At 44.8% G+C, this 71,489-nt stretch overlaps 3 protein-coding genes across 3 annotated transcripts in view; 1 reads left to right on the top strand and 2 right to left on the bottom strand.

Annotated features, from left to right (window-relative positions):
• FEM1C (fem-1 homolog C) overlaps positions 1–5,143 on the bottom strand; it is a 19,189-nt gene extending 14,046 nt beyond the window's left edge. The window contains exons 1-2 of the mRNA XM_080362477.1: positions 5,040–5,143; positions 3,701–4,430 (exon numbers count right to left, since the gene is read on the bottom strand). Coding sequence (XP_080218603.1) covers positions 3,701–4,244 — 544 coding nt within the window. The 5' untranslated portion in view covers positions 4,245–4,430; positions 5,040–5,143. The remainder of the gene's footprint in view (positions 1–3,700; positions 4,431–5,039) is intronic.
• Positions 5,144–25,815: 20,672 nt separating this feature from the next.
• On the top strand, positions 25,816–28,247 carry PIH1D1 (PIH1 domain containing 1). Its single transcript, XM_080363093.1, has 10 exons — positions 25,816–25,850; positions 25,942–26,034; positions 26,146–26,212; positions 26,297–26,479; positions 26,817–26,878; positions 26,960–27,044; positions 27,263–27,356; positions 27,433–27,523; positions 27,771–27,917; positions 28,112–28,247. The coding sequence occupies exons 2-10, from the start codon at positions 25,945–25,947 to the stop codon at positions 28,142–28,144; spliced, it is 852 nt and encodes a 283-aa protein (XP_080219219.1). The 5' UTR covers positions 25,816–25,850; positions 25,942–25,944; the 3' UTR covers positions 28,145–28,247.
• Positions 28,248–43,753: 15,506 nt separating this feature from the next.
• Positions 43,754–51,734, bottom strand: LOC308052063 (transmembrane emp24 domain-containing protein 7). The gene is made up of 3 exons (XM_080362824.1): positions 51,330–51,734; positions 48,381–48,626; positions 43,754–46,613 (listed from the first exon to the last, which is right to left on the bottom strand). The coding sequence occupies exons 1-3, from the start codon at positions 51,510–51,512 to the stop codon at positions 46,377–46,379; spliced, it is 666 nt and encodes a 221-aa protein (XP_080218950.1). The 5' UTR covers positions 51,513–51,734; the 3' UTR covers positions 43,754–46,376.
• Between the last annotated feature and the right edge of the window lie 19,755 nt (positions 51,735–71,489).

Raw genomic sequence — 71,489 nt, forward strand, 5'->3', positions numbered from 1 at the left:
AGAAAATAAACCTGTCAGACTCCTTAATGTTTACTGCAAGAGAAAATTGATTATTTTTAATGAATACTAAACCACAGTGATCACAGAGCAAAGAGTGTGAATCTCTCTAATCCCTCTGTCTCTGGGTCTGCCAAGTCTCCAAAAGATTCCTTCCCTTACCAGCAGGTTTGAGTGTTACACTTTCCAGTACCCCACATAAATGATAATACTGAAATAGCACTAGTCCTTGCATATAACCTTCATGTAGTATCCATAGACTAAGGTCTGCATGCTCCCCTACTTTCCAAAATGAGGAAGCAACATCAACAAGCCTTGTCCTCCACATCATTTTACAAAGCTATTCTAATCAAATACTGTGCCAGTAGAATCTAAGAAAAACAAGATTTTGTATCTCAGTGTTATTTTGCATTTTCAAAATACAGGAGCCCCTCCAACTGCTACGGTAGTGTGGAGGATCATAAATGACAAAGAATCAGGGCTTGCAAGCAAACAATCCTGTGTAGTTCTCCACAGATACCTAAAGGAACACCTAAGATACTTAAAGGAACACCCAGCAGGTCTTAACAAAATTTTCTAACACTCAGGAGGAGAAAAATTACTCTTTTGGCTAGCAGATGATTCTGCTAACAACAGAAGAGGGACAGAGTTAGTGAAGGCCACCAGCAAAACCCACAAATATCACCTTGAAGAGAAAGAGACCACATACCAAGCAACTGAGCAATGGAAAGACTTACAAGCCACATTCAGAAAAAAATATCTGCATTTCAAGCAGACATTTTGGAAAAGAATCCTTATTCCCTGCACCATTACATTCAGACCATCCTGGCTTTCAGCCTCTGTGTACTTTATCTATAATTTAACTTGTTAATTGCAGAAGGGAGAACGAATCTTGATTATTGCAGCAAGTCTGGTGGATGAAGATAAACCATAAGACAAATTATCAAAATGTGCATTGCAAATTTTTAAAACGTAAGATCTAAATGTCCTGTCATTATAACAGTAGTATGAGATCCTTTTAAAATAGTCTGCATGCAAAATAATTTTTTTATTAAGGCACTTATATGAAATATTTTGTTCTAAATACAAAAACCGACAAACACAGCTCTAGGTATATAACCAAGAGAGCTCAAACCTGTAATTTGAAGGCCAAAGACTGCTACCACTTGAATTGCAAAAGTAATAATTTCTGTCTCTATGCATAGCAGCCAAATGAAGACAGTGCACAGAAAGACATCAGTGAAACACTGTTCAAGAATCCAGAGGTCTGTTCTGAACATGGCAAGGGAGCACCACCCTAACAAGAGGTCACTGGCACAATTCGCAACGTGGAACAGAAAACTGCAAACGACCAACACACTGAACATCCTCCTCATCCAGCACAAAGGTAAAAAAGCCTCAGGTTTCTGCTACTGTAGCATTTATCCACACCATTCCTCCTCTTACGGGCAGCATAAAAGCTTTAAGATCTTTAAGTTCCAAGAGGGTTGGGTTTTTTTTTTTAATAAAACAAAAAAACCCTAACAAACCTAACTTGCAATTTGAGATATTATTATATACCAGTGTAACTGGTTTGTTATTGATATTATTATATACCAGTTTAACTGGTTTGTTATTTTTTAATCTGAAAAAACAGGAGAAGCCTCTGAATTAGGAAGACAGTGGTGAATTAACTCACTTTTTAAGTGTTGTTTTGGCTGCTTTTTGCTTTTCTTAAAAACAAACAAATAAAACCAAACAACAAAAAAACCACAAACAAAAAAAACCCACCAACCACAACCAAAAACCACCACCAAAGAAAATCAAATTTCTAGAGATATCTTCGCTATTTTCCACAAATCTGGGAGAAAAAACACATCCTTTTTACCCCAGGTATCAGTTATTGTCCCCACAAACACTGTTCATGTAACACAAAACATGTTCTTAAAAAATCCTTCGTTTACATTTGTGTTGTCTATGTGCTTCATAAAAATTTGGGGAAACTGTGGAAGTTGAGATCTTCAAAACAGCAGAAACAAAGACAACTACAGGCTCATACTTTAGATTTAAAACTATTGGCCATCTTTCACAGTACAGGACTCACCTAGCCCAAATATCTTGTTACCTCCTTCTTCACCACCTTCTCCTGCAAGACAGTTCCAGACCTTCACTTTCCCTGGTGTAGCATCTTATCTGACACAGACTCCAAAGTCTTCATGAAAACCTTAATCATGTCTTAGCCATACTTGTTCACTTCCACAACTGTCTATGTTTGAACACAGACAACAGTAATGCACTAGTAAAGTGAGTAATAAGGACCAGTAAAGTAAAGCCTACTCCACCAGCACAAAATGAGGGTGAAATATTGCTGCAGAGATCTATCTTCTTCCCTGTTAAATTAGATATTTAACAACGCTGCTTTGTTCATACCTATTATGTAAAGGAATTGTTTTAAAACTAAAAAACAATACACATTTTATATTTAGCTTGTTATTCCAAGAACCCTGTGTCTAGAAAAAAAATGACATTTTTATTCTATCACAAGTCCATGATGATTCATACGCAGTCTTAAATCCTCATAGAGGAAGTTTTATTTTGCTCTGCCCACCTCTATGACAAATCTGTAGTTTAGCTTTCTTTACATTAAACCCACATATTTGCATGATCTGCTGAAAAAAGGTATATTTAACTGAACAGCTTTTCCAAAGATTACTCTCATATTTGGCATTTACAGGTATACAATATTCTAGATACAAAGTACACTTTAACAGAAATAACTGTCTAGTATACTGTTACAAACGTGATTGTCCAGAAACAGGCAGAGGAACTACTACGCTACAAAAAGGTTTATTAGCAGATTAGTAATATCTATACAAGAAATAACCTGCTGAAACACAATCCTGGCTCAGTGAACGAAAAATTAACTGTAACCTGCAATAATTGGTATGCTTCTCAGGTAAATATCATACCCAGTTACATGTTTGAGATGTAATAAAAACCCCAGTAGTTAAACCAAGAGGTCCACATAGTTAAGATCACAGCAAAAACAACAGAAATCTTCCCTTTGAACAATAGCACCAGGGTAACTGTAAAGAGGGGTAGAGATGTTCTTCGTGATCTCTGCACCACCCAAATTATTCTGTTGGGATCACAGTTACCTGCCATCTTCACTTCTTCAATCCTAATTTATGTTTTTGTATAATAACACTGCAAAAAGGTCCAAAATTATTCAATAATTGGGAGGAAGAGTTGGATGAAGAGCGAAGTCATTATTAATTTCCAATATAGAAAATAATTTTTCTCCTTTATGCCTCATGCTTGTACTAGCCTTATTGGCACAGGTTAGTTTTCTCTACAACATACATAGTTTAAGAAACAGCATGAAACACAAGAATATATGCTGATATTTCTGAATACATTGCTACTCTCAGCAAGTTTATCACATTTTTGCACATGGATGAGATGTTTCATATGACTAAGTCTTTCTAAGAATCAGTGGTTTAAGATTAAAATGTATTAACTTAGAAGGAAACTATACAACCCATTTTAACAAAGGAGTACATTGAAATAAAAAACAGTAAAAACATAGCCAAATACACTTTATGTCTTAATCATCCACTTTATGAAACTAGGACAATATCTTTGGATGTCAGCCTCCTAAAGAAACACAAATGAGTAACTTTACCCCCAACTTACCACAAGGAAAGTGAAAAAAATAACTTACCTTTCACACTTTTTCTGTTAACATCAGCTCCTTTTTCAAGTAAATACTGAGCAATTTCTTTGTGGCCTTTGTAACACGAGATCATCAAGCATGTATGCCCATGACGGTTTGATACTTCCAGGTCTGCTTTGTGCTCCACAAGGTATTTCACTATTTCCAGGTGACCATCAAAACAGGCAGCTCTAAGTGGTGTTGAATTCGTCAGAGTTGTATTGTTGACAGATGCACCGTGGTCTAACAGACACTGAACCACCTTCAAATGGCCAGCAGCTGATGCTGCCCACAATGGCGGAGCCCCCTCGATGGTCTCACCATCAAAATTCACTGAACCACCAACTTCTATTGATGCAGAGCAATGGTCCAACAAGTATTCCACCATGTCCAGGTGACCATAACGGGCTGCCATTAGAAGTGGGGTGGCACCATTGGTTTTCTCTGACATCAGCAGAGCTACCTCTTCTCTTGTTTTGCTTGCCAGTAACTTGGACAGGAGCCGCAGCTTCCCATCACGAGCTGCATTGAACACTGCTGTCTTTAGATCCATTTAGTCTGTACCTCTAACCTTCTTTAAGGATACACGCCTGCCTTTTTCAGAGTCAAATGCTCACTGGAAACTCACAGACCAAACAGAACGTCTCCACCTTCTTCTCAAATCAGTTTCATCTAGATGGGTCAACATGGAGACTCTGAACAGGGTCCTGACAAAGCACAGGCTGTGCTTATTATAAACCTGCAAGATACAAAATTCTGGATGTTTTCACCTCCTACTTGGCAAACCAGTAACCACAACTGTATTTTTGTACAGCTGTCCCCAGACAACTCGCTGTTGCAGTGTACCGACGTCCAGCTGCCTTCCCTGGAGCCCCCCCCGGGGCTGCGCGGTGCCCCCTCAGGAAAGCTCTTTGGGGGGAAGGCGCTGATCCTACCAGCGTGTTATTCATACCAGCCGCGGAAAAATCCTCTTCTCCCTTACAGCGTTAGAAGCCGCAGTCCCGGCTGGTTTTGAGGCGTAGTCTAAGGCAAGAGCCGCCCCTCCGGCTCCCCCGAAGAGCCCCACAGACACGCACCTCATAGGGGAAAGCCCAGCAGGGAAGGCGACGCACGGCCCAGCCAAGTCTCAGGCAGTAAGGAGAGCCCGAGCCTGCCCTCTCCCTCACGACCACCCTCAGCCCCCCAAGAGGCCCGACGCCCCTCCTCCAAGCGAGACCCCTCAGCACGCCCCCTCCCCCACGCTCCTGCCCCCCAGGGCCCCGGATCTGCTCCCGGCTCCCTCACGACCCACCCCAGAATCCCCGCCGGCCCGGCGCCGGCTACAAAGGGCCACCGGGCTATGGGTTACCTTCCCGGGGCGCTATCGGCCCCCTCCCGCCGCAGCCGGCCTCAGACGGAAGCGCCTGCCGCCGCCGCCACCTCCCCCCAAGTCCCGTCCAGCTCCTCCATGTCAGCCGGTCCGCACCGCCCAGGAACGGCCTTCTGCCCGGGGCGCGGCGCGGCGCAGCCTCCTGGGCGCGGCCGGGGCCAATCAGAAAAGGGCGCGGGCGCCCGCCCGCCACTCGCAGCGGGGCTCGGGGCGGGACTACGCCGCCGCTCGACGGCGGCGCAGAACGCGGCGGCTGGCCGTTAGGGGGCGGGCGAGGGCTCTTCCCTGCGCCGCACCGGCACCCGCGCCAGCGCGGGCCGGGGTCGCGGCTGGTCCCGGTCCCGGTCCCGGGGGTCGGGGCTCATGTGGGGGGCGGAGGGGCTGTGCGACCGCTCCTGCGGGCTGGCGGCGGGGGCCTCGCGTGGGGGCAGCGCGACTCCGTGGGGCGGAAGATAACATATCTGTATGTGCCTCGTTAATTAACAAATTGCGGGTGAAATGACCGATTTTTGCAGCGCAGAGGGTGCTCTGGCTCTGGACGACATCACCTTTTGGCATAAAATGTGCTTTTGCTGATATTGCATGGCTTAGCATATAATGTTTATTTTGTTTCTATAATAATAAAAACGGAGAAAGATCCTGTAAAGCTGCACCTAAGCAAGGTAACTTCTGTCACTACCACATGTACTACCTGCAAGCCTCAAAAAGGAAGGACACCATGCGCAGCAACAAACTTGGAGGAGACCCGTGGTCGTTAACAGGCAGTTATTTGGATGATTGAGTAGCCCACTCATATCCCTGCTGACCCACCCTTCCAAAAAACATCAAAACAAACAAAAAAACACAACAAACAAACAAAAACAAAATCCACAAAAACCCCACAACATACACAAAAGAACCAACAAGAGGAAAGAGTGCAATTCATCCCTTAGTACCTGGTGCTGCCATACGGTACCTAGGTTTCTGGTTATTTTGTCTACAAACCTCAGAACCAGAAGGATGAAAACAAACTGATGGGGATTTAGAGAAGAGCAATCAAAATTATTAAGGAGCTAGCAGGACTAATTGATGGGGATAGATTAAAAGATACAACTATGTGTAAATGCTAAATTAGAATTAAGTGACGGAAAGAAGAATAGAGAACTTTTTCAGGAGACGTGTGGAACAGAGGAGTTATCTGAAGAATTCTACAAGCTTTAATCAATAGCAATTGGAAAGAAAATGAAGGGAACAGTTCTGTACTGGAGAGAACATGGTGGAGATGGTAACCTGACAGAACATTCCCCTTCAGTCCCTGGAGCTTTTAGGGTGGGCTGTCTGCAACGCGGTCAGCACTGGTGGACCTGCAACCTGCAGAGCTTCACAGTTGCTTGTGAAGTGGTGGATGCCACCGCACTTCTACAGATGGCAAACATGGGTATGTCCCCACTCCCTCCTGGCTCCAAATTAGGCCAAGGTCCTGGGGCAGGGTCCATGGGAGGAAAATTGAGCAGGCAGGGTAGCGGGGAGTGGGAACCGCTTCTGCAGAGACCTCCTGCCTAGACCGAGGCAGGAGGTGAACCCTGGCACACAGCTGCAAGGCACGGCGAGTTTTGTCACCACCTATTGGACCACCGTGTTTCTTCTTTAAATTAAAATCTCTGTCTCCTGTGGCAAATAATAGATCTGCCCTGATATATCAGAAATCTACCTTGCAGTCCCTAGATGTGGGCATCTATGAATTAAGCAGACAAATAAATTATTAAATAAAATTTTACAAGAGTTATATTTGTCCAAGTGCTTTGCTGCCATCCTTCTCTTTCACATCTCATTATACATATGTCTTCAACAATTATTTAATCATATTTATATTTTATAGAGGCCATTCTCCACACACAAGTGGACTTATGGAGGTCTGACAATGCAGCTGCATCCTGAGCCCTTTTGTACGTGTTTCATCCTTCCGCGCTGCCCTGCGGAGGCAGCACTTGCTCAGCAGTACCTAGCTCTGCAGGGGCACGGAGAGCCATGGGTCCGGGTACGGGCCCAGCCAGCACTTCTCCACTGCAGTTATCTTCTGATTCCCAGAATGGATCTAAGCCCTGCTTCCCAGAGGTCAGAAGAAAATATTCTCACCCCATGTATCTGAAGCACCATGAAAAACAAGAGATAGCAATTCCTTCTTTAAGGTTTCATCTTTAAACATCCGTTTCCAGTCAATCTTGTGTGGGGACGGTGTGCTGGGAACAATTTCACCTACCTTACCTCCTTCTCTCTTGTGGGTCCATGGTGGATGTGGGAATAATGGCCCCACGCCCACAGCAAACAGATGCATTGTTGTGAGACTGGGATTTTAGATGGTGCCCTCAAACGCAGCCCATGCCACTGAAAAGACCAGTTAGCTTTGATGCTTGATCAACTTTGCAGTTTCCTTCCCCAAAATATACTCTGATTTTGAATGCTCTGAATGGAGAGTGGAAAAATAATGTGCTGAGATTACTTAGTTCTCACCTCAGGATATTCTTATGCTCACAGCTATTCACAGGAAACAGCAGAAGGCATTTGTCAAATACACAAGGGACTAATGCGCTACCCACCTTGCAGGCACCTATAGTCTGGTGTTGAGTGGTCCTCCCTCAGTGCCTGGGGTCATGCGTCTGTGGCGCTGTGTCTCATTAGACCAGTGTTTTACTGTTGCATCCACAGCCTCAGTTCCCAACTGAAGATTAGATGTTCACCGTTTTCCATTCAAAACCTGCCTGGACATATTCCTGTGTGATTTGCTCTAGGTGAACCTGCTTTAGCAGGTGGGTTGACCTAAATGATCTCCAGAGGTCCCTTCCAACCCCAACCATTCTGTGATTCTGTGATTTTGTGTACAAATAGTAATACCATAATAAAAAACTCACAGGTCACCAGACAATGCTTGATAGAGTGCTTCATCTGAACTAGCTGGAGGGCTTTCAGAACTTCCATTGATAACATTTTGGGAGCCAAATTCTCTTTTCAGCAAGAGATCCAGTTATAAAGTGCTGTATTATTTAGTTTCATGCCTTGGTTCTTTATCTGTATGTTCCAAACGACAGAAGAGGACGGTGCAGTGCTTGCTTTCCCCTTGAGGCAGGTAGTACACACCAGTACAGCAAAAAGAAGCCTCAGCCATATCTCTGTCATTAGCTTTGGCACTAGAAGCAATATACTTACATGAACACGGTGATTTCCTCAAATTCTTTATCCCACTTTTCATCATCCACCAGGCAATATCCCCAGCATGACTATACTTCCCCCAGGCCATAAGCTAACTCAGAAAACTCCGTGTTGCATTTTGCAAGGTGGACATCCACTCCAGCTCCTCTGTGTGATGTGTGTAGCTCTCGTCTTACCTAAACTGGCACTCAGTCTCCTACACAGAGCTGGCTGAGAGGTAGGTCAGGAGGGAATACAGGGTAAAGGATGAGGAAGGAGGCTCCCAGAAAGGAGAGCCAGAGTAAACGACAAGCTGAGCAGAGACTGCATGCATGAGGTAGTCGCATCTATAGGCTAAGCCTCCTGAAGGGTGATTGCTTACTTGAGGTGACATTAGTGATCCAGATGTTCCCCCTTTGATCCAGAACCCCAGCCTTTCATTGGTGAGTCCACTGTGGGCAAGCCAGATGACAAGTTTCTTCTTTAATGGGCAACTCTTGCTTGTATCGTCCTGTCAACAAAACTGTGGAGGCTGAATTCATTAGTTGTTGTACAAGTGGACAAACTTGGTGCAGACTTGTGTTAAAATTTTAAGAGAGGTTACGAGCTGGCTGGAGATGTGAGTCTGCAGGAACTCAACAGTTCTGGTGGGCTTGCTGAACCCCTGTGAGCTTTCCTTGTCTTTCAGCACTTAACTCACAGAGTACACAGGGAATCATCTCTTTTGTTAAAAGCAGTGGCAGGTGTGGACCGAGATTTTAGTTCAGTATTTGTCAAGCTTGTGAAAGCTGAATCTCCCTCTGAGAAAACAAACCAAATTTTCTTCATCTGGCATTTCCTAGTGTGCATTGTTAAAGACCTGCACATCTGAATTCGTACATCCAAAGACATTCCTGCTAGCCAGTGTAAGATCATACATTGCCTTTTCAATAACAATAACCTGTCATTGTGGGAAGGGCTGCCCTAGGCTGCATAACATATTTTGAGCAGTAAAACTTGTAAATTGAACATGGCAGAATTTAAATGTAACAAAAGCAACTGTCAGAGTAAGATTTTATGCCAAAGCAACATTTGCAACTTAAAAAATAATCTCAGATTCATCAGTACAGTTGTTTTAAGTCAACAGTTGGCTAAGCTATGGTTAACAAATGCATCAAAAATTAGCTTATGGTTAAAAATTAGCTCACTGTACTTTAACTGTGCCATGGTCAGGTAGAGCCAGTCACGTTCATGTTACTGGCCATGCTGGGCTTGAACCATACTCTGCCGTCCTCTCCCAGAGGTATGCTGGGCATGTACTGTGACTTTGCTTACAATCAATTGGTTGGACTAATCCCTTGTTCTGTTAAACTTCAAGTTGTGCCCCTGTGACACAAGAAGCCTCTCCCATCCTGCAGGCTATATCCATTCTGGTATGTTATAGATGTAAAACTTAAAGAATAGGCTGCTCGCAGTCTCTTTGCTGCATTTTTTTACCATATACCTATTATCTCCCCATTATTTTCCTTGCTTTACTCCCAGGCAAAGGAGAGGACAGTTCTGAGAGTGTTGAAAAAGGTATACAGAATTTTAGCTACTGAATTCACAAGATTGCTACTGTGGGTGGAATAAAAAATACATAACATCCTCTGCTTTCCAAACAGACATTTCACCTACAATGAAACTTACTAGGCTAGTCATGATACTTGGGAATATGCATATTTAATTCGCAGGCATTTGTAGAGACCCCTCTGCTAATTCACTGCAGAGAAAACCTATGGAGCTGTGATCAGCCAGGGAGCGCTCTAGCTAGTGGAAAGCTCAAAAGGCTCCAGGGGGACCAAAATGGTTGGAAGCAAAGGTCTTTGTGGGAAAGCTACTTTTCCTCAAATATATATCAGTAGCAGGAGGCGGGGGAGGACTGAGGGTAATCAGATAAATACTCCATTTACCATAATCACCAGGCAGCACAAGCAGAGAGCAAACAAAACAAAGTACAAGTGCCAGGCAACCACCTGGATTGCAATGTGCTGCACGCTGTAGCTCCTGCATAAGCTGCAGAGGGGCTGGGAGCATGCCGGTGGTATTTCAGTCCTTGGCTTCAGATGCAAGTGCTATAAGTGTCCCTGCATTTTAGTCATCTGCAGCTGTGACTGTCATTGAAAGTCTGCAGAGGCACTGAGCAGTCCAGACTAGCCGTGACCTTTACATTGCCATATAGATATATATCCTGAAACCTTTCTGTTGGTAGCAAAGAATCCCAGTTCCCAGTGTTTTCTGGCCACGTGGGTGTGTGTGCGCATATACACACATGCAGACACACGCCTGTGTGCTTTGGAGAGTTCTGCTCTCATTTTCTGCTTTCTAATGATTTCCATAAGCAGTTGGTCAGAGAAAAGTGTGTGGCCTCTTAGCTAAAAGATCTCTGGGAGTAGCTCCATATTAAATCATGACTAGGGACTCTTCTGTTAATCTGCCTATGATTGCTGACTCTAGATTGACCCTGAAGAGTCAGGGGGCATGGACTAACAGGAAAACTATTTCCAAACTTGGCTTAATTCTAGGTTAGGAGGCAGAGCTTTGTGGTGGTTTCTATAAATGATGAAAGACTCAGATATTGAGTTTCTCAGTTCCCTTGCACAGGCCTTTCTTTGCCTGTCTGTCTCATGGTTTTCGGATAGGAAAGACCAATATAATTTCAGTAGTGGCTCTTCTCCTTGTGGAGCTGCTGTTGGCCACAGCTGTTCCTTGGGCATCCCCTCCAGATGCCTGACTGCCTGAGGAAACACCACGAGCTCTTCAGCATTTGCCTTTAACAGTGAGGTTTCACATTTCTAAGTAAGTTTGCCACAGACACCCATATAACCAATTGCCTCCATATCTAGGCTGTCAGTTCCACTGCTGCAGCACATGAACATCTACTCCATTGTCTTCTGCAGGCTGGTAATCCAGCACACTTTACTAGGGCTTCTCATGCACACGCCTCAGAAGATTCACTGACAGCAGACTGGAGCTGTTTGCTTGTTTTTTAACGCTAACCGCACTGAGCTTGTTAAAACTGTTGTCCACAAATTGCTTTAGCGTATTTAAGATTGATAAATCTCCTGGATTTATTCCACTGGTACCTTGGGTACTCAGGCCCTGTGCTTTCCTTGGGTACCCCTCAACCGTGGTTTTCAGCCAAGGAGAAGAGCGAAACCATCCTCAGCACTGAAATTCAGTAAGGTGCCTTACCTCAGTTTTGGTTTTGGAGGTGTTTTTCCCTTTTTAGTGATTATGCCAAATGAGATACTAGTGGTTTTCTGAGAAGGAAGAGCTGCTGCTTTTACCCTGCCCTTTCTCTAAGGGATGAATGCAGTGCAGGGTGAGGTGGCAGCCACAAAGCTTCATGTTTTCCACAGGTCGAATTGATTGGGAAACATCTGAGACAACTGCCAGAAAATTTCTAATAGGATTGTACTTCTAAGAGAAAAACAAAAAACAACAAACAAAAGCAACAAAACCAAAAAACAAACAAACCCAAAACAAACAGACAAAACAACAACAACAAAACACAACAACAACAAAACAAACAAAACACAAAACCCAGAAAATGGCTTATTCCAGTTAATAAGTCTCAGCATTTTTTTATGCAAGTCTTTATAGGCCTTCAGGCAGAGCAAAGGAAAATTTAAAATCATGAATAACCTATTGCAAAGAAAGCCAAATACATCACTAGGCTTACAAAATGTGCCAGCTCTGCTGCCCATTGTGCAACCCCTTTTATCGCAAGAATTTGTAAATAAAATATAAATAGCCTTCTGTGACATAAGTATCACCGTTCTTGTTTAACAGCTGAACATAGCAAAGCACAGAGAGATCTTCAAGCACCTAACCTACTGTGGGGACAAGGGGCTCTGACTGATGCCAGAGAGCATTTCTCCAGCGTGCTGCCTTGCTGTCCCAGCCCTCAGTCTTATCACTGGCCTCCCCCATCTGTTCAGATACGTCCAACTTTCAGCTATTGATAAGGTGCCTGATTCAAACACTGTTGTAGACCAGGGGACCATGACAGCCCTCCCCCACCCAGGACCCTTTCACCCAAGTCCAGAACAGTGCTCAGTATCCATGAGGTCTCTCCCTGTCTCTGGCCCATTGCTCACTGCTGCCAGGAGAGAAGTATCAAGGGAGGAGGTGGTGTCAGGGTGACATTTGGCACTTGCAGAGGGAGGAAACAGCACAGAGAACGCAGATTCAGAGTGCTCCAAGATGCAGGCGAGTCTCCCTCCAGACATGATAGTCATGGCAACAGCATTTTAGCATCTCCCAGAGAGCAGTAATTCAGCTTTAGACATAATTCCAAATATCCAGTCTGTAGTGCAGTCCTGCTCAGCCAGCAGTGTGCTCACAACTCCTGAGCTGTTTTTCTCTTACTGTACCAAAGACAGAGTTGGGTCACCTCACTTGCTTTTCCAGCTTTTGCATCCACGAGTGTGAGAACAGGGGCAGATCACAGCTGGATGAGATATGGTTTTCTTAGCACAGGATGCAAATTTCCTCCCTTTACGAGAGTACCCCCATGTACCCTTTTAAGTACTGCATTCTGCTGCGGGACTCAGGGAACTCCACACGTAGCATGAAGCATGCCCTGGAGAAATACATCAGAGCTGGAACTGGTAGCAAATGCAGCCTAAGACAAGTAACAGGAGTTTCATCTGGCTGGAGTCTGCAGCTCCGAGGCAGAGCCTCGCTCAACGGCCAGGCAGTTGTCAGCTGCCAGGGCAGCACACCGACCATCCCTGTGAGACCGGCAGGAGGACAGGCAGTGAGCAGTAGTGACAAGGCACACGTTTTTGCTTGAAAATGAGACTGCATGTTTTATTTGTAGGCACCTAGAGTACAAGGTATCTGTCCATGTGGTTCTTGCAGGCAGTATGCAGCAGTACAAGGTGCAGTAACACATTGCAGGCACACTCTTTTTTCTGAACTAGCTACTGAAAGAGAACAACACTAAAGCATAAATGACCCTGGGGTCTCTAACCATCAAACATTGCCTGAGACCTGCACAGTAGGGTATTACCTGCAAGTATGGGCTTCTCACCAGCAGAGCAACTGGTGTCTCCTGCGAGCAGCCAGAAGGAATGGTGTTATGGAGACAGAAGAAATAATTGGCAACAACAACGCAGCAGCTTGGTAGCTCAAGAAGAGTAGTCTCCGGCTTGCTGAGGTTTGATCCGAGCCTGAGAACTGGTTTCCCTTTTTGGAAACACTTATCTGCATAACAGCCCAGGACAAACCACATCTCTTGTTTCTCTTAGACTTCTTCTGTCTTTGCATAATCCTGCCATCGATATGGTTTATAGACTGTATACTACAGACAGGTTGTCTTACATGTACCACTTTAAACATCCTGGGAAAAAAGCACATTTACACTGGTGGGAAAAATAAAAAGGGTAAAAAATACTCTCAGCAGCACTTAAATGAATCAGCACTGGCTAAAGAACTGTGAAATCCTCTGGCAGCCAAAATGTTCCTCTCACGCTCACGGTGCTTGTGGCTCTCCTCAAGGAGCTCATGTGGCTCTAGCCACCCCACCATGGCAAGGGGTGCATAGGGGCTAGAGGGACCAGAGGTCTGGCCCTCAGTCGTGGTGACCCAGTGCTGGAGCCAGCAGTGCCCCTCTGCCTGTGGGCAGCTGCCTGTTGTTGATAGGCATCACTTGCAGCATCAGGGACATTGGAGGTGGTGAACTGAGAACACCTGCACCCTGCTCAGGACATTCTGCCATCCCAGGCACCATAACTGGGTGCACTGAGAGAATTTTTCAAGGGCTTCAGACACACAGCAGCCTCTCTGCCCAGGTCTGCAAATCTGCTTTCCTGTGGCACAAGGGTACACGATATGCATGGTATGTCCAAAACTGATTCTCACCCTCAATTTTTAAGCTGGAGATACATAGCTGTTATTCTCCTCATTTGCAGAACAGGGAACAGAGGCAGAACACAAGACATCGTACCCAAAATCATGCTGCATGCAAGCAATGGCACAGCTATCATGTCAGCTGCCTCCGACAAGCATGGCATTGATGCTGATCCAAACACCAAGCCTCTCTAGCTGCCTTTTCTCTTCAGCAAGGAACAAATTGTTTTCCTCAGAGCTGACTGTCCTTACATTTGGAATAGCCTGATTTCAGTCATTTAGTCCTATCGCATAGAAGAAGCAAAAGGAACATTGAAGATCTGTCTTGAATCTGTTCAAATATGCTTAAGAAAGGAACACTGAAGATCTGTCTTAAATCTGTTCAAACATGCTTAAGAACTAGGATATCTGAAGTGCAAAGCATGCAAGTAATTTAAAACAAGGCCATTTCTGTGGGTCTCCTCCTTTTCCGGCTTGAGCTCAGAAGACTTGCCTTGAAGACAAACACACTGTTCCGCAGTATTCTCTCAAATAGAAGTGTCTGATTTTTTCCTGTAAATAATGTGGCAAACAAGGTTCAGTCAAAATAAGCCAAGGAAGTTTTTCTTGAAATAACAAACCACACTAGGAAGTATTTTCTATATAGAAGAAGAATCTCAAGTATAACAAAAATTAAGTAACCTTGAAATTCCTGCTTCTCAAAGTAACATCATATTTCCTAGAGTGATTTTCGTAGTATATTGTTTTTTCATTGAGATGACTAGCATTCCGTTTTTATTAATATTTTTTGTTATCAGCTACAAGAGGTGCAGAGCTGTGCATTGTTCATGGGAAACAACACACACCTAGCAAAGCTCACAAGATAAAGCCAGACATATCTAGGGTTGAGTTTGGCAGTACTTTGTATCTCTGAGTAGCCACAGTGCCAAGTGTGCCTTCATATACATCATGCATTCAGCAGTACTTAATTAACATGCCTTGACAGAGAACTTATTTTTGTCAAAAGAAGAGTTTCCCTTCCTTTATTAAAAAAAAAAAAAAGCAAGAAATATCACTTCTGCTTTATTCTAAACATGGTTTGTCTCCACCGTTTTTCACCATGGCAAGTGCTCTGGTTTCTGTTTCATCCTTTCCTCCCTACATATCTCTCACTGTTGCCTCTACATAGACTCCTGAAAAATTGTTCTGCGAAGCCAGGAATACCCTCTTACAGTGCATTAACAGCCTGCAAAGCAAAGAAAAAAATTTTCTCCTGGGTAAGCAGGTTATTCAGTGGTCTCATAGGTATCACAGAATTGTAATTTATGCTGTTAAGAGCATTGTCAAAGGAGGTGTAAGACTGAAACACGGGCCAAGATCCATTCAGAGAATTTTGTCAGTAGTATAATAGTCCCTGCTGAGCCATTCGTAGCAGCACTTAACTTTTCCAGAACATGTTCACTTCAAGTTATCACTGCAAAGATTATTCCATATGTAACATCAAATCTATTGTGCAGCAAGTTCTGGATGTGGATGGATTAATCTGTCTCGCCAAGTGTACAGAAACACAGACGCACCAAAGACAGCCTCAAGTAGTCTCATGACTGCTGCAAACACCTGAAGCCCTGCTTGTGGGCTCTGATTTCAGCAAAGAGGTCACACAGTTCATTACCTGAATTGGAGTCTCTTAGTCCTGTGCTCAACCTCTAACACTTTGACTGCTCTTTGCCGAGAGTGCTTTGTCTGGAGTTTTTACTGATTATTCCAACAAACACACACACATTGAAAAACTATTTACTGATGTGACTAACATCTGTTTTCTCCATTCTTAAAAAAAAAAAAAAAAAAGGTCAGAGAAAGAAAAAAACACAGGACAATATTTAAAAAAAAATCCTGGCATTTTTTAAATAACAAAATTGTTTGACTGGAGGAAGTTATTACTTGTGCTAGTGAAAGAAGAAAGAAATGCTGACAGAAAAGCTGATGTTGGAGTTCCATACTTCCCAGCACTTGTTGCTGATGAACTCAATGCTGAGCACTTGTCAGGCGCTCCCCATGGAGACCCAGCAGCCGCTGCCAATTGAGAAGTCCATCTAGGGGACTCCAGCCCTTGTTTCAGTTTCTGTGCTGCAAAGGGTGGTGCTTTGCTGAAGATGCTGGCATAGGAATGGCAGAGGTGAAGCTCGTCTGTCCGCTGTGTGAACTGTGTTCTCACCCCATCCGAAAGCAGTGAAGGTTACAGACAGGGGCTGCTGGGCTGCCAGCAGCACCATGAAGATGATGCTGGCTCTTCTGTGGAGGTGATAGAGCCACAGTGCCCACGGAAAGCTGAACAGCCAGCCTTTTTCTGGTTGATGATTTATTTAATTGCTGTTTGCACAGTTTTATCTGAACTTACAGGAGAATCCTCCCTTTGTGCAGAGAAGTTGGAGGAACTGGGGTTTTTAATTCTGCACATGCCACTTGCAGACCTGAGCGAAGCTCCCAGGAAAGAGCAGGGCAGGAGGGGTCCTGCCGCTTTCAGTAGCTGTAGTATGAATGTGCAGCCAAGGCTTCTACCCTCCAAGGAATTTAGGCAACTGAATTGGCCTTGAAACTAATCTGGGCTTCAGTGTCCTCAACGAGGTTACAGAGGACCGCTGGCATGGGATCAGGCTGAGATGTTGAGAGCCGTGGTACCTGCATAGAGAGCAGCATCTGCCTGGTGGAACCCCACCACCCCTGTTACCTGTGCTTCCCCACCTCTCTTTTAATCTCCTTCCCCCTAAAATGCTGTTTGCTCTGTGACCTCCTGGCCCAGGAGAAAAGGGCAGGATCACCAGTAGAACTGCAGGTGTTTTCACCTGACCAAAGCAAACAGATGTGACACCAGCTGAACACCATCCCTGTGGGCTTGGTGCTCTCTGAGTTACTCGTGCTCTGAGAAACCTGTCAAGATCTCCCACAACTAGGTCTCAATCTGACCCACAGCTTTTCCTTCTTTCATACTCAAGGTTAAGACAGCATTAATTCATTCAAGCTTAAGCACAGACCAGGCAGCAGGATTCCTCCCTTTTGCTCTCTGACCATTATAGCCCCATCCAGCTCCTCACTAGGGAGGGGAGGGGAGGGGAGGGGAGGGGAGGGGAGGGGAGGGGAGGGGAGGGGAGGGGAGGGGAGGGGAGGGGAGGGGAGGGGAGGAGTTCCTACATTTCATTTTGCAGTGAGAACAAATCGGCAGCATGCTAAGAGTGTTGAGCAGTAATTACAGTAAGACAGAGGCTTCTGTGCCAATGATCCCTTAAATTAAATCCCCTTGTGACCTCATAGAAGGCTAGGCATGCAGTGTCTGTGCTTGATTACTGCCCTCTCTGGGCAGCATAGACACCAGGAAAGAGAACAGAATGAAGGTTGTCAAGAAGAGAAAAGCATCAAATCACACTCACTCAGAGAAGATGGAAGAAAGTCTTGTACCAAAGAAAAATGCAATATTTTGTATCTTCTTCCACATTGGAAAAATAAGGAATTGCTTGTAAGAAGTCAGATCTCATGTCCTCTCTAAAATAGTGTTCATTCATTCAGTATGTGTGTGAGAGAGAGGACTGAGTTGCGTGATAAGACTGTTTGTCACAGACAAATATAATCCTTTCCTATACATTATTTTATACACCTATGAACTATCTTGCCCTACCTCCTGTATAAAAGCAATTATCTGAAAAAGAGTGATTTTTTGTTTTGTTTCGTTTTGTTTTTTGTTTTATTTTGGTTTGGTTTGGTTTGGTGTTTTTGGTCCTTAGAACAGTATTTGAGCAGACTTCCAAGGCATTGCCTCAATTGCCTTCTATAGAGATTTGCATCTTAGTATACATGCCTGTATCTTTCATTATCAATGTCAGAAAGGCTGCAAGAAAAGAAGAACCTGTGAATAATGATAATCCTTTGTGGCAAATAGGAGCTCCACTCAACAGGACAAGTCTGTTTCCAGCTTTAACTTTAAGAAGGGGAGTCTGTGTCATTCAGGATCCTGTTTGCAGATAAATAAATGCATCCCACATAGCAGTTTGCTATCTGTATGTTCGCATGTCTTGCTATCAGCCTGTGTGCTCACAGGCCATGCACACGGAGTATCTGTTCTCTAGGGACCTGCAAACAACAGCCATCTGATTACTCAACGGGGAATGTTTTTTTCACATACAAACCTTCAGTATCTGTTTGGTTCAATATCTCACCTATGTGTAAGAAAACACAAAGTACCTTTTCAGGTAATAGAGGTCCTCCCATGGAGGAACCACATCTCATCATCTCACTGGACAGAGGAGGCTCCAAACTTATGAAACTCTCTTACTTTGTGTCAACAGGAACATGTTGACATGTTTCTTTGACCAAGAAGCACAAACAGCAACTTCCAGTCAACTGCCTTCCCTCAGGATATCCTTCCTAGGCCACCTAAGAGAGATAACTGTTGACAAGAACACTGCCAAAGTGACTTGTCAAGAGATCCCATTGCTTTGATTCACCAGGAAAAAATACATAGAACTTTTACATTGAACACTTCTGAAAAGTGAAGAAGGCAGGGTACTACTGGTACATAACTTTTAAGGTTTCTCAGGAGTGTGGTTTAAAGTTGCAGTTATGTAAAGCCATCCTGTATTCTCATAGTGTGGTAAATATATCCCTAGACTATTTCAAAGTTGTGTTTAACATGAAAATAATAAAAAACAAGGAAATGTGTTATCTGCTGTCTTAGAAAGTTGCTTCCGCTTATCATGGTGATAACATTGCTCAGAGAACCAAACCTGAGTCTTCTCCCTAGAGATATGTAGGAGGATGGGCTACAGTACTGACTACTCTTGTGCCTGCTTCCAGCTGCACAGGCACGACCCCTGCCAGCACTTCCCTCTGCGCAGCCTGGGGATGGGTTTGCATGTTCATTTGATATTTGCTTTAATAGGGCAGTCAGTAGCACTTCAGTGGCTTGGAGCTTTCATCCCATGCTCACATGTTTATGATTTTGGGTGAGAGTACAGATGCTCAAGCACCAGGAAGAGGCTCACGCACAGCCAAGTTCTGCAGGGGTGGGAACAGCCAACTGGCCACCTCTCCCTCAGGCCTCCATGGGCATGACCTCCACAGCATCCTTCATCGTGTCACACTGGTGGGACTGCTGTCCAAATAGCTCTTTCCCTCCAGCCACTGACCTGTGTGTGTGCTCTCACAAGTAGGCATCAGCTGTTGAATCAAATCTTTGGTTTGCTGCAGCCTTTTACTGGGCACACAAGTAAACCCTGAGGCAGGAGTCAGCCCAAAACGGCCAGCAAAAGGGAGACTGGGGTTTTCAGTGGCTGCTGGCAGTCTGGACTTGGATCTAGGACATTGTCCTACTAATGTCACCCAGGGGATAACTTGTCAGATTTGAACCACCAGAACTGGTGCTATGGCTGGCTGGTGCTTGCTCACCAGTGCTCACCAGGAGTGACCTGGGCCAGCAAGAAGAGGCTCTAGAGTGCCCCATTTACAGGGGGACTCGAACTTCTGAGCTGAAAAGAAGCAAGTCTGAAAGTTAAAGTGATCTTTCTGGGGTTGTTTTTGCCACACCTGTGGAGAGCAGAAGCCTATGTCTTCTGTCCCACAACCTGCACAGCCCTGCTCCACCTCATCCCATCACACCTCCCTCCACACCACAAAAGCACGGTCCTCACAGAGCAGAGATGTGGTCACTGAGCAGATGTCTCTGGAGAGACACCAGGGCCATTGCCACTGAGATCTTGCTCCTGACATCCCTCCTCTGGGATTCCCAGGACAGCAAGCCTCCAATCCTCACAGGGGCACGCGTGCTGAGCCCTACCTCCTCCCTCTGCATGGCAGAGGCAGAGCAGCATCATGGAGTGCCTTGGAGAGGGGCTGCTGGGCACATGCTGGGAGCAGGAAGCCATGGGCTATAGAGGAGTCCATCTCAGGAACAGCAGCAACAGCTCCTCTGGGGAAGAAGGTCTGCAGGAGGCTCAGGCCATTTGATTTATTTTTTTTTTCCTAGCATATGCCACATTAGCTACACCATCCCACAAATAAATCCCAGTCAGCTTCTCTGTCTTCATTTCAGATACCACCACAGGCACACAGAGAACATGCAGGAGTTGCACGTAGGCAAATAAGGGTTTGCCCTGTGCAGCTGCAAACCTACAGAGTGTCATTTTGGAGCTGCCAAAACCAAACTCATCCAGTCTGCTTTTCTTCCTCCTGGGCAGCTGAGCATTCATGACCACCCAGAGACTTTTTCCTGTTAGATGCTGCCAAAAGAAGGCAAAATACAGGCCAGCATTGTTCCCAAGCACCACAGGCTGGAGCTGGGGCTGCAGGAGAAGAGAAACTGGGAGCATTCCCCTACCCCTAGGATTAGCTGCTCTTCAGCATATGTAGAGGTGCCTCTTCAACAGCCTGCATCAACCAAGAGCTGCTCATTGTCTCTGGTCCTTGGAGGTCCAAAGCAGAGGTCTTGAGTATTAGCTGTACCTCCAAAGCAGAAAGATGACACCAAATTCCATCAAAATCAGAAAAAAGGCAAAGTTTATATATGATACAGAATGCTGTTGTGGAACAAATACTGAGGGGCCAAATTAATGAAACCAATTGTCAAGGCTACACTTATTAATAATAAAGTTATGTCCACATCTTCAGCATATAAAGCAGCTGTGTGACAGGGAAGGAATCTTGCTCTGTATGTTTCACAGCCCAGCCTGGCCTACGTTCTTGAATGACCATGCATGGGGAAGCCCAGTGCAACAGGGGAGTGAAGTGAAGATATTGCGGCCAGGTCCTGTGTGAAAAGGCAGGTATAGGAACCAGATGGTACAGCTGCTGTCGATTTGGAAATATAAATGTTCAGCTCTGTCCAAAATGCCAGTTACTAAGACAGAAGTTTGTCTGATGGATAAACTTTGCTCATTTTAATCAATACCAAAACACACCTCCATCTCCAAGGGTACCTGCCTCCATCACACCCACTAAGTCCCTTTGAACAAGCGCAGTTGAGTTTTTACCTTAAGAATCAAAGCAAGAGTTTTTATACCAGTCGATAACAAAGGTAGGCATGACTAGAGTCATTCAAGCTCCACTTGAATTTAGAAAACAGTATAAAATACCCTAACAATAGAGGAAGGTTGGGGAAGATGTCATCACTGGGAAGTCAAGGGAACAGCATAATGTACTTCTGGGAGAAGTCGATGGGCTGAGCCTGTTCTTCTGCACCCAAAGGGATGCTTTTGGGTAAGACCCCAGGACAATTAGACTTCAAGCTTGTATTTATCACAATAGTAGTGCTATATAATCATCTTAGAATTTATATACATTTGGTACCAATACTTATTTCTTGCAACTAATGTGTGTTTTTACAGCTAAAGTGTATTTTGCAACTGAAGTGTGGTTTTGCAGACAACGGCAATCTAAAAGAATTGGAACCTGTTGCATTAATAAACCTCATTGTTCATGGATCTAGTCAGGAGAATTTCTTGTTGAACACACTCAGACTTATAGTATGTATTATACAATACATGAATCTGTGCAAGCACATAAGTTCAGTGGTCTCGTCTATGCTGCACTATCAGTGAATCCAACTGGGCAAATTAAACATAACGCCTGACCGGCTGTTGAGCATGATTGGACTTGTAGTGCCAGGTTGAGGTTATTTGATGTAATTGGGCATCACTCAGTTGTTCAGCTCTGCCACACCTAAGCTGTCATAGTGAAATACTGAGGACAAGGTAGATTGCCAGGCTGCTTAACTTCTGCAAAATTAATCCTCTTAACCCAAAGCTCTACAATGCATTAATGGTCTCTTATTGGATGTGGCAACAAATTACCCAATCTAGTAACCTGATGAATATATGATTAATAAATACAAAGTCATGGATAAATAAAATTAAAAATCTGTTCCCCAGCTGAGCTGAAGAAACATGTGGAAAGTAGCAATCAAACCAGAGGCAGTAAAAATATTCTCACTGGTTTAACTGGTGCTCACCTGCTACAAATTAATACTATACACATGGTCTATGAGGAGAAAAGTGCTTTAAGGCACTCAAATAACTTGCCTCTGATCCTCTGATCAAGATTTGTGTTTAATTCATCTATATATATAACAACGTCGATGCTCAATGGTGTATGAGTACAGTGAAAAAATACATCAATGAACTGTGAAATTGTTTAGGGTATCACACTTGCATCACACACACACTTTTTTTTTTTTTCATCAAGTCACCAGAATTCATGCCATGTTTAAGAAATTACAACCACTGACTATAGCCTTACCTTTTAAAAAGTTATTTATTGATAAAGCAATATAAAAATGATTTACTATATCCAGTACACACTTCTACAATCTCAGAATCACAGAACATTTGGGATTGGAAGGCACCTCAAAAGATCACTTAGTCCCCCTGCTGGAGTAGGAACACCTAGATGAGGTTACACAGGAATGTGTCCAGGCAGGTTTTGAATGTCTCCAGAGAACGAGACTCCACAACCTCCCTGGGTAGCCTGTTCCAGTGTTTTGTCACCCTCACTGTGAAGAAGTTTCTTCTCATATTTAAGTGGAACCTCCTGTGTTCCAGTTTGCACCCATTGTCCCTTGTCCTATCATCAGTTGTCACTGGGAAGAGCCTGGCTCCATCCTTGTGACACTCACCCTTTACATATTTATAAATATTAATGAGGTCACCTCTCAGTTTCCACTTCTCCAAGCTAAAGAGACCCAGCTCCCTCAGCCTTTCCTCATAAGGGAGATGCTCCACTCCATCATCTTCATTACTCTGCACTGGACTCTCTCTAGCAGTTCCCTGTCCTTCTTGAACTGAGGGGCCCAGAACTGGACACAATATTCCAGATGCAGTCTCACCAGGGCAGAGTAGAGGGGAAATGGTCATGTACAATACATGAATGTGTCCAAGAGCCTTAGATTATATTTGGGCAGTTTATCTTGAGTTGATTCAACCCAGAGTGGTCTATCAGTTGGCAGGTCCACTGGAAGTCAGGGCTCCTTTTGTCCTGATAAACTGATATCAACTCTAACAAAGCAGAAAGTGGTTTGCTGGTAGACATCATCAGACAAACTGATATGTTCAGAAAAATCAATCAAGCTTTTGACTACTCAAACCTGGAAATCTGAAGAAGGGCTTGAGTGACCTGAAGTTAGTCCATTTCTTCTTGTCACACCAATTAATGAGTAAAATGTATTAGTTCTTCCATTGGACTGTGTGCTGCCTTTGTCCTCAGATTACTGTGGTTAAGATGAAATATCATGCTGACAAAGGCACAAGCCAATAACATGATTTAATGATAATGTCACGGATCATTTAACTAATGAGAGTGGCTGCTAGCTCTTGTATCTTTGATGTATGCTTAGGGACACAACACCAAGAAAAGGCTGAGTTCATCAAGAACAAAACCATGACTCTAATCCCATTGAGTGACATTTATAATCTGAAATTTGAAAGGCTATTTTCTGTATTAAGTGTTTCCTGTATACATGTGTATTCTAGAAGCTTAAAACTTACTTCCTTTTCTGGACACTTTGCTGATGTTCACGGTGTGTCGAGCTGCATAGATATAAGACAAGAAAAAATAAAACCACAACAACCAATATCTGACATATCAGCTGATAAATAAAATAACAGATCAATCACTGTCGCACAGGCTAGAAACCCGTGTTTTGGCACACCCCCCCGCCCCGCCCCCGACACATACACATTTGCATGGTGGTAGGTGTCACTTTTTCCCTTGCCGATGCCGGATCGGGTTTCACATTTGCGGAACAGCAGCACCACCGTGTGACTCCCCTTAAGACTCCACAGGAACCCCTCAAGTCACCTTAGATCCCTCCGCAGAGACCCCCAGATACCTTGGAGCCCCTGCGACCCGCTCTAACTCCCACAGGGTCCACAGAGCTCCGCCGGAGCCCCACAGCTCCTCCCCATCCCCTCGAGACTCCTCCCCTGATAGCAAAAAGTCGGCAAAAAGACTTTAACACTGTTTTGAAAGTGTTAAAAAGCAGGCACTTTTATTACAGCATGCCAGACACTCGAAGGATCGTTCCTGTAATCCAGCATGCACGTGATTCACACGTCTTGGTATTTATCACATATGCCTATTGCATATTAATTTGTTGCTAACGCTTAGTCAATGCGTTAAACAGATTATTTCCATAGCCCTGCCCTTTGCTGAGAGTCCATCTTTCGTATTCGAGAGTCTTCATCAGGGGTCTCTAGTGGTCCGCGGGGGCCTTTGCAGCCTGGTGCCCTCCCTGTGTCAGCTTCTTGACCTAATTTCTTGAGCAAGCATATTGTCATTTTGTGCTGCTACTGAGCAAAAGTCATGTAGCTCTTTCTTCATTTAGTGGAACGTTCTGCTTTCCCAGCTTGCAAGCCCAGGGCATCCTGCTTTGCCTCATGTCCAGTCTCTGTAGAGCTCGTTTTGCTGTTCGGTTTCTGTTACTTTATGCCCAGTCTTGCTACATTATGCCTAGGAGTTTCTGGAAGATTTTCATTCCTCTTAACACCCTAGAGGTGCCCTCTCCACAAGACTCCTCTCTTCAGGAACCCCCTCTTGTGGATGCAGCGCTGATGAAGCTGGGAGGGTGGCCACTCTGCACAGCCGTGGGGACCTGCAGGGTTAGGGGCCGTGGCTTTAGGGGTCGCCAAGAGGTCCAGGCAGGGGGAGCCTGTAGAGGGTCAGGGTTCCTGGATGAGGGGAGCAGTGGGGCTGGGGAGGGCTTTCCCGGGGCAGGAGGCAGCTCATGGGGGTCCCACTTTGGGTTATATGCACACAGATCATACCTATTCATTATACTTCCAAGGAATTCTTTGCATATGCATTACACTCTTTTGTTATTCAGCTTGGATCCTGCTTGTGCTGGTGTCGCCACCTGATCTGAGAGCAAGGGCGTTGTCTCCTACCCTTCTCCTGATCATCTTAACAAATACCATTCTTGTGACCTAACATCTGCAAACCTTATTAACTTAGTGCCTAAAATCTATGACCCTTATTCATATAGACTTATTTGATTACTAATTGCTGATTTTACGTATCATCAATCCCTCCTCTTTTTTTGAGGTTTTATGACCACTAGGCTTCAACCCTCATTAAAACAGAACCTTGAGCATTTACTTCTAAACCACTTTTTCTGTGGCTCTCTTTGCACATACTAAAATCATAATAAACACAATTATGACGACTAAAATAATTATTCCTGTTTGCACTAATGATGCTAGCCACCCTGCAAGTGAAATATTCCCCATTTGAGATAACAGCTTATTAATCCACGTACTTTCTATATTTTGTCTAAGGTCCTGTGATTGTTCCGCTACCTCTTTGATAACCCACACCAGACAATTTCCATTTTCCGTCGGGTGGGGGGCGCGGAGAGGGTGTTTATTAGGGTCGTACTCACAGGTCAGAGGTCACAGTTGGGAGGTCGCAGGTCAGGGGTCACCAGAGGTCAGTCAGGCCCCCCCACCGGCACCCAGAGACAGCTGCTGTGCAAGTCGCGCTTGGCGCCGGGAGGATCTCCTGCCCCGCCCGCCTGGGGACCCAAACGTGTGCCTCCCCTCCCCCGCTGCGGCCCCCTCGGCCCTGGGTCCCTCCTCCATGGAGCTGAAGATCCCCAGAACAGGACCCCGCGCTGCTGCCGCCGTCGCACCAACGAGATACCGGCGAGAGCGGCCCCGTAACCATAGAAACTCCTCCACGCTTCCGCCGGAAACCGGAAGTGGAAGCTGTAGCGGCCGCCTGCGGAAACGGGGGGTGAGGGGAGCCCTGGGGCTGTGGTTCGGCGGGGCCCGGGTGGTGTTTGGGGCCTCTGGGCTCCTTCCCAGTTCTTCCTGTTCCCTCTCAGGCCATGGCCGCTCCCGCGGACCCGTCGCTGCTGTCGGCCGAACTGGAGGCAGACGACGGGGAGGACGAGGCGCTGCGGCGGCTTCTCCTGCAGGTAGGGTCGAGGGGAGCCCGGGGCGAGAAGGGCGGGGACCGGGGGGAACTGGGACAGACCTGCCCCCTCGCGTTCCTCCGTGTGCTCCCCAAATCCCTCTGTCCTCCCCAGGTGACACAGGACGACGAGGAGCCGTCTCCACCCACCGGCCCCTCCCGCGCTGTCACCCCGCAGCCAGGTCTGGGGGGGGGTTGGAGGGGTCTTAGGGGATTTGGGGGAGTCTCGGGGGGTCCTGACCCTCTCCTGCATCTTCTTTCCCCAGGGTTCTGCGTGAAGACCCGTGCGGGAGGGGCCAAGGTCTTTATCAATGTTTGTCATTCGGGAGAGGTGCCACCTCCCCCGCCCCTGTCCCCCCCCGGCCTGCGCCGCCTCCTCCTACGAGACCCACCCGGGGCCTTTCGCATCCCCATGAGCCTGGGGGAGCCCCATGCCGAGCTGGACCGCGGTGAGACCCCCCCTCCCCCAAAAAACCCTGAGTCCCGCAAACGTCTCCCCTGATCCCCTCAACACTCCAGCCTCCCAAACCCCCCGCCTAATCCCACTGACCCAGTGTGACCCCCTTCCCCTGACTCCCTTACGCTCTTAATCCCCTCCCAACCCACCCCCCACAATTTCTCCTTCTGATCCCCCAAACTGTCCTGAGCCCCCCTGTGAAATCCCCCTGACCCTTCTTAATCCCCTCCAAACCCTCTCCCTGACCTCCTTCACTTGCTTAATCCCTTCCCCTGATCCTGCCAAATGACCCCAAGCTCCCTGTTCATCCCCCACCCTCCACGCCATAGGTGGGCAGGGCTGCACAGCCTATGATGTGGTGGTGAATTCAGAGTTCTTCCGCACGCTGCAGGTGAGAGGGAGGTTGTTGGGGCCTGGTGGGGATTGGGGGAGTTTTTGGGGGTTCTGACTCCCCTGCCCCCCTTCCCCCAAGGCTGACCCCCTGTACCGCGAGTTCTTCCTGACTGTGGCGATGGAGGGGCTGTCGGAGAAGTATGGGCTGGAGCTGGAGCTGACTGGTGGGACTGGGAGCACTGTGGGGAGCTGAGAGCACTGGGAGGGGTTGGGGGTGAGCGGGGGGCAACTGGTGGGACTGGGAAGGGGCTGGGGGTGAGGCGGGGGGCAACTGGTGGGACTGGGAAGGTGCTGGGGGATGAATTTTAGGGGTGGAAATGGAAAAGAAGAGGGGGTGGGGGGGGTCTCACACCCACCCCATGACTCCCCCATCCCCCCCCAGGCTGGCGGGTGCTGCGAAACCGCCGGTTCTTGGGCTCCATCTCGGCCCAAAACATCCGGACACGGCCCCGGCCCCACATCCAGGAGCTCGAGGAGTGAGTAGTGGAGCACCCCTGCCCCTCCCTCACCCCCTGTCAACCTCCTGCCTGACCTCTGCCCCTCCCCGCGCAGCTCCCCTGCCCCCCCTCAGTACGTGGTGGTGGCTGAACCCTCGTCCCAACATCCACGGGTGCTGCAGACACGAGTGCTGCTTCCACAGGCCGTGAGTCAGGGCAGGCACCGAGGGTCATTGGGGGGTATTAACCTGATCCAAGGGGGTGTTGGGGGTGGGAGACCTCCTGTAAATGTCCAGGGGGGCCTGTGGAGGGGCACTGGGGGGGTGCTATTGGGCTGGTTGGGGGCTGGGCAGGTGTGGGGGAAATTTAACCTTGTCCAGGGGAAGGTGGGGGGACCCTGGTTGTGGTGAGGCAGTCATGGCTCTTCCCCTGACCCTGCCCTGCCCCATCCAGGCTGGGGCGGAGTCGCTGTGGCTGGGGCTGAGTGAGGAACGGCTGGTGCTGAAGGAGGAGGGGGGCGGCCCCGCCCTGCTGGAGCTGGGGCTGCCCCACCCCGCCGACCCCGCCCGCTGCCACGCCCACTTCCACCGTGGAACCAAGGTGAGTGTTCCCGTGGCGATGGGCCACACCCTGAGCCATGACCTGAACCACACCATCCCCATTACCCAGGTAGCAGCTCCTGGCCATGTCTGCTCTCTTAGCCACACTGCTTTCCTGGCCCCACCCTTCCCCACGGCCCCACTCCTTAGCCAGGAGGTGCTGCCTCCCTACCAACCTCTGACCTTTTCCCCCAGGTCCTCACTGTGACAATGCCCCTGCAGGCCTGAAGTGGGGGGACCACCCCGATGGCTGGGTCCCTCCTGGATGCCTGTGTTCCCCCTCCCCACTTCCCTTTTTTGTACAAAAACCTGCAATAAAAAGTCAATCAAACTTGTATGTGTGTGTGCAATCTCACTGGACACCTGGGTCCCCTGCACCAGAGGCAGGGCCTCGCAGTGGTCCCAGGCCATCTGAGTGCCCACCTCTTCCCCCCGACACAGGCAGGGATCTCAGCTCATGAGGGGGATTTATTGGTGAGCTGGGGGAGGGGGCATGAGGAGTGGTATCCCAGAGAACCCAGGTGTCCGGGAGGACGAGAGAGGACCCAGGCATCTGGGGGGACCCAGGTGTCCAGGATGGGACGGACAGCAGAAGCAGAAACATCACGCATGTGCACTGACCTCCCACCCCATCCTGAAGGCTCAGACGAGGGATTTAGAAGCTGCAGTTAATCTGCTGCTGCCACGGGGCGGGGAGGGGTGCGACCCAGGGGTTGACATGGGGACCAGGTCAGGAGAAGGAAGCAGGATGTTGTGGCAGGGGAATCTGGGGACATGGGGACACCAGGGATGGGGTGGGGGTGTTCTGGGAGGTGGGGATGAGGGAATGTGATGGCTGGGGACACAAGGAGACATGGCGGGGCTTTGTGCTGGGGGGTGATCGCTCCATCCCGCCTTGTCCCTGCAGGCTCCTGAAGTGGCAGCAGGAGAATGCAGAGGGGCTGGACCTGAGCTCAGGGGTGCCTGGTCCTTATCGTGATAAGGGGAAGAGCATACTTCTGGGACACTGAGCTCATCCCACATGAATGCACAAATCCAGCCCATGCAGTTACTATATGAACAGGCCAGAAGCATCCTCTAATTCCAATCTTGTTCCCATCACTCAAAGCACTTTTGAATACGAATATTCAGAATAATGTTCAGAGTTACATTCATCTGTGACTGACACCTACAAAACATTCCCATTACCTGGAAGCACCTGTTCAGGATTCCTGGATCTGACTGGTTTACATCACCAAAGGGTTCAGCTCTTAAAGTACAGCAAATGTACTTCAGCAAATTCTATTTTAACCTCATCAGTGCAGGCAATCTCTTCCTTCTCCCAAGAAAGTTAAAAATGTATTTGTTAACTTCACAACAAAGCCTCAACGTAAACTGAAACTTAACTTGCTTCCCCTCCCTAAAATTGCATTTTCAGGATATTTCAATTCCATATTTAGATGTCAAACAAGTTCATGCTGCAACAGGTATCATCTATTTATTTGCATTATTTCTTTCTCATTTCTGTACAATGTTAGGATCAGAGCAGAATCTTCTCCAGTCTCTGGCAAATAATTCCATCTTGGATTGATTTTGAAGAGAAATCCCCTGGTGAATCACAGAAAAAATTCCACCTCTACAAGTATGAAGTTAAACAAGCGTAAGAGTAAACAAAGTGTTCCCACTCAGTGCCATGATTTCTCACAAACCAACACAAAGCAGGTTAGAGATTTATCATTCACATCTTTCATTCAGTAACTGCTATTGAGGCTCACATGCAGTTTTAAAGTTTAGCAAACTTTAAAATCCACCCAGTGAGACTTTTTGGAAATGTTGGAGTCCATATGTGACTTGAAGAAGAGCTTCTTAACCTGGCTGTAACTTAAAATTAAAATGGTAGTCACTACATAAAGCAACAAGGGTTTTAACAATGCAGAACACGGCAAGAGACATAACAAGAGAAAGATTCTACAAAAAATTTCAAAAGAGTCAGGAACCAATAGCTCTCGCTCCTGGTGAGCATTGTCTTCGTCTCCAGCAGTTCAGCCAGTCCTGACTTTTGATCAGTGTTGCACAGAAGTGGGGGTTTTCAGACTTCAGTGACCTGGATGGGCCAGAGATCGCTGTAATGGTGAAAACTTGACATTGTTCCTGAGAACCTCATCAACGTGACTTTTAGACACCTCCAGGGCTGCTGACCCAACCATTTCCCTGGGCAGCCTGTTGCAATGCCTGACAACCCTTTCTGTGAAGAAATTTTTCCTAATATCCAATCTGAACCTCCTGTGCCGCAACTTGAGGCCATTTGCATTCATCCTTCTACTTGGGAGAAGAAACCAACACCTTCCATACTACAACCTCCTTTCAGGTAGTTGTAGAGAACAAGGAGGTCTCCCCTCTGCCTCCTTTTCTCCAGGCTGAGCAACCCCTGTTCCCTCAGCCGCTCCTCAGCAGGCTTGTGCTCCAGGACCCTTCATTGCCCTTCTCTGAACTCTCTCCAGCACCTCAGTGTCTTTCTTGTAGGGAGGGACCCAAAACTGAACACAGTATTGGAGGTGCAGCCTTACCAGCATAGAGTACAGGGGAACATCTTGACCCTTCTGAACTGTCCATGAGCACATTGTGGCCACCCCTTTGGCAGCACTTGCAGAGCAAAGCAAGAAAGTCCTCAAGGGTGAGGAAGGGACTGGAGCATCTCACCTGTGAGGGAAGGTGGAGAGAGCTAGGACTCTTCAGCCTAGAGAAGGCTCAGGGGCATCTTGGTAATGTGTCTAAAACCTGACGGGAGGGTACAAAGAGGACACAGCCAGGCTCTTTCCAGTGTCAGGACAGAGGCCACACCATGGGCTAGAGGTTCCTCCAGTATGTCAGGAAACACTTTTTGACTGTGAGGGTGACTGAGCACTGACAGAGTTTGCCCAGGGAAACTGTGGAGTCCCCCTCCTCAGAGCTACTCAGAAGCCATCCAGCCACTGTCCTGGCCACTGGGTCTGTGCAGCCAGGGACACAGACTGGAGTGCTGCTTTCCTGAGCTGTGGTGCACCCTGGCCCGGGGGCTGCTCCACAGCCAGAGGGCTTGCCCTGTGTCTTCTGGAAGAAGATGTCCACATGACTCTTCCTTTTCTTCTCTCTGTCCACAGAGATGCTGGCTTTCGGCAGAGACGTCTTGAAGTTTGCTGGTATGTACTTCAGACCCCAATGCCCACATGTACTGCTGTGCAGCATTTAACTGTTGTGGTGGCCATTTGCTCTGCTCTCATCTCAAGAGGCTCTATGTGGCTCCTTGAGCTAGCGTTCTGGCCAGGCACTCAGCCCCCAATGCAGTGCCCTTTCTCCAGGCTTCTCTTTCCCCCAGACCGTTTGGCTTTGGCAAGGGCTCTGGCTCCCCTCACTCTGCTCCCACACGCAGGGTCCTGGGCTGGGGGTGGGGGCAAGAAAGCCCTGAGAGGAGGAGACCCTTCCCTAGAAAGTGCAGGCAAAGGGTTGTGTCAGGGTGGCGGTGAGGGGCAGGGAGGCCCTGGGGATGGCAGAGTTTGGGCCACCAGGTTGCGAGGGGATGAGGAGGAGGATGAGAAGGAGGAGGCCCTGGTGTGCTGCAGCTGCAGAGGAGCACTTGGGGCAGGGAGTGCCGCCGCTGGCAGCTGGCCGCTGCAGTGGCTGCCCTGGAAGAGGGGAGGTGTCCCGGTGCCCAGGATGTGCTCCTCCAGGACGATGCTCTCCCACAAGCCCATCGTCCTCAGCACATCAGCCAATTTCTGCTGTCCCTGCCACTGAGCATAGTTTGGGGAGGATCACGTCTCAGCAGAGCCTTGACCTTCCTCTCACTTTCCACAGGGGTGCTGTGCTGGTGTTATGGAGGACAACAGCCAAGTAGGTGTCGAGGACCCTCAGCTTGGTGCTGCAATGCAGCCAGCAGGTCCAGAAGAAGTATGGGATTTGTGACACCAACGTGGGTCAGAAACTCTGCCTGAAGATAGGTATAGGCACTGTGCCAGGCGCAGATCTGTGGCACTTCCCTGTGCCTCAGGGTGCTTCTTAGTGGCAAGGAATGTGGGGGTCCCCACTGGGGTTGATGCCAAAGGAAAGCATCTCCTGCAAGAATCCAAGGGGCCAGCTGCAATTGGAGTGGGGTTGGGACACCAGGACTGCTGGCTTTGCATGTGTGCGTAGACGCAGAGGAAGCTTAAAGGCAATGTGGGTCTCAGATCAAATATTAGGGCCTTTGAATGTCTGCAGGAGGTAGCAATCCTTTCATTTTTTCAGGTGGGAGCAGCTTGATCTCCTTTCCCCTGCTGCATTCTCTCCCGCCTTTGGCAAAGGGGAACTGCTTTGCTTATGACTGTGAGAAGGGTTTTTGCAGGCTGTTATGTCTTCTGAAGCAGGCAGCTGCAACCTGCCTGCATGTCAATGGAGCAGGCGGTGATCAAGCCCCTTGCCTTGCTGGACTTCTGGGGCAGGCAGCTGGGTCAGATGCCCAGCATTCTCAACACAATGTGAATGCCAACTTCATTTGCCTGTTTCTAGACACCCATTTCAGGGCCTGTCTTCCCACTGGGCTTCCAATTAGCTTCTGAATAGCTGAGATGCTGGGGACGTAAAGCAAAAAATGTTCCTTGTGCCAGCTCTGCTTCACACTCTGTCTCTCATCTGTGGTCTCTGTGGGCCCATGAGCCTCCTGAGTGTTGGGGATGGCTCGCAGCATTACTTATGCATCTGTGGCCAAGCCATGCACGACATTCATGAGGCCCAAGAGCTTGTGAAGGAAGGTGAAGTGATCCCCTCAGCCACCTCCTGGGAGCTCTGTGAGCAGCACCAGCTTACGACCAAGCATCTTGGAGACAATGGGTTTGTGAAGGTAGGTTGGATGGGAAAGCCTCTAAAGCCATTCAGAGGAGCTGGACCTGGCCACCAAGGAGGGAGGTGTCGGAAGATTGAGCAGCTAATTGTGGGGACAGTTGTAGCTGTGAAAGAGGACAGGCAGCTGAAGCTCTTGTCCTTGTATCTCAGTGGTAACTGTGGGCTGAGCTTACTTGGTTTGAGGGGTCAGAAGGCACTGGAAGGCTTTTGGCTCAGCCAGCAATATCCTCTGTGGGTCATGAAGCTGTTGTTGACAGCTGGGGCATGCTTGGTTGGTGCCCGCCCAGTTCTGGTGCTTGTGAGGAAGCACTTCTGTCCCATCCAGCCAGGTGGGCTTGTTGTCCCCTTTTCTGGGCACTGATGATGGAGGGCGGGCTCTATACCCTGGAACCGTGGGCATTGCCAGTGTCAGGGCTTTCATTCTGTGTGTCTTCAGGTTGCAGGCATGGAGCAGATGTCTTGATCTGAATGCCAAGACACTTTATGCAAGCTTGCAGGAAGGCCAACAAACCACTGCTTAGAAGGGCAAGGTGAGTGCCAGCTTCACCTTGCTCTGTGATTGCCCTGAAACACAGAATCTGGCTGCTTCAGGGGCCAAAGAGGAACCACCTCCACCCTCTTTCACCTTTCAGTTAGCACTCATGCTTTTAGTCCTCCTGTGCATCAGCTGGGGCAGTTGCTGCTGCTATCTCCTCCTTCCAGCAGACAGCTCTTCCCTGAGCACCTGGAAGTAGAAACAGGAGTAACCAGAGAAGCCTCTTTCTCCTCTCTTTCCAGCACCAGCCTCTGCTTTCCAACACCCTTCAGTTCCATCCTCCCAAAGCATTTTCTCTCCCCAGGTGCCATGTGTCCTGTTCTCTTCTTGCCGAATTTTTCTGATGTGGAGATGTTTAGGACGTACATACCAGCAACTGCTCTCAGAACAGTAATGCCAGATCACCACTGCTGGGGGCTGCATTTTTGGAGGACACAAGAAGCAGTGCAGTGCAAAGATTGAGTTCTCACAAGAACAGATAACCAAAAGAAAATGCACACTGAGAAGACAATGGGGGAAACTTGAGCCAAGGGGCACCTGTGCTGCACCATTGTGTGCCTTGTCCTCAGAGACACATGGTCAGTGGGAGGCAGACTTTTGTCTCCCATTCTTACTGTGGGTATGGGTCTGAATGTGCTGCACACATGACAATGGGATGAAAGGCAGATCCCACTGAAGTCCCTAGAGCATCCCTGATGATCTCTCCTCACATCCTTATCTATACCAAGATGGGATGTTACCGGAGCACCTTTCTCTCCTTGGTGATTTGAGTTACGGTCGGGTGTCTGCCCGCCACAGGCTGCGCACCCTCCCTGACATTTGCACAGAGAGGAGGTTTTGTCCCTCCTGCGGTAGTACCTGCGATTACCAGTGTGCCTGCTCTCCCTCAGTACCTGATGTGGGCAGTAAGCCCCAAGGAGAGCAGGTTGGTGAACCCATCAGGTTCTTGTCTTCCAGCTTGATTACAGAGTGCCACTGGTCCTCTTCTCTGAGCTGCAGCCAGTCAGCAGTCTCTTCGTCCATCTGAAGTATGTTGGACATTTCGCATCAGTGCATTTCCAAGAGATGCTCCACATGGCCACGAGGATAATACTAGAAGTCCTGTGTCCTCACAAGGGTGAACTCAACAAAGTTGTCCTGTTTGATAAAGTGAATGTGGGGGAGTAATTGCCTCCCCTGACCATGAGAGTGTGGGCAGTGAGCAAGAGGGAGAGGCACTCTCTTAGGCATTGTAGCAAGATGTACTGCATCTGTCCTTGGCAGGGCTGCATGTTCCTCTGCATGTTTGGACTGAGTGGAGAAAGGCTGCCCCATGAGAGCATTCGTGCCTTGCAGAGTACTATTCAGATCTTGCAGTCGTGCTCCACCATGCTCGAGGATGTAGAGTGAGTGTGTGGCAGGGGTGGGGGGCACATGCTGCCTGGGATGGCACAAGGGGTCTTACCAGAAAGCGATGTGCCTTCTAGCTTGCCCTCCATTGTCCCTGGCAAGTGCCCTGAGAGGTGGTGGCAGGTGGCCCTGGGCTTAGCCCATGGCAGCCACACAGAGTCCCTCCAAGCACACTCTGCCAGCCATCGTGCTGGCACCAGCAGCTGAGGGAAATGAGGCTGCTTAATTTGGAGGAAAGGAGGCAGAGAGGAGACCTTCTTGTTGTCTGCCTGAAAGCTACCTGAAGGAGGTTGTAGTGTGGAGGCTGTTGCTCTCTTCTCCCAGGAAGCAAGCAACAGAACAAGAGGTTGCACCAGAGGAGGTTTAGGTGTGATACCAGGAAAAAATTATTAACAGAAAGGGTTGTCAGGCATTGAAACAGGCTGCCTAGGGAAGTGCCTGAGTCACCATCCCAGGAGGTATTTAAAAGACTTGTAGATAAGGTTCTTAGGGACATGGCTTAGGAGCGCACTTGGCAGTGTTGGGTTAGTGGTTGATCTCAATGATCTTAAAGATCTTTTCCAGCCGAAATGATTCTGTGATTCTAAGGGCAAGAGGCTCTTGGTGCCAGGGGCAACTGGCCCATGAATGGGGATGGAGCTCAGCCACCTGAACTCAAGTTGCTGTCGTCACAGCTGGTGACATAGTGAGTACTTTCTTCCCTCCCTCTTTGCTCACTAGAAGGCTGTGGCCTTCTGCAGGTGGCAACGCAGGAAATGCTGCCTCAGAGGAAGTGTCCAAAATTTCTTGCATGTGTTCTACCTGTGTTCCTACACCGCTGAGCTCTCTAGTGACCTGTGCTGGCAGGGCAGGATGGCAGGTGGCCGAGGCTGGCACCAAGAGCGAGTGCAGGAAGGGATGAAGCCACACTGTTTCCATGTGTTCCAGGGAAGTGCCTGTTGAAGTTACCAGTAGGTCAACACTCTGCAGAGTCACTGGCCACCCAGAGAGGCATGAATACACAGGTCCGAGATGTGTGCCTGAGGCACGGGAGGCTGGCGCAGGAGAGGGCCTGCCCAGCAGCCGGTCAGGAACAGCCCAGGGCTTGGAGAATGGTCTCTGTGGCCAGTTTTTCCCCTGGTTTCTGCTGGGCCCTGCTCTACGGGTGGCCTAGAAATGTCCTGTGGTAACACAGGTACATCAATGTATGTGCTCTCTCTCTCTGGCAGTCCTTGGCCAGAGGATGAATCTGGCAGCCTGCATGATGATGATGAACTACCATGGGTTAGTGAGCTGTGATGCAGTGACCTACACTGCTGCTCCCCTGCCTGCTTACTGCTTCAAGGAGCTGCTGGAGAAAAAGATGAAAGGCTTTAGCCAAACTGGCTCTGTCTACAAATATGTGGGGATCACCAAGAAGTGGTGAGCGTCCTCTGAGAGAACAGGATACGGAAGACAGTGGCACCAAGGGCTCAGCCTTGGCCAGCACAGAGGAGCTCTGCAGAGAAAGACCAAGCTGGTCTCCTTTCCCTGTGGCCGAGATGCTTGGAAACTCCGGTGTGAGAGGCTTTTTGCCTCTCTACCCTGCTGCCTTCTGCTGCTGAGAGAGCGGGAGTGAAGCCACAGGGACAGGGAAGGTTTATCTGTATTGCTAGACACAACCAGGCCTTGCAGGCTCTGTCCAAATGGCCTTTGACCATGTTTTCCATGCTCTGCTTCCTCTACCACATGGCCTGGTAATGCCAAAACCAAGGAGGTTTTGTCCCAGCTGCTTCTGAGCAGGAGGCTTTTATGCCAGTCTGGCTCCCATGGGAAAACAGGGACCACTGGGACACTCTTCCTCATGCCTTCCTGTTGAGATCTCAGCTCTCCCACTGGGCCAGGATTTGACCTTCTCTTTGGATGACAGTTTGAATGTTAACATTGCTGTCTCTTTGAAACTGCAGGAGGACTTGAAACATTATGATGCCCAGTGCTTGGCATCCCAGCCCTTTGAGTGACACAAGCCAACCTTTCCTGGACACTTCTCTTTCTTGGCCAATGTGGTAGAGTTGTTTGCTAGCCTACAGCACACACAGCCTACTTTCAACTGTCTCTGATTTCTCTGGGTTTGGCCTCTGGTGATGAATGCTCGATATGTCCTCCTGTCTTTCCAAGGCCATCTGGCTTCTTTATGCTTGAAGCTGTCTTAGTGTGTCAGCTTGAACTTTGGCTGGGAGAATGTGCATGGGAACAGCAGGTACATGAGGAGCACACCCTGCCCTGCCACGCCAGGCTGCTTCTCTACGTCTCCTGTCTTCTCACTAACTAATGGGCTTGGTTTTTCTTTTCCCCTTCTTCAAGCATATTTGGCACAGGTCTTGGCAAGAAGAGGTCAGAGTATGGCCCCTTACTTGGGAAGGTGGAGAAAACATGGCATCCCCTGGGTTCTCAACCCCAGTTTCTTCTCCCTGCCTGCAGTGACCCAAATCATCCCTTCCAGTTCTGTGCTGGATCACTGTGGAGAATTGTGTGGGCCCAGCTGAACCTCTGTGTCTGGGGATGGGGAGGAGGGCAGGACAGGGAAGAGGGCATGGGAGCTGTGCTGTGAGGCAGGCAGGTCCTTACCGCCCTGAGGAAGGCAGAGGTGCAAAACCTGACATGAGTGGGCAGGAAGGAGGCCTGGGTGTAGGCAGCTGGGGGATGTGTTGGCGGGGCAGGAAGCAGTGGTGGAAGGTGACAGCAAAGGGGCAGCTCTTTGCTTTTCAGTGGTACGTTTTCCTCCCGAGAACACCAGCATGGTAGGATCTGTTCAAACCGAAAACTATTTTCAACAGGTAGTTCAGCTGCAACTAAAACTCAACCTGCAAATGAAAGCTAGGGGGCCTTTACTGAGGAACTGACTGATCCCTGGTTTCAGACCATCTCTATCTGTTCAAGATGAAGATGCAATTATCCCACTGTGCACGCAGCATGAAACAAAGTTCTTTCTCTTGAAATTACAAAGACAGATTGCGAGGGCTACTCTTTTCTATTTCCATTTCTCTGAAGATGAGAACAAACAGAGCTCCCCCTCTTCTGTCATGTGGCTGCTTCCCTGTCATTCAGTTTCACCATGTACAGGCAATGTGGAAGCTGAGCTGGAGCCCAACTGCACAGTGCCTCTGTAGTGGAAATTCAAAGGTAAACAGAGGGAAGCCATAGCATAAATGTGAAAGCCTCATGTAAAAAATCGCATGCTGTAAAGTGGTGTCACAGAAGCAGCATACGTTTCTCTTTTTTTGTGGCATGGAGCCCGACAGAAATGAAGTAATAAAGCTGTTTCTTCATGTTGCTACAGTTAGCCTCTGGACAAAAAAGATAAAGCAAAAATCATTATGAAGTCTCTGTCTGTCAAATGCTGATAAAATAACATAAGATTTGCCATAGTGGAACTAGAGAGAAAATTTACGTGCCACACTGTTTCTGATACAAGCCAGGATGCTGTTGGCCTTTTTGGCCACCTGGGCACACTGGCTGGTTTATGTTCAGCCAGCTGACGATCAACACCCCCAAGTCCTTTTCCACCAGGTAGATTTCCAACCGCTCTTCCCCGAGCCTCTAGCGCTGCTTGGGGTTGTTGTGACCCAAGTGCATGACCTGGCACTTGGCCTTGTTGAACTTCATGCAATTGGCCTCAGACCATCTTTTCAGCTGGTCCAGATCCCTCTGTAGAGCCCTCCTACCCTCCAGCAGATCAGCGCTTACACCCAACACTAAAGGCAGTCTCCTTTGACGACACACACGGAAACACATAATATTCCATTTAGGTTTTAAGAGTTTGTGTCCTTCTTCCTTTCTTCATTCCTTCCTTACTTTTCCTTCTTCTCTTCTACCTCTCTCCTCTGCCTCTCTTTCCCCTCCTTCTGTTCCTGTTGAAATCCTTTCTGGCACCCAGAGGTATTGTGTTCTCCAAACATCAGAGCAAAGGACAGGAAAAATTTATTCACCAAAAGGGTTATTAAGTACTGAAAGAGGCTACCCAGGGAAGCGGTCGAGTCACCATTCCTGGAGAAGTTTAAAAGATGGGTAGGTGCAGCACTTTGGGACATGGTTTAGGGGTGGACTTGGCAGTGTTAGGTTTACAGTTGGACTTGGTGATCTTAATGATCTTTTCCAAACTCACTGATTCTATGAGTCTGTGATTCTAAGCTCTCTACAAACGGAATTTCAAAATTTGTGAAGACTGAGGTAGGAAGGGGAAATGCGTAGTTGCAAAGGAATAGTGTCATCTTACAGAAATTGACACCTGGCAGAGATGAGCAGTAGAACCGAGTTTTACAGTGCTCTGTAAATAATGTATCTACTGAAAATGCAAATCTCCTCAAGAGAAACGCATCCTGCTGATCACTTGATCACATCAGGCTATTTGCACTACACGAGCCTCAGGAGGCATGGCTGCGGTGACCAACAACTCCAACCAGCTGCAGGACAAGGGCTGTGGGAGCACGGCCAGGAGAAGAGCAAAGGGACCTGCCCTTGCTGGGCTGGCCCAGCCAGCTGCCCACACTGCACAGCGGGATGACTGCAGCTCCATGGCAAGATAGGTTTCCTCCACATTTTATTTGTTTTGCCCAAAATTTTGCTTCTGTGTATACCTGCCTGTGACCTCTCCATTCTCATAATTGTTTTCAAATGGGATGAGAGCAACAGAAGACTGCAATGACGTCACTGAGTTAAGGACTATGTCATTAAAAAATTGGTATACCTGAAGATACAGCTAATACTGGAAAAAGAAATGTAAAGGACTTCAAATATTATTTTTTTGGCTTTTCAAACAGTCCACACAAATACAAGATTTGTCTAGTCCATACGCATTTTTATTAATCAAAACCATTCAGTAGCTGGAAGGATCAGGAAAGGACTTGCATTTTGTCAGAGATGAAGGCATAAATGGCTGAAGCTCGCAAGCACAGTACTCTTCTAATTCTGAAGTCTTCATGTGGTTACAACAACTTCTCAACAGAACAGTGTAAGACAGAAGGAGAAGACAAGCACAGCTTCAAATCTGGCCTTGTGGGAACTATTTGTAAATTTGCAATTGGACTTTCTTCACATGATCTAGATGCTGGAATGTTGCGTATGTCCTTGTTATTTCAGATAAGTTCTCAGGATGGAGGCCTGCCCTTGTAAACATGCAGATGAAACAATGGTTGCCAAAAAAGCCTGCAGAGAGAAGATGTTGCTGGGTTTGGTGTTCCCCTACAGCCAGAGAGGAACAAGGCAACTCATTCTGCTTGGTGAGAATGCAGAACAATTGTGCAGCCCTACAAGTAGAACCAGAGGGCTGTTGTGCCTATCACCACTAATCCGGTGAGGCTGCAGAGAAGAAAAACCCTGCGTTTAAAATAAAATTGGCAAAAAAAATGTGCAGGGACTGCCTGAAATGTCTGCCTGTGTTGCCTCTCCCACCGATGTAGACGAGGAGGATTGTGAATGGCAAATATGGGCTGACACCCCACAAGATGTGAATGGGCAGACCCAGGTGTCTGACTTTAGCACCCTTGACACTCACGCAGTCTAACTTGGAAATAACAGAGAATGATTTTGCAAAAGGAAAAGAAGAACGTGGCCTAATGAGTGGAAATTATTATAAAGGCAAAGGTAGGAACAGCTGATGAGACAGCACGACTCCTCCCTGCAAATCCCAGCATCCCACAGGGAAAGACAGCTCCCACCTGGGGGAGGCAACATGCAGCCATGGGCAGTCCACGCTGACTGGTCCCACCATACTCCCCTTCACAGGAGACCTGTGCATGGTGTCAAGAGTGAGGACAAGACGCAGTCATAGGCATGCATTGCAGGTGACCGAGCTAGGGCAGCAGGGAAATGTAGAAGCAAAACCAATAAATGATGTGTTCTTTTTATCTCCTGCTGTTGTGCATGTGCGAGGTTGCAGTCTGGCTGGGACATCACCAAGTTGTGGAGGGTGACATCAGCGAGCCATGGACAGTGACCTCCCATCCCTCGCTGCTTATCTCTGGGTGCCTGGCCCGTGCCTGGACTCCTGCCGAGCAGCCTGTGAGGTGTGGACATCAGAGCGAGGCTTCTCCAGGTGCTGGGTGGTTCTTTGGGGCTGCTGTTGGCAGCTCTTGCTCCCATCGCAGAGCCATCCCCCACAGGCAGCCAGGCACCGTGACACACACTTGTAGCAGTGGAGGTGAGCTGTGTGGGAAACATCCCCCTGGCTGGCTGTGGGGTGGGTGATGGTGTTCAAAGAGCCGGGAGGGTGTCCTTCTCAAGTTACCTGAGCATTCCTTGCCCCCTTCCCCTCCCCTCCATGGGACCACCAAGGACCGTGGCCTCTCTTCTTTTGCAGTGCTCAACACCTCTGGAAGCACCGGTGCTGGCCACGGGAAGCAGCTCCTCCTCCTCAGCTCTCCCCAACCCGCTGCAGAGAGCAACCATGGCCACTGAGACAGCGTGGAGCTGCAACACCTGCTGGGCTGCTCAGAAGACTGTCGCCTTTGTGCACCCCTGACAGCACCAGTTCTATTTGGGCTGCATCCTGTAGTGGGCTGAAAGGACATCTACTTGCCCACTCTGCAGAGGCCAGATGGGAGATATAGTTTCCTAAGGAGCTGCTCAGCCTGGTGACAGAGCTTTGGGAAGAGGTGTCCAGGCTGAGGAGCATCAAGGAGTCAGAGCAGACTGACTAGTGCACTCACACTCTACCATCCCCGAGGCAGGTGCAGAAGCCAACCATGGCACTAGAGGCAAAAGATCCCCTGCCCTCTCACCAGCAGGCTGAAAGGGAAGATCCAGGAGACAGGGGAGAATGGAAACTGCTTGGGGCTCCTGGGTGATATGTCCTCAGCCTGCCCCCCTGCAGGCAAAAATATAGAATGGAACAGGCAGGTCCAACTGATGAACGCATGGCTCCGAGACTAGTGTCACTGGCAGAGCTTTGGGTTTTTGACCATGGGATGGTCTGTTCTTCACCAGAAGGGAACACATCCCTCAGAAGGGAAAAAGGGTTTTTGCTCAGGGCTGATTGTCAGGGCTTTACACTAGATTGGAAGGGGAAAGGGGGCAGGACCAGATCAGTTAGTGATGAGCAGTGGGATGGCACACCAAAGCTCAAGGAGCTGCATGACAGTGAGATTCCTCAGTGTAGCACTAGGTGAGGCTTACAACCAAACACATCTGAAGTGCTTCTACACTAGTGTGCGCACTATGAGGAAAAAGCAAGATGAACTAGAGCCTTGGCCCGCTCCCACAGATAAGGTATCATTGGCATTATTGAAACATAGTGGGATGAATCCTGTGACTGGTGAAACATGAAGGACAGCTACAGGTTATCCAGAAGGGACAGGCACGGCAGGAGAGGCCGGGGCGGGTGGCACTCTATGTAGCAGAGTGGCTGGAATGCATGGAGCTGACAGTTGACGATGGCAAAGGTGAAAGCCTCTGGGTAAGGCTTAAGGGTCAGAAAAATAAAACGGATGTCATTGTGGGAGTCTACTATAGGCCACCCAGCCAGGACGACAACACTGGTGCATTATTCTCTAAAGAACTAAGCGAAGTCTTAGTGTGGATTGCTAAGACTTAGTTTTAAATAATCATTGTCAATAGATGATGCCCTTACTGGTTGATTTCTCCACAAGGAGTATGGCTTCTTCCTGTGAAGAGCCAAATTAGGCAGAGAGCAAAGGCATGAGAAGTTTGCACATCAAGAATAATGATTAGGAGACACTTTGATGGCACCTGGATGTGAATCTACACAGAAGCCTCTAAAGTCAACAGCAATGACTCCAGAGTTGCATTAGACTACATAAATCTGAGATAATACACAATAAGCTTGCTTTCCTTTAGAGATGTAGAATATAACTATAAGCTGCAAAAACCCACACCACTTAGGAAACTGGATCCATATCACATGATGAACTCCACTGACACAGCAAGCACAGAACCTCTCCTGGAGTAACCTAGTGCAGTATAACCGCTTTCTGCACACTGATGTGTTAGACCGTAACTCCCCACTGCACCGCAGCATCAGGTTTTAAAAGCTTCTTTCAATAATTATTGCCATTGCATAAATCATACAAAATCCAGGTTATGCCCTCAGGCAGCCTGGCAGTCCAAGAAACTGTTTAAAATTGGTTACAGTGGTCCTGAGTATGTTTCTACTTCCTCCTTGATAAAAGCCTTCATCATCATACAAGTCAGCTGATCCACTGACTCATCTTTTCACTTTATCTAGTTTTTTGGGGGTTTTTTTGGTAAAATGATCAGCTTTAAATTGAAAAGTACTTCAGACCATAACTTATCCTACACTACTTTCAAATTGTGGGTGCAAGGCACCTAAAAACAACCCAGACAACTACTTGAACATAATAGTAACACATCACTGAATGAGTAGAACTCATACTTCCAGATGAAAGGGTTTTTTAAATGCAATACTGTAAATATTCTTGAAAAATTTTGAATGTACGGCAACCGATATGGAAGAAACACAAACAGAAAAACATTTTGGAAGGTGCCTACATGAAGCAATGATGCCTACTTAAATCCGGTTTTTAAAGCTTAAATGGTATGTGCTAGAATTCAGCAAGAAGCTAAGCAATATAAAGTATCTCTGGTCACGCATTTAGTTACATAATATTCAAAGTTTATATCTCATCATTAGAGAACACCAGTTGGATGTGTCTTTCTAGCTTATTCCATCTTAACTGTCTGTCTACAGAACTGACATGAAAAGATGTTGTAGGTCCCTAATAATTCCTGGAACCTGTAGTCTCATACTTAGATTTACACCTCAGCAGGAACAGCTTTATGAATATTACTGCCTGCACTGTTAACATGCTGAGCAAAGAGCCAGTAACCACACTGTCTTGCCAAAACGTGAGTTCTTCCAGTGACCTGGAAGCACAGCTACTTATGAACAGCAGTGAACCTGCACACTTCATGAGGTACAGCAACAGAAGTAATGATCAAGTGTCAGGTGGTAGATTAACTGTAACGTGTTGGAATACAAGCTGACTATTAAAATCATTATTCAAAGCGTTTTTGAAGAATAATGGTCCCCACACCCACATGCAAACAAAACAATCAGACCACATTCATATATTAATTTTTATTTTCCCATACAATATTCACAGGGTCTGCTTTTTGTCTTACTCAAACTAAATTTTATTTTTTTCCGCAAACTAAAACGAGAACTGACATTTCAGGACATGAAAAGTAGTTCTGTAAACAAAAAACATCCAAGGAAGAGCTGAAACCCAGGGCTATTATCTATTAAAAACACAGTTATATCCCCATTAACGCAGGGTGCTTACTTGTATCACACCAAAAGTCATAATGCATTTCTTCACCCACTGCGTGTTAGCATGTGTTTTATCATACCCTATTCAGTCACTTAAAAACTATATACAGCTATGTTTAAACATGTGTATTTGTGCCATGTTTTTAATAACACAAAAATAAAGGCATTTTTAAGCTATTGCTGCATATTATGCAGCAGGATACCAGAGCACTGGATCAGATACCTAACTTCAATGCAAAAGTCAAGCCCACTAAACCTCTGCAGTGGGAGTAATATTGAGCTGAACAGTCCCACTTCACACACTCAAACATTATGAAAGAATAAAGAGACGTGTACATGATGGCCAACCATTATCTGTTTTACCCTATTATTTACCAATATTGACAGTACACAGAATAACTCAGTGGAAAAAAAGCCCAATGTGTTTCAATCTTTGAAAGAAATGCTTTCGTTATGATAAAAGCTACACAAGTGATATTCAAACTCCAGAAGATAATAGTGGACACTATCAAAATTAAGTCATGTTTTCATCTGACACTTGCACCCAAAGTGTACCACTTACTTCATTATTGTGTGCAATGTAACACAAAAATTACTGATGTCAATTGCTGAAACACAAGAATAAAGCATGTAGGCACAACAAAAAACACTGTGTGCAGTTGCAGATTGTATCACAAGAAGAAAGCACTGAGTTTTTTTTGTCTTCTGATCCTTGTGAGTTTAACTATTTCTGGGAAGCCTGCATCCCCAAATGTGACTGCAGTATTTAACCATCACTACAGGAGAGAAAAACATTACATATAGTCCTGAATTTTACAAACATTAAGCTTTTTAATATCCCCGTGACCTTTCAAATAATTTTGGAGCCATTTGAGGTTTTTCTTCTATTTCCACAAGAGCAGTCATTCAGTTCACAACAAAGAGTAGGTGTACTTTTATTTTTTTCAGCCATCACAAGATTTTAAAATCAAGTCATCTTAGATCTATTCTTCAGACTGCTCAAGTGTCACCTGTACATGAAATTTCAAATTCTTTGCTAGAAATAACACAGGCAATGAATAAGGCTTTAGCATTCTTTCTCTGCTTGCTGAGAGCTTGTTTAGAAAGCATCTTCTGAATTAGTCAGTAATATATGACAATTTTTTTAACCTTAGTTTAGGTTGCGTGCACTTAAGAATTGTTCAGTCTACTTATTCCTCCAGAGCCATTTAGAAGAGTTTAGCCTTACTATGACCAGCTCAGTTCAAGCTACTTTTATGTACATACATTTACTACCTTCCACATCCAAATAAAACAAGACTTTACAGTACATAAGCTACTGAAGACATGAGCAGTGGAAAAAATGTAATTATAGCTCTACCAAAAAGATAACCCGAAATATTTAAAACATTTCCTGACCACCAGCAAAAAAGAGTGGCAATCAGATGCACAAGGCCATCATGTATCAGTGCACCACACACAGGAAAGTAAAATTTACAGCATTCGTGCAATGCAGTATCAATATCAAATTGGCCTCTTAATAGGAAAACAATTTAGTAAAAAGCTTTGTATGTGCCTAACACATAATGGAACCTTGTCCAGTGCTGGTGCTGTGCTGCTTAACTAACCACAGTACTTCTGGTCTTAAATCCAAAAAGCAGCAGCAGCATGTACAAGTACAGAAACTGTACAGTTTCAGTGACAAAGTTAAAGATTCCCTATTTTATTGCATGTTTTTTCAAATAAACTTGGAGGTTTGGATTTTTGAGTATAGAAAGTGGATTTCCTGAGTAGTCTCAGCTTACAATTTGTTCAGTAAAAGAAACATTGTAAAAGAGGAAATGTATTTATTTTCAAATAGAAGAATGTATGTTCAACCAAATATAATCAAGTACAAAATTTAGCAACTTTTGAAGATAGACACTTTCCAGGCTGATGGAGAACTTGCACCGTGATGTAGTGTCATGCTTGCAACAATTTTACAAATAAGCAAGGGGTACCATTGGATTATTTTTTTTAATAGCAAATCAAAACAGTGCACTACAGTTCATCACATTTGCTTTTTTATAATCCAATACCTTCAGCCTGAAAATTATTGTTTCTCATATCAGACACTAGACTGTTGTGTTTTTTTAAATTGTTATACTGCAGATGGCTAATCTGGTAAAAATGAAACTTGGTTTGGATTAAAATCAGTAGAAACAAAGAGAGCTGGTCACTGCCAGATATTTAATAGAGGAATCAGAAAATATTTAAGTTCCAAAGTATTTTTAAAATATTTCAGATCATGTGTTCCTTTCACCAATTTTTGGGTCTGTTTTGCGATTTTTAAGGGATGAGGGGTGGACACATTTGAATGTTGCATATATTCAGATCCTTCACACCTACAATTAATTGGAGAACGGTACTTTTACAGATGAGTAGCACACAACGACCCAAACTACTACTGCTACCAGTTATGATCCAACACGGGTTATTGTGGTTCTTTTATCCGAGAAGAAGCTTTTTAGGAGAAATACCTGCCCAATACTAACAACAAGAAGGATGATTGCTTCCCCGATCGACCAATAGGCCACTCTTGTGTTCAAATCCTCTGCTCTGCTGCGGCCCTGCGCTTCCCTCAGGCGGAAGTGAGTCTGATAATCGATGACAGACTTCAAAGCTTCATGAATTGAAACACATGCAGACTCCATCTAGAGAAGCAAACAAATACAAACCACTGAATTAAGAACCCTTCAGTGCTTTTACTGCTAAGGTTTGCAGTTTGATATTTAAAATTTGGATTCATGTAACTTTGAAAGCTAAGGATCAACTCAGCCCATTGTCAGACTGAAATACTATAAATGCACTAAAATTCAACTTACACTGATCCAACTCTATACATAGAAATGCAACAGACCATTAAATACAGAAATGTGTAAAACTGAAGATCTAATGAAAAGCAATGGGCTATGAGAATGACTAAGTATATCCTAAATTTATCTATATTTAGGTTCAAAATGAATATTAGAAAAAACTTTTGAAATGTCAGTCACCTCCCAGTTATTAATTCCACACAATACCAAGAAAACAAACAGTTGTTTATAACGTTAAGGTGCACATAGTATATATTAAATGCTTGTGTGTTTCACAAATAGGATATTCTTCATTGCATAATTCTCATTCAAGTTGTACAACATCCTAAAACTCTACATTACTGAACTCAACCTGTTATTTTGACAAGACAGCCTTCTCTTAGTCACATACACAAGAAGTGGTTAAACAAAGGACAATTCTGTTACTTCCCAGTGTTCCTGAATGCTTCATAACAATCTTATAACAAACACTTCAACAAATTGCCCAACTTCATCACCATTTTTCATTTAAAAAATTGTAATTTTTCCAAGCCCTAGATAATTTTTCACATAAACATCTTCCACTTTCAGTTTATCTTCCATAAGCAAGTTAGTATCCCTCCACTGTGTTTTGATCACCAAGAGATTAATCAATAGAATTGCAAAATATCTGCTTTGTAGTTTGTTTTTCTGTTTTATGGCTTAAAATTAGTATTTCCTGAAAATCAAATGGCATAACTTACTATAAAAGGAAATTTTAACACTCTGATAGCACCACTCACAGTTACTTACACCTGTGAGTAGCCACCTTTTCGAGCTGATGACTTTCAAGTTGAATTAACAGCAAATGATCTACTCATTACAGATCTCAGCTACTGCAGACTAACTTGTGCTAAATCCTAAGTTAAATTGGCATTTGGGAAGTAGTATTTATATCACTGAACCCAGAGCAACAAAAGAGCGATCATGTCCAGCATTCTTTAATGGTTGTTTAAAGCAAGGCTTGGTGACAGTTATAACACAAAAACACAGTAAGAATTCATGAAGCAAGTGTTCTGGGGAAGTTCTGACGTATTTAGATTGGCTAGAGGTGGTATAAAACTGTAAAATCCTGAGAGTATAATAATAATAATGCTCTGACACTTCATAGTGTCTTACAAAGGACAAATACCTCGAAGCCAGCTAAATATGGCTGATTTTGTTCACTTATTTATTTACAATTTTCTTCTCCATTTTAAATACGGTACTTATGTATTAAGTCAATTTATGCCCTGCCCCCAAAAAAGACTCTACCATTTTAAATATAAAAAGAAATCTCAAAGTTTCTCTAAAGTTCGGGAATTTTTGAAACCCTAATCCACCTATATTTACAGTTTGTGAAATCCATACCTCAAGAGGCACAGAACCATGGCATTAAAAAGAAGTTTCCTTAACAGAACTGTGCATTCTATAAATACTGTCTTCAAAAAGAAAGCTTATATGCAGTAATTCAGATTTTTTTCAAAGCTCAAATCCATTGATTTTCAAAAGTCATATAAATATCTAATGCAGCTGAACTGGAAAAAAAACCAAAACAAAACACAACATTGCATCTAACAGCTGCTGTCAATCAAAACAGCATTTTACCTGGGTAAGTGCAGTTACTCTGTTCTCACTAGGAAACAGTGGAGGATCTTCTCCAACCTGGAAATCAAAGTACACCGTTTTGTGTGTGAAAGTAGAGAACTCGTTGCTGAAGCAGAATTTGTATGTTCCATTTCTGGAAGCAGTAAACGTGAAGCTGTCATATTGTTTCTTCATCTCTTTGTACAGTACAGTGCCATCAGGATCTTCCAACCGACAGTCAACATCATAATGACCTCCAGTGATCACCTGAAAACAAAGAAGAAACTGTCTTTTTAACCAAACAAACATCTATACATCTATTTTAAGAAGTATGACTTGCCAGCTGACACTGCAAAACTTTTAACAAATATTTTAAAACACAATCCATTAATTTGAAAATCTTCGAAAGCAAGAGCGCAGAACTACTTTCTTACAAAAGACATTCAAAATACTTCTAGATTCAAGATAAGTAATGTCAATTCTACTTTCAAACTGTTACAAGAGCAATTTTAGTTACTTTGCTATAAATAATTGTACAACAGCAAAGGCTACAATGGCACAGCAGAGACATTACTGTAACAAATCAACCACCTGCCAGACCCACAAGTTCTCCATGGAACTGACTCAGCCAGCTGAGTTTGCTGACATGCAATAAAATGGCTCCTTTACAGCCAAAAGTGTGTTAACTGCCCTACCAGCTCAGCCCGCTTCAGGCTGCAGGAATGGCGTTGGACCAGTAGAACAGGTACTTCAGCCTGGCTCATCTTCAAGCGTACTTGTGAACAGAGACATCCATGTTCCAGCTGGGCCTGCTACCTGCCTGCTGGCGTTAGCCACAGCATTTCACCCAAAACCAGCACATCTGCACAATGGGACTCAAAACTTCACAGAATTGTCTCGAGGGTTTTTTCAGGCTCTGATTACTGCTGGTGTACAGCACACTACGCTGCAGACTAGCTACCTCACCGCTAGAGAAAGATTAATCAGTAGCTTAGGTATTCATGACGATGTTCTGATGACCCTTAGGCTAGTAGTATTTTTTACACTTAACCCTTGCTCCAAACTTTCTGCTTTTAAGATAAAGCATGCTGAAGGAGGAAGAGACTTATATCTAAAGGCACGTCCCTTTCACATGTGCGCAGAAATCACTGAAATATTTTAGTATCTGGGTATCCGTGCTTCAGTTCACATAGTATTATTTAAACTCACATCAGTTTATTTAGGTATTGAGTTATTTAAACAATAATGTTAATGGTGCAACTGAAATAACAAGAGACCTGAGCAGTCGCTGCTCTGCAAATAAGTTTAAAAAATATTCAGTTGGCAAGCAGTATCTTCATTTTTTCCAAAACCATGAGGATAAAAAGAGCAACAAAAACCCAACCAAACAAAAACAAACAAACAAAAAAAAACCCACCAAAAAAAACCCAAAAAACACCACAACCAACCAAACAAACAAAAAAGGATGTCTGAATGTCTCTCCCTGAATTCCATCTACTTGGGATTTTTCACATGGAAGGTTGGAAGGAAAAACAAAAATAAGATTTTCTATAATGAAACGGCTCATTTTGGAAGTATGATCTGAAATTTGACAAGGATGTGCTTTTTACCAATTACAGAAAAGTCACTCGCATTCAGTTATATCACACACTCTGAAAGGGCCAGTTTACATATATATGGTAAGGCTTTTCCAGAACTTTAAAGTTGCCTAGGATTCTTTCCCACAGAGCTTGCTTGAGCGTCACTCCCAGCTGATAAGACATACAAAGGACACACAAGCAGCTCTTCAGTCTACCAGCAGCTGCTCAAATCCAGAGTTTCCTTTTAACAATGCTACACCTGTTCTGATCACCAACAAAAATGACAGCAGCAGGCTGATCTGTCCAGCAACTTCCAATGACATCTACTTCAAAACAGGGGGAAAGTACTGAACAGAAAAGGCCTTATGAAATTAACAAGCAGGGACAGGAAACACTTGTGTAGGAAAACAGATACATCTAAGAAAGAACTAGTGCATGAAAGACAAAGTAACAAGGATGGATATTTAGCAACAGGCAGCAAAATACAAAAGGCAGAACAGCAGCTGGGAAACAAAACAAAAAAATAAAAGGAAAAAATAAAAGCTGAACCATAAAAGTAGATAACCGCTTTGAAAGCCCTCAAAGGCTACTGTGATTCCCATAAAGATAATTTTTCTCTCGTGCTGCTGTACCATCAGTGACTTTACCTGCTGAAGTGACAGACTGAAAAGTTCAAACTCTGCTGATACACTCAAAGGCACCAAAACTGTCACATGTCAAAGCTGCACAGTATGCTCTATAGTAATAGCTGCACGTTCAAACAATTAGAAACTGGGAAAAGTAAGAATAACTGTGCAGCCTCACTTAACACGTGCATGTTAATCACGGTTGGTCTTCAATAAGACGCCAGTTGCCTACATGGTTTAATTTTTTGTAAGACTCCTGTCTTGCCTGGGACACTTTGCTAGTACTGTGTATCTATTCCATCACCTTCTTACTGCTTGCTGTGTGACCCCCATTTGAACCACACGGACGTAAGGAGCGTGAGCTCCTTAAGTTGCATCCTGCTCATCATGCAAACGCTTCACGAACCACAAGACAATCACTTCCGTGGCATCTTGTCGGGCAGGGCCACGCTGGGTGTCCGCGCTGTTCGGATGGGACACTGCGCGACGGCGGCCTGGGTAAAAGCCATCGCAGCTTACAGGGCCAGCTCTACGTGCCCGTCTCTTCACCGAGCTGAGCACAGGCCTCCCGGTCGCTGCCGCACAGCAGCGGGCGGCGCCTCATCCGCCGGGCTGGGAACGCCGCGCTGGCTCCGGCCGCTGCCAGGAGCCCGCAGCAACCGGCCGAGCCCGGGCGGCTGCCCCGCCAGCACCACCCGCAGGCTGCGCCCCCCGGGGGCGGGCCAGGCTCCGGGCCGCGAGGCCGCCCCCGGCCCAGGCGGTACCTGGAACTCCAGGGTGCACTTGGTGCCCTGCACGATCTCCTCGTAGAAGCACTGCTTGGCGTTGTCCGGCAGCTCGAACGTGATCTCGGAGGCCTGCGCGGCGCAGGCCGCCAGCGCCACCAGGAGCAGCGGCGGGAGCAGCCGCCCCCACGGCCCCGCGGCCCGGGAGCTCCGCAGCGGCATGTCCCGGCGCGGGGGGGAGCGAGGGGGAGCGAGGGGCAGGCGGAGCGCAGCGGGAGCGGGCGGCCAGGCAGGAGGGGAGGGAGAGGCGGCGGCGCCGGCGTGGCGAAGAGGCCGAGCGGGGAACAGAGCGGCCAGCCGGAAGCACCCGCGCTGGGCGGCACCGCGTTCCGGGAAAGCTTCCGGGTGAGCGCCCCCACACTTCCCGCGGACGGTTTTGCAGACGTGGAGTGCGGCGTGGAGACGGGTGGGGTGGTGGGCGGGGAAGGGGGCGTGGTCTGTGGGGAGGGGCGGGGGAAGTGGGCGGGGTCACGGAGTCCTACAGTACCCGAAATCTGGCCCTAAACTGTGTCCCTGAGAACCTCACCTACACGTCTTTTAAACACCCCCAGGGGTGGTGACTCCACCACTTCCCTGGGCAGCCTCTTCCAATGCCTAACAACCCTTTCCGTGAAGAAATTTTTCCCAATATCCAATCTAAACCTTCCCTGGTGCAGCTTGAGGCCATTTCCTCTTGTCCTATCACTTGCTACTTGAGAAAAGGGACCAACATCCTCCATGCTACAGCTTCCTTTCAGGTAGTTGTAGACAGCGATAAGGTCTCCCCTCAGTTTCCTTTTCTCTAGGGTAAACAGCCCCAGTTACCTCAGCTGCTCCTCACAGGACTTGTTCTCTAGACCTTTCCCCAGCTCCGTTGCCTCCTCTGCACTCTTTCTAGTACCTCAATGTCTTTCTTATGATGAGGGGCCCAACACTGAACACAGTACTCGAGGTGCAGCCTCACCAGCACCAAGTATGGTGCAATCACTTATTTAGTCCTGCTGGCCACACTATTCCTGGTACACACCAGGATGCTATTGGCCTTTTTGGCCACCTGGGCACACTGCTGACTCGTGTTCAGTCACTGGTCACTTCATCCCCAGGTCCTTTTCCACCAGGCAGCTCTCTGGCTGTCCCACTGCCACCCATCGCTCACAGTGCGGGCATAGCCTGTGGGAGACAACAGGTTCCCTGTTCTATCACAGCTTTTGGCTCTGTCTCCACTGGCTGTGACACCTGGCCGTTAAGTGGTCTTCAGGGTCCCACAAGGCATGATTTGGAGCTGAAATAGTGGCTCTTGCCACCAAACACAAGAGAAAAGCGACCTCGGTACTCCCCATCTTCAATAAATGGAATACAAGCGAAATGTGACCTTGGTACTCCCCGTCTTCAATAAACGGAATACAGAGGAACGGCCCAGGAGAGTGCTGCTTCACAGGTCATTAAACATTAATTGCTCCAGAGAGGTATAATACCAATTGGAGAGCTCACGCTGGCTGCAGGAATGTAGGCTTTAAGTTGTACTTCAGTAAATACTCAGTTATTTTTACAACATAAAAGAGAATCAAAAGAAGAAATCAAATAAATCCTCCATCCTCAATATTTATTTTCCTTTCTTTCATAAATCAGGCAGAATAGGAGAAAGAAAACCCAGCTCCAATCTCCCAGGCAGGAGAATTAACTTGTATTGGGGTAGGTCAGGCCTCCCATTTTGTTCCTCCAGAGAAGGATCTCTCTGCATGAGGCACCTACTGACAAAACAGGCACCGCACTTGGATGCTCCTTCGTAATCCTCCAGCATCAACGTGGTGACTCCTGAATTAGTTTGTGGAGCCTGCAGGTTTCACTCTCAGCACTGTATAAGAAGTCCGGGCATTTGTTTCAGGACTGTGGGCTTCACAGGACTGAGGTAACCGAAATTCCTATGTTGAAGGCTCTGATAGAATTTCAGGTGTAGATTAAAGTGAGATGGCAAATGCTTCACCAAGTATCTACACCACGTCAGAGGCAGACATTATCCAGTTACAATGAACCCTCAGATCTCTGCTGTTTTAATTTATACACACTGGTTTTATTTCAGATTGCATTTGCGTTTTGGCTATTAGTTCAGTTAGCTTAAAAGCAGATTATGTGCTTGTGCCATAGGAGGCAGTTTCAGCCATTTTACTTAAATTGGTGACTATAGGCCTGTAGGACCCATATGCTTTTGCAAAGTGTTCCCAACCACCTTCTCCTTCATGTGGCAAGAAACACATTTCAGGAAGACCCACTCTGTTATTTTCCAGGCAACTGAAGTGATCCTGTACAGCCTATGGTTTCCTAGTTCACTCTTTCCAGCTGTTTTCTTAAAGCCTCACTAAATAGACAAAATCAAACTTACCTAGGAAAACAATTGGAAAACTATTACCAAACAAACAAACAACAAAGCAGAAGAGGAAAGATGCTTGGTAAAACCAAGATATTTCTTCAGAGCAGGCAAGAAAGGTGTCTGGTGGCACTTGCAGAATAAGAAAAGCCCAGAACATGACCCAGTCTCCAAAATGAGTCATCAAGAGCAGATGGAGGTCACTTCCTTTTCTTTTGGATCAGGAACAGAGAGTATAAAACATCACCTGTATGAGGAAGAAGGGTGTCAAACTGCCTGCAAGGAGCTCTCAAGCTTGCTTACCTTGGCCCCAGTGAGTGAGTACCACCAAGAAGCAGAAGCCACCAACACTGACTGTGCAGCATCTTGTGTGCTCACAGCTCATCTGGCATATATTTCTTAAGGACTGATTGTATTGTATATGTAGCAAAAGCGATTGATAGTAATTTAGAACTATGAGCAACATGTACCGCTTATGAGCCTCAGTACTTCTTTCGAAGCTTGAAAATGGCTTGATTTGTCCATTTCCTAAACATCCCTGTCACCCTGATACCCAATTCCCTAAATGATGTACGGAACTATGTATTAATTTGTAACAGTAAGGATCTGAGCTCTCCTCTTTTAGAAGAACACCATATATGCCTTTGTACTTGTGGATTTCATGGTAATTTTCCTTGAGTTAGCCCATTAATAGTTCTTAATCCTTACAAGGAATAAAAAAATTAATCAGGTTGCTGGTTTTCTAGGTCGCTTGTGCTGCTGTTACTTTTACCAGATTCTTCCCAGTTTCCATTGTTCTATCTCCATCTGTAACCATTCTGTTTGTGAAATAATAAAATTCCACATGCTGTCTATATTAGTTTACTGTGTAAATAATATTTGAGTGTTAAGCCCAAAATAAGATTTAATAATTTTAGAGGGAGGGGTTTTTTCCTTCTCGACAATCTTTTTCTTGGGATGAAATTGAGTTTCAGATCCTCCTCAGCATAGTTCTCACTTGAAAAAAACCTTTATCATTTTTTCTCTATCATGACAATATTTGCAAGCAGAATTCTGAATTACAATCTTCCCCAGGCATATATGCATAGCTAGATAATTTTATTAATGTACTTTTTTACCATAAGCATATGGTTAGAACATAGTTCTCAGTCAAAGACTAGGAAAAACAAGGATTCATTTTGCTGTTATATGAGTTTGACTTCAAGTTTGTGAATGTATGATGTCGTTTTATGTCTGTGGGAAGTTAAAATTGTCGAATGGCTAGAGTTGCTTGTGCAGGCATTAATTGAAACATGATCTCCTGAAGAATGCTAATGAACCATAGTGGTACAAGCTGTTCATTTCTTCAGAAACACACATGGAAGCAGCTGCAAAAAGACTGAAGTAACCTGTAAAGCAGAGGTGTAAAGTCAAGTGTCTGAATTTCTTCTCTGCCTAGTAGCTGAGACACATTTCAAATCCTTTCTCCTGAGGTAGTTAGAAAGTTTTTGCCTGAATTAGAGGCTGTATGTAGGGATGTGATTTCAGGCAGATAAAACAAGATCTTGTAAAAGAGAAAGCATTTCCTGTTATATGAGTAGTAAAACAGAAAAAGGTGTTCTTCACCTTTACAATCCTTCAATATGCAATCCTCCCACGGGAGGTTTTGAAAGGTTTTTTCATAACATTCCCCAGTCTGCGTCGCCATCATACCTTTCTAGAAATCTAGTTGCATAGAACAGTTAAATAATCCGCTCACTTAAGTACATTCCACAGAATGCTTTACATTGCTTCTCAAACTCAACAGCTTCACCATTTTAAGTACCTCAGCTTTAAAAATCCCTTCTTTGGGCTTGCTTCGACAGATTTTACCTGAACAGTAAACAAATATTATCACTATAAGTAGTCATATCCAGATATTAACTCATGCTTAGTTGTCATTACAGTGCTCCATTTTTGATAGATTAAAATGCCTAAAATATGATGGTCAGGTTGTTATACAAATTAATTTTCACTGACCTTCATACTTGCAAAACCAGCCCTAAACAACTTTGGCAGCTGCAAAACACTTGAAGGGCAGTCAAGTATACTAACTACCAACAGTTTCAGGCTTCAGTTTCAGTGTGATTTGTGCAAAGTCATGCTGTGAAGGAAAAAATCACCAGACCTTAAAACTGCTTGAATTTATCCTTTCTTTTAAGGTTCAGTGCGTTTTCTAACCCCTGTTCTCTCATTTTCAAAACTTCAGTGAACAAGAAATTAGCTTGTTTGTGTCTAAAAAGCCAGTGCACTACTGTCTATGCTCATGATAGTTGATAACATAAAAGCCAAAACACATCCAGATGGGAAACCCCAAGAAAAAAATCATGTTTAAATAAACATTTGGGATGAAAAATTAATTTAGTTGCACCCCAAATTAAGCATTTACGCTATTTCCACATGTACAGCTTCACAGAGAAAGAGGCTGAGAATTCCTGCAGTACAAGGAGTTAGCCATCATGGAATGAGAAGAAGGGAGATTTTTGGGAAAGCTATGACCTGTGTTACCTTCTGAAATACTCCACATGCACTCTTGCAGAGTCTCCAGTCTTACTGACAAGCAGAATTTGCAAACCTGTATTAATGAAAACATAGTACTTTGATTTTAACTTTTTTTTTCTTTTTGTCTTTGTACATAAGAAATTCAAATGGATAAGATTTTTTATTTTTTGAAAATATGTCTTTTGCTGCTTTATAGAAGTGACATTCCTTCCTTAGCTGTAAAACAACAAGGAGGATCCTCAGACCACTGGGTCCTCTGGGACACCTCTTCACTGCTCACAGTCTGAAGGTGGGTGTCCTGTGGCTTCATATCCATACAGAAATCAGGTTGCATTAAATCACAAGTATGATTTTTGACCTCAGTTGATTGCTATTTCACATTAAAAAAAAAAATAAATAAATCACAAAACCTGGCACATGATCAATTGTCACTAATTCAGAACAAATCTGCGTAATTACTTTACAAGAACTGCTACTTTTAATACAGAAATAGGACAAAAAGAGTCTAACTGTCTGATTGTATATTTAACAGTGACTATAACAAATTTTGTACTACAAGTTCTCTCAAATGTCTTTTCTAATGCACTTTATCTTGACTGGTCATTTTTTATAATTCACTGGTTCATCCAAGATCTTTCTTTCCCCTTTTACTAGATATATGAATTTCATGGATAAAGGCAAATCATTGTTAGATTGTCATCTGTCTCCACATCTAGAAAGTAGATTCCTTTCCAATACTAAGCCAGAATTTGTTTCAAAATGTCGGTTCTGTGCCTTTTTTTATTTTCTTCCTCCTTCTTCCTTTTTTGGGGGGTGGTGGGTAAGGGAATCTGTAAAATACACATGATTGCGAATATTGCAAGAGGCTTTTTACCTGTGCAGACACAGACCTTGTGGTACACGAGAGGGAGCTCTTGGTCACAACAACTTCCCTTCGCGCTTGTCAGGTTTTGTTGAAAGAATATTCCGTGCCCGAGCTTTTCTTACTTTTCAATTGACTCTTCCAATTCAGTGGTGAATGGATATTGGAAAGCTAAAAAAAATAAAAGAGTGCCAATCTCGGCCATACGTAAGGTAGGCATAGCCCTAAGGAATGGTTATAGCACCCAAGGTTTATGCACTGGTCAGGCTTCCAGTTCAGCAGTGGGAGCAACATGTCACTTTAGGTACCAGAAGACCCTATATGTAACACACATCTCCCTGTATGTAACTCACAGAGATCTCCAACAGTGAGGGTCACCAGCACCTACATCCTGAGGAGGCAGCTGCAAAAGCTGCTCTGTGGGACATGAAGAATTGTTGCCCCGTGGGAAATGTCAGTGTGTTCTCACATCCGTGCCAAACATGGCCTGCCCTCAGTAACAGGCAGGAATTAATCTCTTATTGATACTCTCAGTCCTCTCCAGGTATGGGTGCCTGCACCAGCTCTGTTATGCAGCCTGTAGTGGTGGGGTGGGGCAGCAAGGACCATCCCCATTAACTCAGTTTCTTTAGGACCTGGAGGGCTCAGGATGTGTGAAAGACTGGTTCCCGTCTGTTCTCTGGCTGAACCGGAACATCAGTGGACTGTGTGAAGGGGAGAGGTCTGGGGAAGGGCTGAAAAATCTCAGAAAGAGACAGACAATTCAAGTTCGACTGCACTGAAGTAGATAGGAACCCCAAAGGATGCCCCCCCGGTCATATTTTAAGCAAAGCATTGGAAGAATCCAGGCATCCTCCCCACAGCACTCCTTCCAGTGGTCCACCTTTTGTTTTGTTTTGTTTTCTCCTAGCCATGGCTGAAATTTGATAATGCTGTTACATTTACATAATGAAAGAAAGACTTCTTTCACACGTGTACTTTTATCCACTCAGATTTAAGGTACTTACAATATGCTATTAAACACTTAATAAAAATAGTCCACTCTTTACAACTATGTGTAGTCAATCTAAAGAAATATATAATTCTCTCTACAAAAAACATTCCAATTAAAGCATTTTAAGAAATATTGTGGCTTCATAAATAATAGATAGGTTTTAAGAGATAAAGAACACCTCTATGGGAAATAATTATATATGTTTTTCTTTTCTGTTATATACCTAAATGGTTCTTCCCTATCCACAGTAATCCCAGCTATTCATGCTCAGGCTGTAGTTAGGCACTGAAACATGAATATGTTGCCTTCTATCATGCTGTAATTATTGCTTATAAGCATCAGTCCATTGAAGAAACAAAGCCTTTAGCATGACTGGCTCTCTAATAAATATGCTACTCAATATTTCCTGTGGGAAGCAACACAGAATTTCATTAAAGTAAGTGAATAAGGATACCCATCTGGTACACTATCTGGCTACCCAAGTCTAGTCTGTTGATTCAAAAATAATCTGTCTTAATCTTGGGTAAAAGAACACAAGATATTGAATATTTAGAAGATAGCAGATAAGCATTAATATCATAAGTGTCATCAGTATTCTAAGCCAAAGGGAGTTTCAACATTTCATCTTAGACATAGCCAACACAGCAACAGCATTGTTAATATCTTGGAAAGCAAAATAATCAAGTATGCTGTGACTCAGTATTTTGTTCTGTGGCTTTTCTCATTTGTTCCTTATGCTTTGTTTCTTTTAAGATATTTGACACACTGGTACATCCAAGGTTCTACTCCCTTTCCCCCTGCCTCGCTTCCCTCCCTCCCCACCCGCCCCCTCCCCCCCCAAAAAAAAAAGAAAAAAAGACACATCTGGAAAAGCAATATATTATCATTGTGTTTAGAAAAAAGGAGTTCAAGCCTAGATGTGGCAAATTCTAACAGATGAAGTGTAGGCAAAGATCATTCATGAAATAAATCCAGGAAAAAAAAGCCATGTAGCAATGTCAAGTGTACATAACAAAGAAGAAAGACTCAAATGTGTTGCTTGATGTGGAATAAGAATGGGGAAACAAGGTTAAGGGGAAAAGCAAGCATCTTGGGTGGGATTGAAAATAAGAATGACAAAGCTGCTGCCCAAGTGCTCATAGCTGTTGTAAAATTGCCTTGCTGTCCTGCAGAACAGGATACAGACACATGAACGTGCATTTTGGGACTTTCAGGTAGACTAAGAAACATGGGAACTCTTTATAGTCCTCATTCTTCTATTTTTAGCTGCAAAAGAAGTGAAGGGTCTGTAAAGTGCATGTTGCAGTCAACGTTGCGCTTATACAATTTTTATATTATTCACCAAAGCATCCAACAAAAATAGCTGGCAGGTGAAGACTGGATAGATATGCTCAGAACATGGGTGACAGGTGATGACAACTAACTGGTAAACAGGAGGGCTTGTCTACCACCATCATTAAGTAAATGAGAGAGGGATGCTCTTTGAACAGTTACACAAAATGCTGCACAAACATCACGCTGAAACCAGTGTGACACTAAATCTTTTATTCTAAAAAGTGCCTCAGTTTGTAGACTAGTGCAAAGACATTACAACAAGAGAAGTAGAAAAGGAGCAGGAAAACTTGAAAAATTATTTGGGCTCTTACTCCACAAAAACATGAGTAATGTGTTGCCTGTTTTTAAGCACAGAGGTACCTTGGATTACATGTGATGAAATTGTGGTTTTGACAGAAAATAAGTTATTGAATCATGTATTCCTTTTTCAGAAAGAAAAAAAAACATTCTGTGCACACACCATTTCTTTTACCCATTTCTAAAGAAAAAAGTGAAAGGTTAATAATTAATAGGCAAGAGGTACAAGAATACAGTATACCTGCCTTATTTGTTCTGCAACTAGTCTGCAAAATAAACACAGATATAGAAGACTAAGAGTGGTCTTATCTGCATCTAAATCCAAAGCCTAATTTGATGGAAATGTCAGAGAACATGCTAGGACAAGACTGATAATGACGATCCTTTGCCCAGAACATAGTCTTTCAGAAAATGGTTCTCTTTACTACAAATTGGCTCAGAGTAGGGGCCTCTGAAAAAGAGCCTTACCACAGACACACAGAGCTTTCTCAGTGCAGATTGCTCAAGACTTTGGGCTGGGAGCCTGGAGTCAAACTGAACAAAAGCCTGTCTGCTTAGGAAGAATTTATTTCCAGCAACCTCTGTTCCACAACAGCAAAGCTCTGCCAGCAACATGAGGCACAGCAGGAGGAAGAAGGGAATCCAAGAGGAAACTCGGCTTTGTGCTTGCTGCAGCCTCACATCTGTCAGCCCTGTGGAAGACAAACACCTGTGAAGAAAGAGAGAAACCACCAGTGTTAGAGATGACATTGTGTCTGCTGCACTCCTTGCCAAGCCCTGCTGCTCTGCTAGGTGAGCACAGGAACACAAGTCCGGTCCCAAAACTAATGCACTGGGATGAAAGAGGATATCCAACAGGCGACTGGGGGGAAAGTGGAAAGAAGAGAGAGGAGGGGAAGGGAGGGGAGGGGAGAGGGGAGGGGAGGGGAGAGAGGAGGGGAGGGGTGGGGAGAGGGGAGGGGAGGAGAGGGGAGGGGAGGGGAGGGGAGGGGAGGGGAGAGGAGAGGAGAGGAGAGGAGAGGGGAGGGGAGGGGAGGGGAGGGGAAGGGAGGGGAGGGGAGGGGAGGGGAGGGGAGGGGAGGCGAGGCGAGGCGAGGCGAGGCGAGGCGAGGCGAGGCGAGGCGAGGCGAGGCGAGGAGAGGCGAGGAGAGGAGAGGAGAGGAGAGGAGAGGAGCCTGGCGTGGCATGATACAGGCGTTTTAAAGCAGATGGTGGAGAATTTTAAAGTGGCTGTGGAAGGGAAGCAAGACCAAGAACCTAAAGGTTTGCCTAAACAGTTAGATTTGCTTATGGGCAGAAGAAGAAGATGAGTGAGAGGCTGTATCATAAGTCAGTCTGCTAGGACAGGTCTTTATTCTACATTCTTGAGTTCTTGCAGATCATGGTGCCTGGAACTGCAATTGGGATTCAGGGGCTTAATTTAGAATACTGATTCTATTTTTTTTACTGATTCTACTGATTCTATTTTTGAAAGTCACATGAGGCGGTATTTTAATTCCAAAGGACTTTTATAATTGTAACTATTATTACGTTGCAAAATGTTGATATTAATGAAGTCAGTAGAATAAGGCTGCATGGAGGTTGCAATGAGTTTGTGCTTTTTTTCTGGAATTTAGATGCTCAGAGTACACATTTTGCTCATTTGTCTATGTTAAAATTTATGTTTCTATTACTAACTAGTGAGGATTTTTCAGTTGTAGGGCCATATTGCAAAAATGATAGTAATCATCATTACTGCAGTCTCGAAGTCTGGACACCAGTACATGTGGTTCTAGTGACAAACAGAACAGGTAGCGTCTTTCATTCACATTTTCATTTGTACATTTTCAATGTACTGGAGATTGCAGAAAGTGGAAGAACATGAGAAAACAAAAATATTCTGTTTCCTTCCTGGAATAGTAGGCATGTCATGTATTTGGATTCTTGGAGCAACTTTGGGCCTGGACAAGTGACAAAAATAAGACTGAGACTATGAGTAATACTTTTTGTAATGGTAAACTTACTAATTGGAGAGGAAACCTTTGTGAAGTTGCTACATTTTTCCCCCCCAATATATGCTAGTTTCCTTTTTAAACATATTGCTACATCTCTGCAGATTATCACTAACTGCTGATAATTCTTAACTTTCTGTGTGTGCCAAAGGACATATATGCATTTCTTTCTTATGTTTTTCTAAGTCATAACTTCAGAAGAATAATCCAACTGTCTTCAACAACACTTCTGTTTTATCAGTGTTATGTAGAGACTAGAGGAAGTAAAGAAGATCTTAATTTTTGAAGTGAAATAATAGTCCTGAACTCATCTATCCAACAAAATAAAGGAATACAAGCAGGGAAAATAAACTTTTTTTTTTTCCTTTCTCTAGAAATAGCTATTTTTTCCCTTGTGAGATCAGTTCTTCTCAGAATCACTTAATTGAGTGGGGAGACACCCAAAGTTAACCATGAGTCAATACAAAATAGCTCTAGTGCAGCTGCGTGATCGTCTGTGCACCTGCACCAATGGGTCACCCAGCTGAGGGCATCACATTCTGTCCTCTGTTACTTCTACAGCAGGACACAAATCCTACAACTCAACACATTCCTTAAAGAGTGAAAAGGTGAACCAGTTAACTGGAGAGAGTGTCATTACAGACAAGAGCTATAGCACTGAACATGATACATTCATCCAGAGGGTAGCAGCACCGCAGAAACGAAAGCATTCTCTATCTTGTTTTCATATCAGTAGGTTGTTAAGTTGCACATTTATACAATTAGTCATTTGCCACACTGGTTAAAATAGGAAGCGTTTGCAGTTACATAATGGGACACGTGTGGTTACAATTGCTAAATCGTTTGCACCTGTGCCAAGGGAACGTGAAATGGAGCAGGTTTATGCTTGCTTTGCAAAATGGAAATACTAATAAAAGATTGGGAAATAGATGTGATTAGAAACAGTGAATTTGGGCAAAGTAAGATCTTACATTGTCATTTCTAATAAAAAGAAGTGACAGAAGTGATTTTATGGGCTAGTGTTCCTAGAGAAGGTCTGTCTCTGAATTTGTGCTGTAACATACTAATATGTTTGCTTCTAATGCTAAGAAAATATTCCCCTTCACAAAGAGAGAGAAAGAACCTCTGTCCTTTTGGAGAACAGAAATCATTAGTACAGCTACTTTGATGGAAAAACACAGAAAGTCAATTGTTCCAAGACTCACTTAAGCAAATCAGTTTCCCCTGTGAAGAAGTGCATTTCAAAGGAAGATAGATTTGAATATGTAAGGTTAACATTTACTTTCCTGAAATTCCTTCACAGTTTAGCTATGTTATTCGGGTACTCTTCCAACATATCAAGTGTAAGGCCTCTGAGGGTTAGCTGCTCAATTATGCTCTTTTGTCCTGTCGATATAATTTTTGCAACTGTTGCTCCACACCTAGAAAAGATGTACAAATGTTTCTTTCAAAATTTTAAAAACATTATTTTCCCCATCTGCCTTTTTTTTTTTTTTTTTTTTAAAGACCCATTCAGTCAGAACCAAAAAGCAATATTGTCGAAAGTGGAGTATGAAAATTATGTGGTACCATATAGTTTGGAAAACTCAATAAATAAACAAAGAAGAAACAAACATATCAAAACAAAACAAGTATTCAACAAGCTGTGGTTGAAATCCAGGTTGTAAATTAAGTTAGCGGCAAAATTCCCATTAACAACCTTAGGCCAGGTTTTCTGCCTTAATACCCAGTAGGTAACTTGAGACATGATACCTTCAGCTATTCAATGCAGTAAAGAAGCAGTAGTTACAGCATTGCAGGGGTGGATTAGAGCACAGCCCTAAGACTCAGGTTAGTTAAGAGCCTTAACTCATACTTTGATTTTGCTTGTCAAACAAAGGATCCCCTGTACTAGAATTGCACCTCTGCCAGCCACTTAAGGTCCAAGAAAAGGGTTTTGTATGTAGTGCTTTAGATTAGATTGCTTACCTCTATTTAAGGAAATACATGGGTAACACATATGTAAAATTAAAAAGAGTTTTTCCTTTCTTCTTGTTCCTGCTTCTTGATCTTCTAAGTAAAGAAGAACACTAGGTCCTTGTGTGTTAGAGCACAAGGCTTGAGAGAAGCTACAAAGTTTGTTTGTAAACCAAGCTAATGTCTGCATTATTTCACTTCAGAAATTAAGATCCTCTTTACTTTGTGTATTCCGAGCATGAAGAACAAAGGAAATAGTTGTGACTCCACAATGGAGAAGTGCAAAAATTGCTTTAGGAACAGAAAAATTATCTAGGTTATTTAAATGTTGGGGTTGCTTGTATGTTTTACTAACTGTTATTTGTCTTCAATAACAAATGATCACACTGAAAATCTCAGGGCAGGGACTTACCAACATTGTGTATGTACTTAGGAACTCATGGTGATATCTGAGTAATTATTGAGCAAGTTCCCAGGTCCAGTGCTTATGTCTTGCACTTTTCAGGGTGCATTAACAAACATCCTTCAATACCCATTTAAAACCTCTCTAAAAACTAATTTTCTGTCCCCCCCTGCAGCCATATGGATACAATATTATCCAACAGTTGTTGCCTTCTAGTGCTCCATGTGTACCAAACTCATCCACACAAAACAACCTTCTAAATTGCTGGTGATCTGGACAACAGTCATTTTTCTCCAGCTAAAACCATCCATTCTGTCTCCAATAAAACACTATGCCCTTGCACACAAAGCATGCATTTATACTGATTAAGAACCCTTTATTATCAGCAGGGTGTGGACAATCAAGCGCATTTGGCTCAGATACAGAAGCATAGATTGGTTTACTCAGTTTTGCTTTGATCTGGCAACTACAGATATTAGGTGGAACTAAAGGAATCCATAGTGCTTATAGATCCTGCTTTACTTTTAGCCTCTTGAGCAGAATGCGAGAAGTATGCAAGAATTTATTCACAAGAACTAACAGAGCATTGAGATTCTGAGAGCAAGGGATGTGTTCTTCCTCCTGATAACTTTGCTTCTTCATATGATCCTCTCTTGTTAATGTGACAAATTAGGCTTCTAAATTACCATTATGCCACATGTTACTATAATATGAAATTGACAAGCATCCCTGGCTGCCTCAAGACAAAACACTAGCTGCAAGCTGTAGGAGCTTCAGTGATACATACTCAGAAAAGGAATCCTGCCCTTTTTCCAGAGCATAAAATTTACTTTTAGGTTTCACTGGTTTTAGGTTTCAGGGGGTGGATGAAGCCAAAAGAGGTAGTTCCAAAAAGGGTGCATGTATTTTTAAAATAACCCTTTGGGATGAGCCTGCCATTCTAAGAATTGCGAATAGTTGAAATACTGTGTTCTGTCCAATGAACTGCTACAAAGGTAGTATGACTATTTTATGACCATTAATTTGAAACCAATGTGATTATTTAGCTATAACCCTCAAAACTGCTGATCAACCTTTTTCAATTAGTCAGCTGTTTGCTGTGATGTGAATGAGGAAACAGTTACTTTGATGAGATAAACAACCAACTTATCATTGCAAAATTAAAGTGTGCAACTGCACAAGCAAAATGGCTTTTTACATTCTGTTTTTAGCAGTTACTGCTTGTTGTCTTACTGTTAAACTCAATCATACCATTTCTGTATTCCTGCTTTGTGTTACCTTGAAAGAACCAAAACGAGTATCCTTCCTGCCAGGTTGTGTTGTTGTTTTGATTTTCATTTGTTTGGGGTTTATATGTATGTGTATGTGTCTGCGTGTGCATATGTGTGTGTGTTTGGGGGGGGGGGGGCGTTTAAAAGAAACCAAACCAAACCAACAAACAAATCCCAAAAAACATTTGCCACATTCCCAGATGTTAAAAGAAATTTAAGCATACAGATTGGTTTACTCAGGTGTTTTGGCTAACAAAGGTCAAGAGGATTGGGTTATAAGTATGTAAATCATTAATTGTAGTGTGTGTTCCTTTTATTGTGTTGCTGAGAATTGCACAGGTGAGCAGTGATTAAATACTTCCCTACAGTCTGTGGCTGTTTTTCCTCCATGCTGGAGTTAACTCTGCCCTGGTGCAAGAAGGTGTCTGCTCAGTTGTATTGATTCCTTCTGCCGGTCACTTGAATATCCGCAAAGAAATAACGTTACATAGGGTGTTCTGTGTTTGAAGCCCTTGCTTTTCCTGCAGAACAGAGCCTTGGTTTAAAGTACTATAATATTAAATATTATAATGACATCAATCTGCTATTCTGTCAGATGCTTTGATACACATACATGTTTACAACAGAAAGGAACTTTTAGCAGATCTGAGAGCTTGTAGCCTCAGGTAACTGATCCCAGCACAATTAACATGCGAATACTCCCGCTGATTTCAGTGAGAACATTTCTGAGCTTAAAGGGAAGTCTGTGATTAGTTGCATATTGGTGTTTATCTAAGTACATGGTGAATAGAAGCCTATGTGCCAAAAATATGCTTGCAAAACCTATTGCTGTTCCAGTGTGTTGCCCTCTGAGGGCAGACAGTTGTGGGGTAAACACCAGGGATCCAGGGCAGATCCCACCTGGTGCAGCCCAGTTTTTCAAGTTGTGGTGGTTAGTCACTGAGTGCATTCATACAGTGTTAACAAGGGTCAGGCTTGGGGTGTCACTGACAGGGCAGTATTGCATTAAAACTCAGCACGCTCCATTTCTGAGTGGAAATTTGGACATATCTGGGGGCTCTGAGAAAGGTCAGGTTGTCCCCCACCGGAGCTCAGGCTGAGGCAGCCTCTCAGTGGGGCTTTGAGGGTGCAGTGTGACTGACCAGCAAGTCTGAACCAAAAAGCAGGCTTGAACTACACAGGACTGATACTGCAGATGTATCCAGGGCATTCAGCACCTGATGCATGTGCTTCCTGTTGCAGAAAAGGGATCTCCATCAACACCCACTACTGAAGAGGAAACCCTTAGTATGCAGTGTTCTTTCTTATCAGCAGCAAGATTAGTGCTCAAGGAAAACCTGGAAAAGCAAGCAACAAAAGCTTATAGAAGAAGCAAAAATTGCAAAGTATCTATCTTTGAAAAAGGATGTGGAAGAGCCAGTAGTGAGAGCCATGCTAATGTGTTGGCATCCAAATGCAGCTAGCAACCTTTGACTTTATGCCAGTTTAGCAGCGGGTGTGGAACTCTTGGCAGTTTGCCTCAACTTCACAGCATTTTTAGGTCTGGAGACAGAGAGAGAGCGAGCAAGCAGAGAGAGAGCATAGACCTGAGTATTAAGAAGATTTTATAAGTCTTGTTTCTGTTTCTCTTTACTACTTACAAAAAGCTACTCATGACTTTTGGGACTATGGAGGATCTAACTCGCAAGCATCAGGTTTGGGAAACAAATCACATCCCACATTTCTTTAAATGTGATATTTAGAAGCATTAAACTATATTTTGTGCTCCCTTTATAGAAATAATATTTCTTGTCAATGAAAGATGTTATAATCAGATGTGATTTTCAGGAAGTGAGCTATCTTTCCAGCTTGAAACACTGAACTTGTTAAGAGACTGGATTTTTTAACACCTTCCCTTCTCCCAGAAACACCAGAAGTGCTTAGAGTATCTGGAAGCAAATGGTCACAGTTCCTAAAAGAGTTAGAAAAACTAAAAATAGGATAATATTTATTCAATTATTTAATTTGTATTTGCACAACTAATACGCTATGTCATGATGCTTAACCTGATGCTGCAACCAAAGTAATTTTAGATTCAAGAGGTGCTTTCCCAATTCAATGGAATAGTTTTCCTTGTGCTTGTAGGTCTGAGTTTACTCAAGTTAAATGAAAAAATCTGTATCTCTAGTGTATGATATAAAATCAGAAGTCCTCTCACTAACCAAATAACCCTATTTCTAAAAGTTTAACTTAACATGGGCAAAAATATCTTTGAAATTCTGATGATGACAGATTTTTCTCAGAGGTCTTTTGTCCATCTGCTGTTTAAGGCAGCAGCCCTCGTCTCACTCAGAACTGTGCGTGGAAGGAGAGGGCGAGTGGGTTGTGCTTCCCAGCATCGCTGCCACAGACCTTTGCTGCAGAAAGCCCTGTCTTGTATAGAAGCAGCAGGATTAGCAGAGGCAAAGCCTGCTAACCTTGGGTCACCAGCATCTGAAGGAATTCCACCGGCTCTTTCCTTCTTTGCTTGTATTACCATGCAGTCATGTACACTGATTTCAGTGCCTATAGTACCGGTTTTTATTGCCATCATCTTTCTCTATGGGCAGAACAACTCACAGATTTGATAATTTGGTTATTCTAGAATCACTCTGGGGACCTCAATGCCAAGCGTGGCCATGCTGCTTCAAAGCAGTGATCCTGTAGAAAGGCATTGTGGTGACTTTTACGGGCATTACTGAGGGTAGTATTGTATCTCACAATCTGCCATTACACATGCCTGTTTTTTTCCCACGCTGGCTCGGAGAGGGGGACAGAGCAGCAGGGACATTCATTTCTCCACGCTGGCAAATCCTATATACCCTGTTTTGTACTATTCAGACTGTTTTGTTCCCCTGCACATCTTGAATAGGATTAACAAATAGAGTTTTTCCTTTAAGCTCCATTGAACTTTACCAAGATACTCAGAAACTGCGTCAGAAGTTTTAAATTGTCTTTCTCACTGGTGGTTCTCTTGGCACCACAATTATTTGTCTTAATAGAGGCACTGACACTTTGTGAGTGACAATTCTTGTTCTATATCACCATGAGAGTGTGTGACATATTAACTTTCAAGCAACCTAGAGGTTTTATTTGCCGTCACCGATCTCTGTAAATATTGACCTCTTTAAACATTAAACATTACAAACACCCCAGAACTGATGATGCAGAGATTTCAAAATAAATTACTGTTTAAACCATGGAATGTGCAACATGACAATTCAGAGCAGCTGTCAGGGCCAGCTCCGGTGACACTCTGGAAAGTGTTTCCACCAGCTGTGGTATTGGTGCTAAGTGGTTTCAGACTTATTTCAGGAAACATTACTGTCAAATACACATACTGATTAATTGTTTTAATGACTCCAAATCAATCTCTTATTGTCTCTCTTCTGATCTGTGAACTTATTGCTTTGTGAGAAATAGTGTGTCAGTGTCATTTGGACACACCAAAAATGAAAGTGTATGACTTAAGAGGTTTAAAATTTCAGCAGTGAAGCTTATATCTTGGTAATTTCCTCTCCAGCTATAAATGTATTGGTGAGATCTTTGCTCGTTGAAATCACTTTGGCATTTGTGCCTGTATGGCTTCACATAATTTGCCCAGGTAGTTTCAAGTTCTTTAAGTCAAACACATTGCCTGAAGACGAGAGCACAAATTCTGAGACATTACCACCCCCTGTCTGAGTTTTCCTGTCAGATCTGTCTCCTTTTCACTACACTTGAAAAAATACAGACTCACAGAATTATTTGGGTTGGAAGGGACCTCTGGAGAAAATAAGAAACAGCTGTTCTCTGGCAAGCCTCAGAGACGTGTAAACAATGTCGTAGTTCTATTCTGTACACCAGATACATTTTCATTCAGCTGAGAAATAATCCTTTTGCAAGCAAGCTCACCTCTAATCCAGTAGGAAGACTTTTAATAAGGGAAGAATTCACAAGCCCGTACACAGACTGTGCACTTATTGAAGGATGTAAAACTGGTGACCTGTCTCAAGACAGAGTGAAAAATCACACTTCTACATTGCGTTTTAGGTGAGAGGAAGAGTATAACTTTGAAGCAAACCTCCTGTTCTTTCCTACATACCACACTGCAGAGAGGTCCTGAAGCGTATTATCTGGATTACTTGTAGATAACAGTAATCCAGAAGATGTGCCTCTGGAGTGTTCCAACCCCTAAGGTGTTTTCCATTCAGAGGTCAGACCAGAATCCATCTGAAGTAAAACTTACTGAAATTAATCTATTGAGGAATACCCAGTCCCCAGCACGAACTCTTTTACCATACAGATCCTCTCCTACTCAGTTACCCTACTTGTCAGTATACACATAGCCCAAATGACCTTCTGATATTCAGCTACCATCCGTTAAGCTGGAGTATCACCTTTGGTAGGTGTTGAATAGTTCATAAATAAACTCATGAATGAAGAAAAATTTAAAAAGGGCAATACAAAAGAAATGGTCTCTGGTTCAAAACAGAAAAGTCATTTCTCTCTAATGCTTATTCTTCTGCTGCTGTAAAGCATGAGAGGGAAACACCAAGAGCCAGGGTGTCCAGACACAGGTAGGATTAAGGCTCAGATGATTTAGGTCACTGCTACTTCATTGACTTCAGTGGATAAAATAATGACACATCTCAGATGAAGATCTAGATAAAAAATATTTTGCTGTAAGCACTGACTGCAAATTCAAAACTCGAGTATAGATAACTAGAACACTACAATGACGATACTACGCCAGGACAAATAACAAGATCCACCCAGCTATTTTCTGTTCTTCATTCCAAGCCTCCAGTTTTACTATGTTAGTGAGAACCATCTGGAAGGATCCCTGATGCCAAAGTGGGAGCCACAGGAAATAACAGCTCCACAGAATGTGAGCCAAAACCCTACACTTTAGACTTCCCTTTCAGTGTTAGATGTTTCTGTACATATATATTCCTCCATCTATCCACAGGCATATAATTACAGCTCAGACAATATTTAGAAAGTATTTCTGCATCAGAAGTTTACATTTGTTTCCTCCTGTTTGAACAATCTTGCATCGATCTGCTTATAATTAAGAACATGGGTTATACCTCATAATTTTAAGGAGGTTTATACCAGCCTGTTTTCTAGCCTGCAGAAGCTGCATGCTAGTTCTCCACCTAATGATTCACATTTGTATCTTAAATTTCCAGATCCTATTTCTAAATGAAGATGGATAAGCTGAAAGATAATGTACCTGGAAGAACCTCTTTCTCTCTGGGAAAGACATCACTGCTTGACACCTGCAGTTACTTAGATGCCTTCCCCATTCACCATTTTTCAAAGATGCTGGGACTCCATCCATCTGTTGCATTTCCAGTGCTGCTAGGTCTTGACATTTCAGAGAATTTCTTTATTTTCCTCAAGACTAAAGAACTGACCTGCCTAGCAAGTCATAAACATGACTGCTATAAAGGGAATGTTGTTAAGTGTATATAAACTGGAATGCTACTGGGGCTAGTTGAATTTTAAAATCTAAGTGGAAGGTTACAGTCAGCTGAACTGTCCTTAGAGGACCTACAGAAAAAAGACACAGGCTAACTCAGTTGTAAATACGTGCAGAATGGCATGGACACGGGGTGACTAACAGAAGGGCAACTGTTGATCTAACTTCAGGTAACTGTTGAAAATTATTTTTCTGTGAAAACACAAGTCTAGGATAAACTTATGTTCTTCCAAAAGGGATTAACTGGTTTGTAAAAGATGTCAGATGGCTTAAAAAACAAAACCAAAATCAAACAAAATTCCCACAAACAAAGAAAACAAAACCAAACCAAAAACCAACCAACCAACCAAAAAACATCAACATTGAAGTATATGGGCATAAAGCAGTTTATCCCCTAAAAAAACCCCCAGTTTTCCCACAAACACAGGACATAACGCAAAGTTGTTTACTTTAATTTTAATTGAGAGAATTTGGATGCCCAGCCACCTCTGAGCAGACTGGCAGCAGTGGTGCTGCTCTTCAGTCTGCTGGATATTCAATGGCGTACTAACAATTCTCCTGCCACCTCTTGCGGAAGCTAAAATCCAAGACAAGTTATAATAAAAGTGGCAGATAAATTGGCAGCTTTAGCAAATGTGCCCTTTAATCCAAACAAGACTGAATATTCAATTTTGCAAGTGT

This window comes from Nesoenas mayeri (assembly GCF_963082525.1).
Source record: "Nesoenas mayeri genome assembly, chromosome: Z".
In the NCBI taxonomy this organism is placed as follows: Eukaryota; Metazoa; Chordata; class Aves; order Columbiformes; family Columbidae; genus Nesoenas; species Nesoenas mayeri.

Coding starts and splice junctions, on each gene's coding strand:
- LOC308052063 (XM_080362824.1), bottom strand. CDS start 51,512: ATGCCGCTGCGGAGCTCCCGGGCCGCGGGGCCGTGGGGGCGGCTGCTC. Junction 48,627..51,329: donor AGTGCACCCTGGAGTTCCAG/GTACCGCCTGGG, acceptor CTTTGTTTTCAG/GTGATCACTGGAGGTCATTA. Junction 46,614..48,380: donor GAGTAACTGCACTTACCCAG/GTAAAATGCTGT, acceptor TTGCTTCTCTAG/ATGGAGTCTGCATGTGTTTC.
- PIH1D1 (XM_080363093.1), top strand. CDS start 25,945: ATGGCCGCTCCCGCGGACCCGTCGCTGCTGTCGGCCGAACTGGAGGCA. Junction 26,213..26,296: donor CGCTGTCACCCCGCAGCCAG/GTCTGGGGGGGG, acceptor TTCTTTCCCCAG/GGTTCTGCGTGAAGACCCGT. Junction 27,524..27,770: donor GAGTGCTGCTTCCACAGGCC/GTGAGTCAGGGC, acceptor TGCCCCATCCAG/GCTGGGGCGGAGTCGCTGTG.